The sequence below is a fragment of the Leptopilina heterotoma genome, unplaced genomic scaffold (genome assembly GCF_015476425.1).
Source record: "Leptopilina heterotoma isolate Lh14 unplaced genomic scaffold, ASM1547642v1 Lhet_13, whole genome shotgun sequence".
In the NCBI taxonomy this organism is placed as follows: Eukaryota; Metazoa; Arthropoda; class Insecta; order Hymenoptera; family Figitidae; genus Leptopilina; species Leptopilina heterotoma.
In genome coordinates this window covers 2679138-2735403 of record NW_025110848.1, presented here as the reverse complement: position 1 = coordinate 2735403, position 56266 = coordinate 2679138, and the positions used below count along the sequence as shown (strand labels likewise).

The 56266-nt window shown below is 22.9% G+C and overlaps 1 protein-coding gene across 2 annotated transcripts; it reads left to right on the top strand.

Annotated features, from left to right (window-relative positions):
* The first annotated feature begins 29688 nt into the window (after positions 1–29688).
* On the top strand, positions 29689–32351 carry LOC122512890. 2 transcript variants are annotated; one of them, XM_043629021.1, is made up of 2 exons: positions 29689–29804; positions 30432–32351. In XM_043629021.1, exon 2 carries the CDS (start codon positions 30535–30537, stop codon positions 31624–31626), a length of 1092 nt encoding a protein of 363 aa, XP_043484956.1. In that variant the 5' UTR covers positions 29689–29804; positions 30432–30534; the 3' UTR covers positions 31627–32351. The 2 variants fall into 2 exon arrangements, with proteins under 2 accessions (XP_043484956.1, XP_043484957.1); XM_043629022.1 differs by lacking the exon at positions 29689–29804 and adding an exon at positions 29811–29965.
* Positions 32352–56266: the final 23915 nt, after the last annotated feature.

The window sequence follows — 56266 nt, the reverse complement described above, 5'->3', positions numbered from 1 at the left end:
TATTTTCCTAAAACATAAATATTTGAACTTTCGAAACTCTAAGGACATAAGATCTCAATTCAATTAATTTCTAGCATTTACTTCCTTTCTAAAACAACTATTTTTAATAATTTTCGAAAAAATTTTTAAGAATTTTCTAGCATTTTTAACAAAACTTCCTTTCTAAAACAATTATTTCGAATAATTTTTGAAAAATTTTTTTAAAATTCAATTATTCAAAGAGAAAAATAAAGTTCAACTAGAATAATTCTGAAATCTACTTGTTTACAATTTAATTTTACGAAATTAAAATTTAATGAAATTTTTTTAATTAAATATCCATATGTATTTAAAAAATGCAACTAATTTCAACAAAAATTATGAAAACAAATTTTCCAAAATTAAGTGCCCCAGAACTTTTAATTAAAATTATTTTTAAAGTTCAAATTTTCTAAGATATCGATTTTGGAAGCTTTTTAAAAATTTTTTTAAAAAAATTTTTGATCCCAATTCTTCTGAACTTCAAATATTTTCAAAATTTTTATGAGTAAAATTATTATTATTTTTCGTTAAATAATTATTTATAAGTATTGATTTTCAGACTGTTTTTCAAGAATTAAATTGTTTAAAATAAATTTTTTCTATTTTTAACAATAATTTTAGGTTTTGTATACAAAAAAAAAAAAAAAGGTTCAAGAAGAATTACATTTTTAAAAAAGATTTTCAGAAGTTGTTGGACACCAAAATCAAGTATTTTATAATGAATTTTAAAAATTTAATATTTTTTTAATACTTCTAATAAAATTTCCCGATTTTTCACTGATTTTCTTCAACAATTTTACTTTTTCTGACTTTTCCCCCAATTCTCTAATTTCCCTTACCTGTAACAATTCAGAAATTCAATTATTTATTAGAATTTTTATAACTAAAATATTTTTCTAAATGAAATATGTTTAATAACTTTTGAGCAAATTTAATTTTATATTTAGAATTAAAAATTCAAGTATTTTCAAAAAAATTTAAATAAAAATTTTTTAAAAACTAACTTTTTCCAAATTTTTAATTAAAATTATTTAAAACTTCAGTTTTCTACAATTTTAATTAAAAGCCTTTTGACAGAGTTAGGTTTATGATTTTTTTTATAAATAATTAAATTTCAAAAGGTTTTAAATTGAAATTGTAGAAATTTTTTTTTAAATTAAGTGTAATTTTTAAGTATAAATATTAAATTTAATTTTAATTTAAAAATGTAAATTTACATTTAATCTTTTTAACATTTTCAAAGGATTGTCAGATCGTGTTAGTTGTAAAGCAAACACATTTAAATAATTTGTATTCATACAATTTATGGACGAACGATTTTTGTAATTATTTGCTTTTATCGTTCGTTCATTGTTAATAATTTTTATGTTCATTGTTTTTAAGTTTAAAATTAAAATTTATAATTAAATTAAATTCAAAAAACAGTTTATTTTGAAAATATTCTCACAGTAAACAAAGAGATATCAAAAAGCATTACGGTTAAATTAACACAAAAATAATAATTAAATTATTAATTTTTTCCACAAAAAAATGTGTCTAAACCAAAATCAAATAATTTTTAAAACATTTTGAAAAAATAATCCACTAATGGATTAATCCTTAATGGAAAAAAACGTTGCAGATTATTTTAATTTTCTGCTTTTTAATTAAAAAAAATAGGCACCTGATTAAATTTCAGTTTTGATTCTCCAAATCTTTATTCATTTGATTCTAATATAATAGAATTTGATAAAATTACAAAATTTACAAAATTTTCTATTTTCCAAATATTTAATATTCATTAAGGAAAAAGCATTGCTTTGAGAAGTTAACTATTTGGAAACTTTAGTTTGCCTTCCTTGTGTCGTTTATTCTCATTAGACGATAAGCAGGACAATTATTTCGTATTAATAGAAGGGCAAAGTTTACCGTATAATCAATCATGAATCTTGCTTGTTGCAAGCACTTCCTATACACCATTTAGCCGAAAGCCTCTATCAGATATACCATACAGCTTTAATGTCCATTACATAGTCTCTCTCTACTCTCACTTTGTATCAAAGATAATACCAAAACGTATTCTAAATAATTTATAACAAAATGTTGTATTATATAACAGAAAATAATCCTCAAAAAAGGGAGAAAAAGGATAAAAGGCAACAAATTTTATACATTATCTATTTTTCAAACATTTCTCGTTTAATGTCAAGTTTTCTTTTTAAATCTTCATTATTCATCACTTTTTTTTTTTGTTGAAAAAAATATAATTTAAATTCTTTCAACAAAAAATTTCTAAATTGATGTTTATTTTTATTCTTCTACAGAGCTTTAAAATTACTTTCGTCCAAGGACGATTAGTTTTTCACAGTCAACTCCATTTGACTATGCTAAGTGCTCTTAAGCGTTCTGAATACTTTATAGTATATTATAAAGTATGTAACGATTATGCAAAAATAAATCACATCCAATAGGAAGGTGCGACATTTTTATTAGATGAAGAAAATTCTTTAACTTTAGAAAAGAAAAATTGGTGTGAATTTTTTTTTTTTAGGAAAATAATATCAATTTTCAATCATTCTAAATTGATTGATGTTTATTTCAAGTGTATTTCATTTCAACTATAGTTCAAAGCTTTGAATAAATTTAATTGATATATATATTCTATATTTGAGATTAATTTTCAACTAAATTTCAATGCCACGAGCAGTTTTCATATCAAAACAGTATTATATTTTCTCTTGTTTTTTTCTTCCTTTTTTTTGTAGTGATTCTTCAAGCGGAATTAAAACATTTCTGGCCAACTGTCTCGGCTAAAAACTAACCGTATCTACTAGCTGATTCGTGTGCATTGTTTCAATTTAAAAAAAAAAGGGGAAAAAAACATTCAAACAAACAAAATAGAGGTCGAGTCTTGGATCAAACGGTTAAAATATAACGAATTTTTCCTTTTTATTTGCACTGTTCAATGTTGTCTTTTTCTACTGGAATAAAATAAAAATTTTAATTATTGCTAAAAGTTTTGAAATTAGAATTTTTTGAAAACGTTTTTTTTTTAATGTTTATTTTTGAGTCAGTTTTTTTTAGATATGGGAAAAAAAACAAAACTGGCGCGATTATGGCAGGAAAAATATAAATTATTTTTGTTTTTGCGTTAAACTTGTAAATTTCTGGTATTTATACGATTTATACACAAACTGTAAAAAGTATTTCAACAAGTTACATTTCTCAAACATTAATGTTATACACACACAAAATGTACAATTGTTTCACTCTGTGGATATAAAGTATGAGAAAGTTACTCCTTTGAGAAAAGCTGGCAAAGGAATTTAATGAGCAACAAAGGCATGGAACTTGTATAATATGAAGAAACTGTCAAACTTATATAACTTGATGAGCATTTTACAAAATGAAAAATAAAAAAAAAAATAAAAAATGGAAAACTTTTCATGCAACTTGATGAAGTACTTTAGGAGAAAATTTTCTTGAAAAGAACGTATTACAATTAAATGACTAAATTATTTAAAACAATTCATCCAACTTTTCTATATTTTTCATACTTTCTTGACAATATTGCGCACTAAGAGAAGTTTTTTTCAAACGAAACTTTTTTTTTGAAATGAGAAACTTTTCTTCAAACGAAAATAAATTATGCATTATTAAACATTTCTTCTCTATTACTATAAAAATATTTTCAAATTAAATTAAATTATTTAAATTTTCAAATTCAGATATTTTTATATTGGAAAAAAGGAGAGAGAAAACAGTCTACAATTTAATTCTTTCACAAGAACTGATGCTTGGCTTTTAATTCAATTCCTTTTTTTTTTTTAATGAAAATAAAGAGCATGACCATAGAGAAGCGAAGCCACCAATCGTCGAAAGAGATTTGATGATAGCCCCTGACTATTGTGCGGTGAAACCGATTACACTCACGAGAATTCAAAGGGTTTGAAAGTATGAAAGCGGAAATACTTTTACATATCAGCATTCCGTAGAAAAAGATGTCAGTGGATTGAATTTTAAAAATTTGAATCTCTATATTCGGAAAAAAAATTTTAAATCTTTATTAATTAATGAAATAATTTCATTCTTTTACGGTCAAGAAGTGTATTAAAAGGTGATAATAATTTTAATTAGATTTTATGTACCTTTTTTTTTAAATATGTTTTTGATGCTTAATTTTATCGAATGTTATTTTTTTCACTTGATTATATTCTTTAATTTGATTTAATTTGATTTAATTTGTTTTATTTACTTTTTATTTACATTTTATTAACATTTTTACTTTATTCAGACCTCAGAAAGAATTTAGAAATAAAAAATAGTATGGAAATAAAATAAAATAGAAATTATTTTGATTTTCTTTAACAATTATTATTTATATTTACTATTTTGTTATTATTTATTAGTGTCAAGTAGAAAGATGTTTTCAAATTTGATTTTCAATTCGAGTGTTAGATTTTAATACTAAAAATCGTGTATTTATATATTTTTGGCCGCATTTGAAACATTGAACAAATAAAATGTATCATGAGAGTTTTCATGTTGACATGAATACTTGGTGAACATGGAGTAACTTCAACTTTCAGAATTGCAAGTCTTCAAGATGTTTAAAGCGCGAGACTGTGAAATTTGCGAGGGCTGTTGCCCATGAACGCTTCGTATGTAAATTATGTTTGTATACTTTGTCAAAGCCATCTTCTAACTACTTTTATGTACTTACTCCGCAAAATTTAAAGTTACCTTTGAGTGACACAATGCTTTTCTAATATTTATCTTTCTCTATTACAAATCTATTTAATGTCAATTTTTAATTCATCTAAAACTTTATTTCTTTATTTTCATCGCCATTCATTTGATAATTTTTATTGAATTCATTAATTCATTTTATTAATTAATTTCATAATTTCATTTCAAAGTCAAAAACAAATAAGAATATCTTCATGTTTTATAATAATTAAAGATGATAATTCAATTAATTAATCAAAAAAATTTCCAAAAATTCATGCTATAATGATTTTAATATTCAATTAGTATCGTAAATTTTAATTAAAATTTATTTTTTAATCAATTTTTCTTAGCAAATTCTATGAGAATTCAATGATTTAAATACAAAAATAAATAATTTATTAAGTAATTGAATGTTGCTTAAAATTGAATTCTCATAAATTATTTTAATAACAAATTTTTAAATAATTGAATTATTTCGACGAATTTAATTAAAATTTTTCAAAATAATTACATTTTTCGAGAAATAATTGAAATTCTGCCATAAGTTTTACTATTTATGAAAAATAATTAAACTCCAAAAAAATTTTTAAAGAATGCATTTTTTTCAAAAAAAATGTATGCAGAGTCATTTTTAAATATTTAAATTCTAATTAAATTTTAATTCTTTACGAAAATAATTGAATGTTTGCGTAGAATTTTATTAACTTTTTTTAAAAATAATTAAATACTTTTGTGAAATTTTTTAAAAATAGTAGATACTGAACATCATTGAATTATAAAAATTTGTTGAAAAAAATTGAATTTCTGCAATTATTTGTAACTTCTAAAAAATTAAATTTTTTAAATGTTTTTAACTTAAATTCTTCTATAAATCCATTATTTTTAAAAATTTATTAATTTTATAAGTACCTATTAAAAAATTGAACTAATTTCAGAAGAATTTGAATTTATAAAAATTTTACAAAAATCAGAAGACGTAAAATAATTCGAGGTTTTTAACACCGGCTTAAGTTGACTTAAGTTGATTTTGAAAATAATTTAATTATAAAGAAGAATTTTGTTATTTACAAACATAATTAAAATCTTGAGGAGAATTTTTAAAAAAATTTGGAAACATTGAATTTTTGCAAAGAATATTATTACTTTTGAAAAAATTGAACTTTTGTGATGAATATTAAAATTCTTGAAAATAATTGAATTTTGATTTTTATTAAAATAATTTAATTCTCTCAAAGAATTGCGTTAAAAATTGTTAAATTAAATTAAATTCAGACAACTTCAACAGAATTAAAATTAAAATTAAAAAAATTTTTTTTAAATAATTAATTCCTTTTGAGAAATTTTATTAAAATACACAGGAAAAAAAAAGTCTGACTCCGTTTACACCTTAAATTCAGCCCATGTATTTCACATAAGTCTGTCCTTGTTTAACGGGGCTGACTCCGTTTACACCTTAAATTCAGCCTCGAAAACAGGCTGAAAGTAAAACTTTTTTTTTAGTGTGTAGTAGATATTGAAAATCATTGAATTGAAAAGAAAAATTTGAAAATAATGGAACTTTTCTGAAGAATTTTTAAAAAATATTTTGAAAATAATTGAATGATGAAGAAGAATTTTGTTATTTACAAACATAATTGAAATCTTGACGAGAATTGTTAAGAAGAATTGCAAAGAATTTTATTAAAATTCCTGAAAATATAATTGAATTTTTATTTTTTAGTCAGAATTTTTATTTTTATTAAGATAATTGAATTCTCTCTAAGAATTGCGTTCAAAATTGTTAAATTAAATTAAATTCAGACAATTTTAATAGAATTGAAATAAAAATTTTTTAAAAATAGTTTTACAGAATTATTAATATTAAATAAAATTATGAAAAATCCAGATTTTCCACAAAAATTTGAATTTGAAACTTTTCAAAAATTCAATTATTGCTAAAAATTCTTTTATAAATCCATTATTTTTAAAAATTAATTAATTTTATAAGTACCTATTAAAAAATTTAACTAATTTCAGAAGAATTTGAATTTATTAAATTCTTTCAAAAATCTTTAGATTTTTAAAAATCTTCTTTAAAATTTCCAATTAAATTCATTTAAATTAAAATCTTACAAAATTTCAAATTAAAACCGTTTGAAGTTCATCTATTTATGAAAATTGTAAACGTAATTCTTTTAAAATTTAATTAATTTCAAAATTTTGAAGTAAAATCATTCATTAAATAATTCATAAGTAATAATTTTATGATAGTTATTTAAATAGAAATTATTGTCAGAAATAGAAAAAATTGAAGTTGTATTAGAATTCATGGTAATTTCATAGTTTATGAGATAAATAAAACAGAAGCCAAAATTCTGTAATTGTATTAATATTTCAGGGTTGCCACAGGTCAGGGAATTAAAATTAAATTATTAAATTGAATTTAATATTTCAATTCAATAATTTTAAATAATAATTGAATTTCACAGTTTAGTTTAATTATTAAATTTTATCATTAAATTGAATAACTAAATTTAGTAGTTTAATTTATTAGTTGGATATATTATTTCAATTAAATAATTCATTTGAACAATTGAATTAACTAATACAATAATTTAAATTAAAGATAATTAAAGATACTTTAAAAATTAGAATTATGAGAATTATAAATTAATTTTTATCAATCAAATTAGATATTAACTATTACTTTGAAAATAGCATTGTTTACAAGTAGTGAGGCGTGTACAGTACACTTTACCACATTACACATGATATTTAATGTTCAGCAAATGCATACTGGAAAATTTACAGAATCCGCACCCTTATTTTGTATATACATATATATATAAAATATGGGTGTTGTTTTGTGCCCACCACGCACATGTGTAAGTTCACACTCGTTCGTCAGGGCACAATATGCACGACTCTGCAATATGCATGACTTTATACCGGTTATGAGGTAGACTTGCGGCTTTTCCGTTTCAGCGCTTCGATATTAGAAATTTAGGAAATAGAGCGCTTTAGTACATAATCGAAATCTCCATATTTCATTAAAAAACTGCCTCGCATTCTTTTTAAACAAAAGAACAATTTTTTTGTTGATAATTATAATAATTTATATTTTTTTTTTAAATTAGAATTTGTAAATTAAGAAATTACACAAATTAAGCACATAATTTTTTTATGCAAGTCAAATTCAGGGTTAGAGAGATAATTAGAAATTTTATTACATAAACTTTACTAAATTAATAATTATTTAATAAAAATAAATATTAATTTGATAAAAAATTATTACTACAATAAACAATATTAATTTAAGAACAATAACAAAAGAAAACTTTTTTTTAAATACAAACAATAAAATCCATGGAACAATTTATGAATTATTATTCTATTAAGAAGACTTGAGAGAATTTTTTCTTTCTTTCATTTTTGCAAATGAAATACCGTAGAGAAGTAGAATATAGTGCTTTCCTGACAAAAAAGAAAAGAGCTTTTTCGTAGCAGAATAGAATCTTTAGTTTCACATTTGAAGGAGAGAGATTTTAATCAGAGAAAGAGAAGCATTGAAATTATGTCTTCTGTATCAAAGGATTGCTCAACTATTACAAAAGCATCTAGAACGAAAGAGAAAAGTTTTTCCTATTTGCTTACGATTTCTTACACAATATAAAGGTGGGGAGTTAAATAAAGACAAAAACTCACGCTAAATTAAGTGCTGAAGAACAAAATGTCTATAAAGGTCGAGAAAAATTTACCACCACATAATATCATTCATAATTTTACATTTTGGTATTTTATTTAAATTATTTGTTTGACTTAAAGCAGTCATAAAAAAATAAAAATAAAAACAAAAAAAAATTTAAATAAAAGGACAAATAAATATTGAAAATAAAAAAAGTACCAATGATCCTCGAAATTGCTTAAGTTTTGTCCGACTGAAACAGGATTTTACTACTTAGGAAAAAAGAATTAGGAAAAAAATATTAATTTAGAACTATCTTTTACATTATTATTTATTTTATTTATTATTTATTTCTTTTTTTTATTATTTTCAGAATTTCTCATTTTCTCTGACTGCATCTACCTTTAACTACTTATGGCTTTTGATATAAGCATAAAAAACATTAAAAAAATGTAAATGCCGTTAGTCATCAAGTATTTTGTCTGACAAAATTTTTTTTTTCAATCCGTTTCTACATTGAAAAAAAATTTATTTGATTCAAATAACCGATTAATTTTCTATTATCAATTAAATATTTAATTGAATCAAATAATATTAATTATTAAATTAAATTAATTAAATTAAATTAATTAAATGGTATTTGATTCAAATATTAAAATTATTGGCTCAAATACTATTTAATTGACTCCAATAAATATTATTTGATTCAAGTAAATATTTAATTGATAATAGTCAATTAATCGCGGTTATTTGAATCAAATAAATTTTTTTTCGGTGTAATGTGAAAAAGAGAGAACAAAAATTGAAAAACCCTACCTGTCCGATTAAAATAGACAATTACTACAAATATTCTTAGTTTTTAATAATTTAACAATTTTGTCTGAGTCAGAGAATCGTAAATGTTGAATTCTATCTGAAGGTATGAATATATATTTTTTAAATTTCTGTCTAACTGGATTTATTTTTTACCACTTCTACAATAAATTTAAAACTCTAAAATCTTTTGTCTGACAGCATCAATTTTTAACTATACTTATCGTTTTCGATACAAGGTGTAAAAACGTAAAATAATAAGAACATGACGTTATTAATTTTTCAAGCGTTGTGTCTGACATTAATTGGATTCTACTACTTATACATGAATCAAAATACTTTACAACCTTATACTGGTCTGACTAAAATCGATTATTTCTACTGACATTTTTGTTTTCAATAATTTAATTTCTATTCTTTATTTGTTCATCATTATTTTCTTTCTTTTCATTTAACAAAGGGTTATTTTTTTATAAACATGATGTAAAAATGAAAATAAATTTAACAATAAGTTTGTTTGATTTATATTGTCGTTCGTTTTGGAAAGAGAAAATCGAAAACTAAATACGGTTTAAATTTAAATTTAAAGTTTTAGTCTGGCTGGATCTATTTTTCACTACTTGTGCCATATTTGTAGAAATGTCTGACTACAACTATTGTTTACTACTTGTCGCATTACTATTTATTCTCCCTCACTATTTTTTCACTTAAAAAAGTTGTCGAAAGTTGTAATATTTTCCCTCTACTATAAAATCTGTAAATAATCAAATTAAATTTACAATCAACAAAGCTTAAAGTTTCTTTCTCCTTTCCAAAAATCGACTAATTTCTACAAAAGTAAGAGAACAGGGGGAGGTAGTAGAAAGCAAACTTTTGAAAATTAAGTTACATAATACTTGAACTTACTCCAACATAACTGAAAATCAGAACAGTACGTTAAAAACTTTAATAAAAGGCCCCACTACTTCATGTAGCAAAGAAACAACAAAGCAAAAAAAAAATCTAGTTTCAGTTTCAGGGAAACTTCTTTTTACTCGAAAAGAACGGTGTTCGAAAGTTTCATCGGGCGTCCACCTTAATGGAAACGAATCATGAAAAATGCTCAACTCACAAGCAGAAAGAGAGAGAGAGAGAGAGACTATTTTCTCTATTACAATTAGAAAAAAAGTCTCAATTTCAATCACTTTCAGAAAATCGAAAAAAAGAATTTCCAATGTAAAAGTAAAAGATCAAAATTTAAATACCGAATTTAAAGAGTTGAATGTAAATTTTATTATTTACTCACTCTTGAATAATTGAAATTTCTAAAGTGCTCACGATCTTTCAAAAAATTTGGATTCAATTTTTATTTGGTCGCAAACAGAAAAAATTCATGCTTACCACAAAATGTGATTTACAAGATATAAGTAAAACTTTAAAAATACTGAAATTAGTTTTTACTTCTTGTTTGTCTTTTTTTTGTTTTCTAATGAGAAAAGAAAATGAACCCTGTTTTATTATCCTCCGAGTGTCAAGTTTTCTGCGATTCGCAGAATTTCTTTTCTTTTTTTTGTCATTTTTAGAATAATCCGAGTATTTTAATTTAGAAAATGTTCATTTAGAAAAGTGTACATTTCTGAAATTACGACAAAAAGAACATAAAAAAAAGACATAAGGGTGTAAAAAAGTATCCTAAAAATACGAGGAAAATCGATCCCCGTTGCGTTTTCTCTACTCAAGAGCCTCATTAGTTCCTCGCCAAACAACGTCGTTCTCTCTCCTGTTCCTTCTTCTTGTTTTTCTTTTTTTTTCTTTTCTCTTTCTCTCTCTCTTTCTTTTTTTTTTTACTCTTTGTCGAGTGTGTTTTATTTCGAAGGCAGAGATCAACATTGTTACAGAAGTGCTTTACGTCCCCTGGACAGCTTTCCTTTTAGTTTCTTTCGACCAACTTTCATTCTCTCATTTCGTAGTTAGATACAACCATCCAGCTGACCGTTAAGCTCAGTAAAACCTATCTTCTCCAAACTGAATTCCTATCTACAAAGATTTTTCTACTTATTTTTACTCTCTGCATTTGAATTAGTATTACCAGTAATTTAAATTTGACAGTAAAAAGTTCTTCACTGATTCAAATATAACAATATTTCTACTAATTAAATAGTTAGGGTACAGTGGAGTAAAAAAGCCATGGTGTAAAAAAGCCATTTGAGTTTTATTTAAAAACTATTAAGCCGATTTATCAGCTGTTTAGAATATAAATACTATTAGGTAATACGCAACTTTTGAATCTAATTTGAATGTTGTACCTAGATTAATATTGTTTTTATTGTAATTTTAATTTTTTGTTGCTTTTTTGAAAAGATTTTGGTGAACTTTTCAAACATATTACAATTTGATTAAGTGAACGAATAATAAAAGTAAATGTTTGTACATAAGGAGAAAAGTATACCGAAAACGTATACAATGTTAATTTTTGGAAATTGAACTGAATTAACAATTTATTTTTGCTTTTTTTAATAACTGGTCTTGGGTGTAAAAAAGCCAGGGCAAAAAATCCATTGAATATTTTGTGAAATTCACTTGTTTTCTATTTAAACTAACCTTCTTATTTTACAAAATGTCTCGTGTTTATTTAATAAAATAAATTAAACACGACGAAAAAGTAGTTCAAAGAGCATTTAAAAAATAAACAATGAATAAACGGTTGCAACGAAATATGTTATCTGTGGTAAAACTTAAAGAGAACTTCTAAAAAAGGTATACGAAAAATTGGCAGTGCAAATGGAAAACAGGTAAACTTAATATAATTTTCAATTTTGCTTGCTAAAAACTCTTTCATAATTATTAGAATATTTTTCAAATAAGACTATTTGTCATATAAATAAAGGGAAACTATAAAAATACCTAAATTGATAACATGTTTTGCTAAAATCGTAGGGTGGCTTTTTCACCCCACCAGGTGGTGCAAAAAAGCCACTTACAGTGCTTTCGTAAAACTCTTATAACTTAGTCCTTTCATGAGATAAAAAATATTTCCGTCAAGAATTTTCAAGCTTAATAACTAAACTTTCAATAACAATTGGAAATTTGAGAAAAAAATTTTAAATACAGATTTTACAACATCAAAAGTAAAAATGTGGCTTTTTTACCCCACTCTACCCTAATATTGAATAATTGCTATTATCGTCACTCGTCTGACTAAAACAGATTTATCTACTGAAATTAAACATATAGATAAAGAATATTGTCGTCTGTCTAAAAAATTTTTACTACTTAACTGATTGAATTAAAATTGTCATTCCCGTCTGACTAAAACGAATTTTACTACTGAAATTAAACATAAAAAAATTGTCGTCTGACTAATCATTTTTTTACTACTTAACCGATTGAATTAAAATTGTCATTCCCGTCTGAGGAAAACGGTTTTTACTACTGAAACTTAATATACATACAAAAAATATTGCTGCCTGACTAAATTATTCTTTTACAACTTAAACGATTAAATTAAAATTGTCATTTTTGTCTGACTAAAATGGTTTTTACTAAACTGAAACTTAACATAAATTCAAAAAATATTAACGCCTTACTAAAATGTTCTTTTACTACTAAAACAATTGTGTTAAATAATTATTATTCTCGTCTGACTAAAACGGATTTTACTACTAAAATTAAACGTAGATAAAAAATATTGTCGTCTGACTGAAATGTTTTTCTACTACTGAAACAAATGCACTAAAATTGTCATTCTCGTCTGACTAAAGCGGTTTTTACTACTGAAATTAAACGTAGATAAAAAGTATTGTCGTCTAATTGAAATATTCTTTTACTACTTAAACGATTAAATTAAAATTGTTATTTAGGTCTGACTAAAATAGTTTTTACTACTTAAACTTAGCATGGATACAAAAAATATGATATATTATGCTACTAAAATAATTGAATAAAAATTATTATTCTCGTCTGAGTAAAATAGATTTAACTAAAAAAATTAATATAGATAATAAATATTGTCGTCTGAAAAAACAAATTTTTACTACTTAACTGATGGAATTAAAATTGTCATTTTCGTCTGACTAAAACGGTTTTTACTACTGAAACTTAACATAGATACATAAAATATTGCTGCTCGACTTTTACTACTAAAACTATTGAATTAAATAATTATTATTCTCGTCTGACTAAAACGGATTTTACTACTGAAATTAAACGTAGAAAAAATATTGTCGACTGACTGAAATATTCTTTTACTACTTAACCGATGGAATTAAAATTGTCATTTTCGTCTGACTAAAACGGTTTTTACTACTGAAACTTAACATAGATACATAAAATATTGCTGCTAGACTTTTACTACTAAAACTATTGAATTAAATAATTATTATTCTCGTCTGACTAAAACGCATTTTACTACTGAAATTAAACGTAGAAAAAATATTGTCGACTGACTGAAATATTCTTTTACTACTTAAACGATTAAATTAAAATTGTAATTTTCGTCTGACTAAAATGATTTTTACTACTGAAACTTAGCATAGATACAAAAAATATGATATATTATGCTACTGAAATAATTGAATAAAAATTATTATTCTCGTCTGACTAAAATGGATTTAACAAATTTTTACTACTTAACCGTTGGAATTAAAATTGTCATTCTCGTCTGACTAAAATGGATTTTACTACTGAAATTAAACAAAGAAAAAATATTGTCATCTGACTAAATATTTTTTTACTACTTAACCGATTTGAATAAAAGAAAGTTTCATTTTCGTCTGACTAAAACGGTTTTTACTACTGAAACTTAAAATAGATACATAAAATATTGCTGCCTGACTTTTACTACTAAAACTATTGAATTAAATAATTATTATTCTCGTCTGACTAAAACTGATTTTACTACTGAAATTAAACGTAGTAAAAATATTGTCGTCTAACTAAAATATTTTTCTACTACTAAAACAAATGAATTAAAATTGTCATTCTCGTCTAAAACCGTTATATTAAATAATTATTATATCGTCTGCCTAAATTAAACAATTAAAGTTTCACTACTGATTTATTTTATAATTGTTTTAAATTTAATACCAAAATTAATAACTTTTAATTTTTATTCAATATCTCAAAAGTTTTTAACAATTTGAAATATTGTTTTTTAAATTCAAAACATAACGCTTTTTGAATTATACAGACAATGTTTTAATTAGTTTTAACTATAATAAATAGAAAAGTTCACTTCAAAGTGAAAACTAATTTTATATATATATATATATATATATATATATATATATATATATATATATATATGGAATTTCACATAAACTTTCAACTCTAATTAATTATTTTGATTTTGGCAAAAACCTGCTGTTTAATATGCAACATCATATATAGAAGGCACTTAAGCCACTGATCGATATTTCATTCTCCTGTCGTGTGTTTTGCCCTAAAACTTTGCACTCCGACTATTTCTAATACAAAAGCATTGATGGTATTAACAAGTTTTGCTGCTACCATGAAGAATTTATCACTCAAAATATTGTCTGTTCGAAACTATCAAAACTTTCTCCTCTCTTTTCTTCCCTTTCATGCTTCCATTTTAATCAATTTTTTTGCCAATAATATAATGAAAGTTTCCTTTCTGAAAATTATTTCAAATTCATAATTATAAAAAAACAAAAAAAAAAATTAAAAAACAAAACTGAACTAAAAGTTGAAAATATATAATTTATTTTCCTAAAAAAAGATTATATTTCTAGTCGTGAATTTGTAATTTTATTTATTATTGTAATTGTATTTATAATTCTATTTTTTTTTTGTATTTTTAATTTATTATTACCTCGTAATACAAAGTAAATTAGTTAAAAATAGAATAAATTGCTTTCTAAAATTAGTAACTATACTGAAATAATTACTTACATAATTACGATTAATTAAATTACCCAATTAAAAAATTTGTAGCAGTAAAATAAAATTTTGTATTACTTTGAACTTTTCATTTTTGTGTGTGCGGTAAAAATCAGAATTTATTTCACTAAAGCTGGTCGCATTGTTGAGATTTAAAACTTTTAGAGTGAAAATTTCTAGTTTGAAAAAATGCAAAAAAAAAAAAATCTAAGTGGAAATTCAGAGAGTGTCAAGAAGGCTTTGAAGCATGCAGGTGTTTGCTCTAGTTTGCTGCGTGCGTTTATACAGTAATTCGATTGCGATCGACCCGTTAACTGGCTGAAGTGGAAAACACGGAATGGAAAATAGTAGCGACATGCGTTCAACGAAATACCATGAGCGACACATGTGTTTGCGTTCATTGATGAGAAAAATTTTACAGAAAACGCATTTTTCAAATTTACACTCTATTCTATACAATGCACTTTGAAAATTAGTAAAGTAAAATATATCTTAATTAAAAAATGAAAAAGAATATATTTTCATTTCTTGTAAATTATTTTCATAACAGTTTCAATTTTTTCTGTATTATTTTTATTTTTATTGTATTTCAAAATATTTTATTTCATATTTTATTTATTTTTTTATTTCTTTCTACTATTTATATTATACTTTCTTCAAATTTTTATACTAATGTTTAAAAAAGAATGGATAAATAAATGGATAAATTGTTTGATTTAAAACTATAGTACAAGTAGTAAAAGTGCTGCACGGTCAGACAAAAACTTAAATTTTTTCTAATTCTTCTGAAACTTGTTAACAATAAGTTACAGTCTGTCTAAATTCTTGAAAGTTTAGTACAAGTAGTAAAAGTCAATTTTAGTCGGACTGGAATTATTTCTTTTCTAATTTTTTCAAAACTAATTTCTAATAAGTTTTCGTCTGGCTAAATTACCAAAAGTCTATTATTAGTAGTAAAAGTCAATTTTCGTCAGACAAAACTTCTTTTTCTTATAATTCCATCGCAGCTAATTAATAATAAGTTTTTGTTTGCCTAAATCTCTAAAAGACTGTTATTAGTAGTAGAAGTCAGATTTAGTCAGACAATACGTGTAACATTTAAAAAAAATATTAGAGGTAAAATAGCCAAGTAAAACATAGTCAGGGTTGGACCACCTTTCGAACTTTGTTCACAACTTAGACAATTTGGTTATAATGTCTGATTAAAACTTTCCATATCTACTGAATCAGTAGTCATTCAGTAGTCATGGAAAGTTTCAGTCAGACATAACATTTAAAAAATTGTCCAGATAATAATAATAAAAAGAACTTCTTAATCAGTCAGATAAATTTAAATTCTTATAATTCCAATGTTAGTAGTAAAACAACATTTTAGTCAGACTAAGACATAAATTTTTTATTATCAGTAGTATCTGAAAATTTTAGTCAGACACAGGAACTTTTGTAATTCAAAAACTCATTATTATTAATATAATAATCAAAATAATAATTATAAAATAAAATAATCAAAAATCATAATAATCAAAAATCTTAATAATCAAATTTTATCAAAACTCAATGAATATAAATTATGTAAATGAAATAAAATTTCAAACAAAGAAATGAAAAAATTATTGTATCTAGAAGAGTAGAAACTTCAGTGGAATAAAAAAGTAAAAAATTATTAAATTGAAAAAGCAAAAAAAAATCGCAATAAAAAAGCAGAAAATAATTAAAATATAGAGAAAAGAAATTTTTTTTGAAATAAAAAGAAAAGATAGAAAGGAAAGAAAGTTTTTTTGATCTATTAATTCTGAAACAATTGATTCATAATTGCCATGTTCATGCGAATGAAAGACTGCGAAACAGAGTCTTCGCTTGAAAACTTAAAAAGGTGAGTTTTGAAAACAAGAAGCGTCCGTTAAGCGACGACCTTAAGACACAGGCTTTTAAAGTTTCTCTCATTTTATTGTTATCCGGCCGGCTTAAACTTTCAGATTAAAATGAATAGCTGCCTTAGGTAATGGAGAGAGAGTGAGAGAGAGAGAGAGATATAGAAAGAGAAAGGGTGCAACGTTACTGCCTGCATTGCGCCGTACTAGAAATTATTATATCCGCGGGAATAAAAGGAAACAATCTCAAGCCCATTATCGCTCTAGCATAAAGGACTGGCGTTAAGGGAATATTCAGCGACTTAGCTTTTTCCATCGTGCCAAATGGCATTCGCTCACGTTAAATTTCAAATTTCTTATATATCCACGTTAATAAAATTGCTTACTGTCTCAATTTACCGTTTATTAAAAAACAGTATCACTCACTTTTTATTTAAAGTTAAACATTTATTATCTTCTTCTTTTTACAGTGTAACTCGATAAGTTTGTAAATTGTACGATATAATTTGAATAATTTTAGAGAAATTTCAAATTATTGCAAAAATTCAATTATTTTCAAAAGTAATAAAACTTTTGTCAGAAATTCAATTATGTTCAAAAATTTTTTTAAATTCTCTTCAAAATTTCAATTATCTTTATAAATAATAAAATTCTTCTCCAAAATTCAATTATTTAAAAAAAATTTAATAAAGTTTTTTGCAAAAATTCAATTATTTTTAAAAATTTTTCTCAGTTTAATGATTTTCAATATATCTATTATTTGAATAAAATTTTCCAAAAGAATTCAATTATTTAAAAAAATTTTAATAAAATTCTACGCAAACATTTAATTATTTTCATAAAATAATAAAAATTTCACGAAAATCCAATTATTTACAAATTTTTGATAAATTTCTTCGCAATATAATTCAATTATTTTTATAAAAAATAAAATTATTATAGAGATTTAATTATTTTTATAAAAAATAAAATTATTACAGGGATTCAATTATTTTTATAAATAATAGAATTCTTTTTAGGAATTCAATTGATTTTCATAAATAATAAAACTCATAGCAGAATTTCAATTATTTTTAATAAAATTTTAATCGAATTCTTTGATAAATGTAATTATTATTACAAATTTTATTAAAATTCGTCAAACGAATTCAATTATTAAAAAATTTGTTGATATAATTCTTTATGAGAATACAAAGTTTAAAAGACATTCAAAATATTCAATAAATAATTTTTTTGTATTAAAATAATTGAATTCTAATAGACTTTTTAAATAAAAATTTATTTAAAATTGAATTTCAGTTAAAAACAAATGAATTTGAAAAGTATCAAAAAACTTTTTCAAAAATTATTAAAAATAATGGATTTATAGAAAAATGTTAGTTAACAGTAAAAGAAATTTAATTTTGGAGAAGTTACAAATTATTGCACAAATTAAATTATTGTTTTCAAGAGTAATAACATCCTTCACAGAAATTGAATTATTTTCAAAAATAGTGAAATTCTTCTTAGGAATTCAATTATTTTTAGAAATAATAAAACTCAATGCAGAATTTCAATTATTTTTAATACAATTTTAATCGAATTCCTCGGAAAATGTAATTATTCTTAAAAAATTTATTAAAAGTCGTCGAAAGAATTCAATGATTTAAAAATATGATCATAAAATTCTTTATGAGAATTGAATATTAAGAAACATTCAATTTTTCAATAAATTATTTATTTTTGTATTTAATTAATTAAATTCTTGTAGAATTTTCTAATGAGTATTGATTTAAACATGAATTTCAGTTAAAATTTTAAATAATAAATGAATAATGAAAGCAATAGGTATAGCGTGAATTTTTAAAAATAATTAAATTTTGAAATTAATTTTTTTGAAAAAGTTTAATTGAATTTTTTTAATGTTGTTTTAAGTTTTTATTTTCTAATATTTATTTAATTGAAGAATTTACAAATAATTCAAATTTGTAAAATAGAATATTCTAAACAAATGGATTTTGAAAATTGTCGAAAAACTTTTTCGAAAGAAAAATTTTAGTGAAAAATTATTAAAAATAATAATTGAATTGAAATGATGAAAATAATTTTGAAAAAGTACAATATTTCGATAATATAAAATAATGATTATATCAATTTGCCATCTTTAATTATTATAAAAATATTTAATTTATTCCTTTAAGTAAAATGTTTTCTTTTTTTTTTGGTCCGTTTTCTTTGAAAAAATTTTTTTTTAAATAAGAAATTAAAAAAAAATATTCCTTCTTTGTTACAATTTGTTTTTAATTTCAAAAAACTGTATTCTTAATTTCGAAAACGAATTTAAAAATAATTTTCTACTCTCATAAAAGTATAAAACTTCAAAAAATATACTTTTATTCTCAAAAACATTATTTTTTCACATTGAAAATATTTTTTTTTTATTTTTTCGAATTTACGAGAGCATTGTGAATTAGAGGCAATTCCCGGAATGCTCATACACACACACACCCTGTGTATAGTTGGGGTAGGTAAAAAAAAATTGGAAACAGTCGCAAAACACAGGAAGTAAAAGAAGAAGGAAGAATGACTACGAGTGACAACACTACACTTCCTACTTTTGTTTATTATTGCACCCTTCATTGTTACAGTTTCTGCGCAGTATTTTGTACAATAGCCTACTTCAAAAATTGTGACCTAATATCCGAAAGAGTACAAAAAACGATAAAAAAAATGGAGAAAAAAAATGTCCCTCTAAAATAATATACCTATAGAAATTAAATTATCAGTTTGGTCAAAATTTATATTTCATATCCTTTGACGATAAATTCTTTCATTATTAAAATTTTTCTTTATAATTCATTTTAATATCATTTCACATGTATATATAGTATATGAAAATAAATCGATATATTGAAATGCATTCTCGACCTAATTATTATATCTTCCATTTTTTAAAATATATTCATATTTGGACTGTTACAATCAAACAAAAGCAAACTCAATTAAAATGCATTAGGTTTCTGTCTCTCTTTCTCTCGCTCGCTCTGTGAGTTGGTACGATTTGTTTTCGCTATGCTGACGTTGTTATAAACTTGAATTATAACTAAATAGCCAACACTAATATTTCATTGAATTGAAAATTAAAACAATTTTCGCAGTAAGGGAGAATAATCTAAAAATATTTCCTTTTCTAAAGTGGTTTTATCCAGAAAAAAAGAAAAGAAATATTGAATTCAAGAAAATACAACCGGAAAAATAAAATACTTTTGTTATAAAAAACGAAATAATTGAAGAAAATTGTGTAAAAATGAATAATTAAGAATAAAGTAATAAGTAAAAATATAGAAAAAAGTAAGAATAAATAATTAAAAATAAATAAATTAAATGTTGAGAAAATAAATATTATAACAAAATATGAAAAAACTTTTTAATTAAAACTAAAAGTAAACTTTATTAAATAAATGCTGTTGACATGAATAATTTTCAATTAGCCATGAACAATAAGTCACTTCTTTTTATAAAATTTTACTTTTTGAAAAACGATTTTTTGCGGGAATTTAATTGACTAAAAGTTAATATTACTTCTATAGATGAATAATAACGCGGCATTATTTAACAGTCTTCCCGAATTCAAACAAATGACCAAGCGCTTCGTCAAATTAGTTTCTCTTTAATTATTACTTTTATCCATTTACTTCAATCAAATGAAAAAGAATTTTTACAATAAACCTTAATTAAATATTTCATTTTTCATATTAATTATTTTATATTGTCAATTTTCTGGTTCAATCAACTTTCATTTTAATTAAAATTCGAAAATTTGTTCTCGACTTTCATATTTTTATTAATAAATAATTTCTGATAAAAATATCTCTTAATTAACAATTTCAAAATTAAATATACCACAATAGTAAGATTAAATTATTATTGAATTTGAAGAAACGAAAAATTATATAAAAAATATTGTCCCAAAAAATATTTTTCAAAAACAAATTTTTTTTTTTGAAAATATTTATTTCTCCAATAAATTTATTTTCCTCTAAATTAAATAATATTTCAATGAATGAAATATAATTGTCAAATGCATTAGCAAACGAGGGGGATGGATGGGAAGAATAGAAAATAAACGAGGGAAATGCAAATAAGGACATTGAGTCATAAAACTATATATACTATTATCGTAAAGCTGTTCATAAAACGTAATGTTTCGCAGCATCATTAAATATCTAATCAGCAGAGTATATAAAAAATCCTAAAGGGCCTCTGTGTCTCTGCTCTCGATAATAAAAAAAATTTTCAGTTGTTTACTATCTTCCTGTCTCACACAAATATATACATAAGTATAATAATATAATACCATTTTTGTACAGTGAAAAAAAAATATTTTTAAATACCGGTAGAAATAAAATTCTCCCGACAATTTTATTTTTATCTAAGGAAATATATGTCTCTTACACTAGAAAGCAAACTATAACTAGTTTTTAACACTCATATAGTTGAGTTTTCTCAGTAGGAAACCATTTTCAATTTTACGTGCATGAAATGATAAGAAAAAAAAATTAAATCGTTTCCTTTTACCCCAAAAAATCTCGCTATACAACTCTCGAGATCAGAAAGAATGAAATTCTCTCAGTTCATTTTTATAATGCCACTAGGAATGAGGGAGAGAGGAAAAATCTTGAGGTGTGACATTTTCACACCAAATACAATTTACTTTAAACTAAATTTGAAGAATTTGATGCACATTTCCCAAAAATGTAATTATTTTAACCTAAAAAATTAATTTATTTTAACCAAACCTAAAAGTAAATTAAACTTATAATTAGTCACTATTAACAATTTAATTAGTAAATAAATATTATCATTAAAATCACTTTCATGATTTTAATGGTAAATGTTTTTACTAATTGACATTTTACCACAAAATTAGTTATTTTCAATTATAATTAAAATTTAGAAGGTGAATTAAATTAAATTTTGATCGCATGTCAAAGTAAATTGTCCACCAAATCTTTTTGATCCCTCAGGACAATAAACTTAATGAGAAAGCATGTGCGGTTGAAATGTCACAACATTTGATGGGAAAATTTATTATTTTGTAAAAGTGTACACTGTATAGAAATAAAAAAAAAGAAGTAAACGACATATATTGGAAAACAATTGGAAAATGCTGAAGCGCAAATAAAATACATTGCTTTTCTGGAAAATTTGTTGATTAGACAAATTTCCAGTTCATAAAATTTTTATCTTTCATTTATATGACTTTTATACAATTGACTGTATATAGGAAGAATATATTGATCGGCTTGAAATACAATAAATTAATTGAGATTTTCATCAAAGACCTCGCAATTTCTTATGTAATAAATTTCAATCAAACTGAAGCAGTAAATCGAAAGGAATAAAACTTGTAATTTATCAATTTGTTTTATCACTCTTAATAAAATGTCTTCTATTTTTCTTATTCTATTTATCTCTCCGTGTGGAAAATGATTGACTTTTGATCTATTTAAATTAATCTTGACAGAAATAATAGGAAAACTAGAAATATTTATACTAGTTATAAAAAGAAAAGAAAAACTTTTTTCATTTTGTATGAAATCAATTTTCATTCACGGAATGAAATTTAAAAAAAAGGTTATTTTTGAAAAAAGAACCTTTCAAAAAATATATAAAACTAAAAATACAGTAGAATATGAACTATGTACGAAAACTTGTGAACAAAATTCACTTTTCGCAAGTAAATAAAATCCGAAACGAATTAAATTCAAATCTACGCTCTACTCTAACCAATAAAAATCTGTTGTGTACAAAAGTCAATTTTCTGTTTTTGCGTTAGTGCCTGTGTGTAATTTTATACGAAAAAAACATTCTATATTGATTTATTTTTTTACAGTTTTATTATTTTGAACATTTCATTCTATGTATAATTTCATCAAACTTTTTTTTTATAAAAATGAAACAGAAATGAAAAAAATCATTTTCTATTTCCATAACAGAAATAAAAATTTGTTAAAAAACGATTTTATGTGAATGAAAAACGCCAATTTCCCAACTTAGAGTAATTTTTACCCTTTAAATCAAATTCATAAAAAATATATAAAAAATAATTAACTACAACTGAGAAAAAATGGTATTACATTAAAGTATTAAAAACGTAAAATTGGAAAATAATACAAAAGACGCAAAAATAATAAATAAAAATATATCAAATAATAAAAGTAAATAGATAAAAATAAGGTAATGAAGTATAAATAACAAATAAACAATAAAGAATAAATAAATAATAAAAAAATGATAAAAATATATAAATAATGAAGTGGAAATAATGAAAGAAGAGTTATTTATAACCAAATAATATATGAATAATGATAAAGTAAAAAACTAACACGAAAAAGACAATAAAAATAAAAGTAAATACAAAATGAAAAAAATATATTTATAACTTTTTTTTATGAGTTTTTAATAAACAATATTTCGAAAATTAAAATTTGTTACCAATTTAATTAGAAACAATTTTACCGCATATAGAATAAATGTCAAAGGAATATACTTTATGTGGTAAAAATAATAAAATTTAATTTGTGAATAAAATTCAAAAAGCGTGTACGATATAAATAATCGAATATCTGTTTTGTATTGGGTTATTACACGTCTCATTGACAATGCAGTCGAGCATATATCGTAACAATTTCTCTCTCTCTCTCTCTCTCTCTCTCTTTATATATATATACACATATAACTCGCACTCATAAGAATCGAATTTAAAATTGCTGTACAAAATATAAGATGGAAAAATATTTACGACAATAAAAATATTATTGGATGCACAATTTTAAGATCCACAGAGTTATTTTCTCCGACTATGGAAGTATTAATAGAGATTTATAACCATAAAAGTATTTTTAAATTTTTTACGATAAATTTTACAATTAAATAAAAATTGATTGGAAAAAAACAGTAGTACCGGAATTTAAAAATTTTTGGATCAAAGTACCTATAAAATAATACCATTAAATTAAAATTCACTTTTAGTAAAATAAATTTAGTACAGTGTTTAAATTTAAATAAAAATAAATAAAATAAAATATGAAATATTTTAAAATTATTTGCTGTAAATTTCACAAAAAAAATAAAAAGATTCATTGGAAAAAATATTTTCCGCAATTTAAAAATTGTACCTATAAAAGTACTTTACTCTAGGTTGCAAATTTTTTTTAAAACCGTTTAAAAGAAATATTCATTAAATTTTCGTTTGTTACCTAAATTGTTTCTTAGACAGAAAATTGTTCCTTTTTATTCAAGTGCACTATGTTGTTTGTTTAAAATATTACAAATTAAATTTTTTAGGCTTCTACTAAAACGAATTTGAAAATTTCATTTGACTCTCTTTTAAAAAACAAAAAAATTTTATTACTAGGGGAAAATTTATTAATCAGTAAAAATTTTTTTCTACTGCTAATCAGTAAATTTATACTTACTTGAAAGCAAAAAATCAGTCAATGATTCAAATCAGTTAGAGTTTTAATTGATTTAGATAGAACGAATAGACTTGAATTGTATCAGTAGTAAACGAACGTTTCAGTCAGACAAAGCAGTCGATAATTTTTGATAATTATAACAATGGAAAGTAAAATACGAAAATTTTTGTCACCAGTAGTAAAAATCAAATTAAGTCAGACATAATGGTTTGAAAAAAATTAAATATCAATCTCAAAAATAGAAGAATATTTTTAAAAATTAATTTTAATATTTGTTTTCAATTAAAAAGTTTGTAAGGCAAAGATTGTCAAAATAAGAAAAATTATAGAATATATTTGGATTTTGAAAGCAAAACTAACAAGTAAGAATCGAGTCTTTTCTGTAAACTATGTATATACGACAATCTCTCGGGTAAAGAAGGAAGCAATAAATACACCATATCGTACTTGTTCCCACCTTTTCCCTAAGGAATATGACTTTATAAATTTTACTTCTAATTTTAAAACAATTTTTTTATTTCTCCCTTTATTTGAAATAATAATAAATAATAATCTAAAAGAAAAAAAAGAATAAACTAAAATTTAATTTTTCGCTATTTCACAAATGTGAATGTGTCAAAATTAGTTTTTATTTTTTTTAATTAAAAAGAAAAGTTTTATGTCTTAAATCATATTTTGCGATCAAATAAATTAAAAATCCTTTCTCAATAAATTCTCTCCGAATATGGGACTAATTTTTCAAAAATCCTGCACTTTAGAAATATTAAAACAATAAATATCTCTCTGTGTATTAATAAATTTTCGGACAACATTGCTCGAGTTTTTCTCGTCTTTTTCATTCTTTCTCCAGCACACAAAACTACAAGACCAGTATATAATATAACAAATAACAATCCCTTTGTAATATGAAATATAATTTTTTTTTTTTTTTTTGGTACATTTTTTATTTCAACTTGCACTCGTGTGTCTTGACATATTTAAGATTTTAGTTGGTTCCTTGACAATGAAAGCCACTTGTACAGGGAAGCATTGTTATAAAGTTAACAGTGTATACGGAACATAATATACGTATATATATATATATATTTTTTGAAAAATAAGAATGAAATATTTTTATAACCAAATAGAAAAAAGATTGTGTGTCTTGTACGAATTTCTTTTCGAGAGTTACACACATGTTAAAGAGAAGAAAAAGATTTTTCTCTTGTTCAGGTCCCTTTTGACCTCGAAAAAAAAGGTAAATGGTTTGGGTGATTCAAAAAAATATAATAAACGAAAGCTCTACCACATATTGTCCCTTGTATTGCACAGAAAGTATTCCATTATTTCGGTTCTATGTGCACTGACTTATAACAAAATTATTGTACAAGAAATAATATTTTTATTATTTTAACTCGTTATTTTTTTTTGAATGCATGATGCTTTACAATTTGTAAATAATAACTGCACTGAGAAAACAATATATTTGACTTAAACATAATTATCATTGTTATACAGTCAACCAAAAATTATTTTTGAATTAAACATAATAATTTTGATGCAATACCATAATAAGTTTGATTAAATAAAAATTTTGTTTAATTCAATTATAAAAAATATGTTTAATTTCAAAATATTTTCTTGGTTTGATACTTATTTTTTAATTAAAAAACATTTTTTCAGTGTAAAGTTAATAGTAAAAAAAAAAAGATAAAAAACGTTCTTAATTAATTTTCCAAAAAAATATCAAATGTACAGATAAATAAATAAAGTAATGTACGATAATATTGTAGAAAAATAACTAAAAATTCGCAAAATTGGAAAAAGAAAAAAAATTCTTCAATATTAACAAATATTTATAAATTATTTATTAAAACAAATTGATATTTTTCTTTGGTTGTAGCAAAAAAGTAACGAATGAACGTTTATTGAAACATTTTTAGTAATACAATAGTCTTGTTAGAGGGAGAATAATATTTTTTTTCCAATTATTAGAAACTCTAGAAGAAATAAAAAAGAAACCTAGCTTTTAACATCAGTCTGGCATCAAATTTCTCAGCACCACGTATATACCTGTTGCATATCTGCCTTCGCTCTACTGATTGAAATTCAACTATTTACTCTTGCTACTCTAAACAAAGAACCACAAACCATAATTGGACACCTGTCTATAACCTATAACCACAACTAGCATCATTTGCGAGCCAATATTAAGTAATTAGGTGGAATTAAATTACACTTTAATGAACTATTATAACATCACCCTGATTATTTGTAAAAGTGACAAAAAAAAATCCAAATTCTCCAAATAAATCAACAAATTACCGAAAAAGTGCAAATTAAAAAACCTTTTTTTTAATTCTAAAAATGCAAATTACCGATCAAAATTTTTTTTTACCAAATATTTAAAAAAAAACTATAATAAAAAAAATAATTCTTGACTATATTTGGAATATTTAAATTATGCATTTTTTTGAAAATTACATTACAAAAAAAAAGAATTTGCATTTTCATTTAGCATTTTTTGTGAATTTACCGTTTGGAATAGTTTTTGTGATGCGTGGTCGAATAATAAGAAACGAAGAATAAGACCAGATGAGCCCCAAGACAATTTGAATGTCACGTCGGCGAACAGTAACAATCATAAAGAACGAAAATCAAATTCGTTTCCAATTTCAAGCATGCACAGTCAATATCTGAATATGGATTAAAGTTTTATATGGAAAAATACTTTTTCTAAAAAGTTATATATTTTGACAAAATACACTCGTGAAAGAGAGAGAAAATAAAAAGAAATAATATTAGAACAAAAAGAAAGAAAGGAAAAGAAATATTTTTTATATTTAAAAATCAATGAAGAAAAAGGAGAGAAAAGAAAAGAGAGGAAAAAAAGACAAAGAGGAAAAAAATAGTTCCTATTAATAAAAAAATATTCGCAAAAAAAAATATGTTACATTTGTTCATACATATTTTCTTTCAAAATAAACACAGTTGTATTAAAAAAGAACTTTTATCAAAATTTAATTGATACGTGTGTTAACAATTTAACAAATAAACACACGCTATTTGAATCAAACCAATACGATTTATTTAGACCATTAAAAAAAATAAACGAATTTTCTGAATGAAGCTGTCAATCCAATTCGATTAACCATCCACTACATGATATCTGTAAAAACATTTATCGGAAACTCGTCTGTTAAAGTTTTTATTTAATAAAAATATCAATATTTCACTCTTTTCCGATAATATAAATTCGCATTTAGATGAATTTACGAATTATCAAATTTTTTTTATTATAATATTCCCATAACTTTTAGTATCATTTAATTTTCAAGGATAATTTAATTTAATATTTATTATTCATTTAATTTAATATTAATTTAATTGATTAAATATGTATAAACAAAATTTTAATTTTTGGTAAAAATGTTAAATTCAATTATTTTAAAATAAAAAGGCCTGATAGTCAACAGAACAAAAATGACTATATTTTATTATTACGAAATAAAAAATATTTAAATTTAATAAAAAACGATTGACCGACCATTAAAAAAAATTAAATCAAAATTTTAGAAATTTAATAAAATTCTTAAATAAACATAACATAAGAAATAAAATGAGAATTAAATATTGCTAACTATTTCTTTTTTCATCTAAAGATACACCCAGAAAAGAAATTTTTTTGACTCAAAGCTAACTAGACTTTTTATTTGTTTCAAAGAAATTTTAATTCGTTTAAATAAAAGTTTTATTTGTATCGAATAAAATATTTATTTCGAGGGGACTGTGAATTGAATCCGAGTTCGACGGATAATAACCAAAGACCCTAACCAACAAGTTAATCAACCAACTAATATTTATTTTAAAAAAATAAATAATTTAGTAGACTCTAGATAAATACATTTAACTCAAATAAATTATATTCAAGTATATATATAAATTATATTTAGTTTAAATAAAATTTGTCTCTGGGTGTACTGTTAAAAAAGGAATAGAACTTTTTAAATCACCTAACAATTTTAAAATAAATTTATAATAATTAATTTAGAACTTCACAAAATACCGCAGTTCAATTTATATATTCATAATTTTGCAAAAAAAAAAAATCGATGCAAATAAATATTATTGCCAGGTCACGTAAGCTGTGCTGATAAAATTTATGTGCAGTTTTTTCTTAAATAAAAAAATCGACAAAACGTAAAAATAATTATTTATCAAAACGAACTTGTTTTTTTACATTTTCTGACAAAAAATAACTTTTTCCAAAATTTTAATTTTTTTTAAATGTTAACAATTTTGGTTAACATGGCCTAAAAATTATAAATAAAAGATATAAAAAGATGTTTCTTAAAAACGATACAAAATTAAAGAAAAGCATACCTATCTAGATCTCAAAACATTTTTTTAAAAATATTTTCAAATCGGTTTCCTTTACACTCTATAAAAACCTGTACGTTTTCTATAACCTCAGATTTTTTTTAATGTGGAATTTTGTTATATATTTAAATATTTAGTCGTATTTAAAAAACTATCAATTATTGACATAAACAATAAACAAATTTTCTTAAGAGCTATTTTCTCTGCACTGAGAAAACATTATATTAAAATTTATAATTTAATTTATATTAAATATAATTTATAATTAAACATTATATTATAATTCAAATAGAAAAGTAATTTTAAGTGATTTTGTTTAATTGAAATTAGTTTGTAAGCTTAATCTTAATATATATAGAAAATTTCTACAGCTTTGATTCAAAAATATTATTTGTTTGAATAATTATGTTTAATTCAAACATATTTTCTGTTATGATTTAAACATAAATTATGTTTAAAAATTTTATCTTTAATATAAACTTAAAAGTTGATTATAAATAATTTAAAATCAACAATAACTTATGTTTTAATTAAATATATTATTTCTTTAAATGAACCAAAAAATATGTTTGAATGTATAACAAAGATATTTTAAGTTTGATTTAAACAAAATATGTTTAAAACTAATAAATTGTTTTCTGAGTGTTGATTCTATTAAAATCTGGAGAATTTATACATTCTTCGTTTTTTTTCATTGCGAATTTTTTCAGAAAACACAAAGAACCTATCAGTCGCTGAAAGAAAGATAACAATGATATGATGTAACATTTTAGTATATTTTCACGAAATTCTGCATTTTAATTTCATATTCATGATTTTACAAAAAATGTGCGATGCAAATTAATTTTATCGCCTGGTCACGTAAGCTATGCTATTAAAAGTTAATCTTTTTCGCTGTTTTTTTCAATTCGAAATATTGACAAAAATTGAAGATAATTTTTTATCAATGCCAACTTGTTTTTTATTATTTTTTTTTTTGACATAAGCTACACATCATCAGTAGAAGAAGTATTGCTGGCTCAAGATGTAAGATATTCTTTATTTTTACCTTTCTTGTAAATAGTAATATAAATTTTGTCGGCCATATTGGATCCGCCATTTTGAATTTTGAAAATCCAATTATATATTCATCAGGAGCGACCTCAAAAACATATAAACACTAAGTTCTAATACATTTCATAGCCATGGTAAATATCGGTGCACCATAAAAAGAATTGAATAATGTTTTTCTCAAATTAGCGCCATTTTATTTTTTTGTTTCCGCTATTGCATATTTTGAAAATTTAATAAGTTTGTGCCAAATTGTGACACTTATTTTTTCTTTGCGATAAATTTAAAATCTGAGCCCGGAATCTTGTAGAGCGACCCCGAAAACATAAAGAAGTACTTCATTTACTTCCAGGGAACATTTTCAGTATATGAAATTAAATCTTTAATTAAACACAAAATTTCAGAGGTTTCAGGCGTTAATGGGTTAAGGGGTTCAATTCTTTATCAACAAACTATTATTATCATATGGATAATAGAAAACAGAATTTGTGAAAAGTACATTTTTAAAATTAATTAATTAAAAATCTAATTTTTTAAAAATATATACTTTATAATTCATAATATACCTGAATTATATACTATTTATTAAATATTAATTTATAGATCCTTAATTGAAAAGTCAAGAAAAAAGAAACGTTCCTGAGAATAAAAGAAAAAAAATTTGCAAAAGCTCCAGGAGTAATAATTGTAACAATATTTATTAACAATGAAGATAATTATTGTTCTTGGAAGTATTGTGACAATTATACTTGTTACATTACCAGTATTTGAATTTACAAGAATATCTGCAGATGATCGAAAAATGGAGTTTAAAAGTTTTAAAATGTTTAGACGCATGGCATTATTTAAGTATTATGTCAAACCTCAATTAACACAAATTCTAAAATGGTTAGATAACTTTGTCATGAACTTGGATGAAATTCGTGAATTTGGACGATATTCAAAAGAAAATGGACATTCTCCAGAATGGATGAAAACGCAAGAACTGAAAAATCCAAAATTATATCAATCATTGCGTTATGATACCTATGTTGAATTTATTTCTTCAAGTAAAAATGAAACTATTCAACGTATAAAGAAACTTCAGAAAAAAATCTTTCAAGGCTTACCTGTAATTCCAGCTGAAAAAATATATGATGATTATGTATCGCTGGACATGAATGAACTGATTTCATTGAAAGATTATTATGCTATTCAGGTTTTACTAAAAAATTATCATTCAGTGTATATGAAAAATCCCGTAGGTTGGAGAATGAAAAGAGCATTATACAGTTTGGCTATTCGACAGTACAGTGAAGATTTAAATTCTACTTTTTCACAAAAAATTTGTTTTACTCAATTATTTAAAGAAACTCAACTTATAAATAATTTAAGCAGAAACAGGAATTTTTCATTCAAAAATTTCTTATATTGTATTGGCAGGAACGCTTTTAAAGAAAGACTCAAATATTCTTTTATTTCTAACAATACTGATTCGACTTTTAATGCAGAGTATAGCAAAATTGTGATTACTGACCCAAGATTGATAGTAAATCTTCAAGAAGTTACAAATGATGACGATCGAGATGACTATTTTATTCTTCCTACTACACAATTGGTAGTAGAAAAAGGTCTATTTGATTATAAGACACCCTTTGGGTTAGTTAAAGCCCATACTTTGAAAACTCTACCTATTAAAAAAAATTCTGAATGGCTTACTACAATGGCAAATAATATCGAAGAGTATAAAGAGAAGGAAAGAGAATATTTTTTAAATATCTTTTCTAATCAAATAAGTACAATAGATATAAATGAGTAGTGCATTTGAAACGCGACATAAATAAAATACCATGTTTCAATTTAAATCTTATACCTACACTTAGAGAAATTTTTGTCAAGAAAATCAAATAAATGTATTGCTGTACATTCCAAATGTTTGTTTAGTTTGACTAAAAATTTGTTTTTGATTACCAAATTCTTTCATCGATTACATTTAGTAAATAAAATCAAATGTTCATGAAAACTTTCAACTCTTTCTTGTTTCTTATATTGAATTTAAATTTAAATTTCACGCCAATTTTAATTTTATAAATATCAGCCTAGATGGTATAAGAAAACAATCTTAAACAAGATAAAATGTAATCAATGTACAAAAAAACGAAGTTTAAAATTATAAAATATTAAAAATTAGCTCTTATTTCAAAGATTAAACAAATACTTCTTTTGAATTTTTTTAAACTTAAAATTAAAACAAGTTTTTACAAAATGTTGAACTAAATGTTTATTTTAATCAAACAAATATTTATTTGTTAAACAAACATTCTTTAAAATAAGCTAAAACTTATATACAACTAAAACACAAGAAATTTACTTGTATCAAATATAATTTTTATTTCAATCAATTATAAATGATATTTGCCACCAAATGCTGAAATTATTGTTTTAAATATAATTTATGTGATTTAAATAAAAATTATTATTTCAAATCAATATTTACTAGACAATAGACCTAAGTAATCTGTTATTTGAATCAACGTTTTCTTTCAATGTATTCAAATATAATTTTTTCTGAAATATAATAACGTTTAAAAAATATTAAAGGAGATTTTATTTCTTTTCACTTTTACAAAATACTGAGCAATTCCACGTGAGACGATCAATTAAAAATTTTAATTTTCTGTGAACGGTGTATAAAAGTAATAAAATCCTAAAATAACAACTTTTATAAACTTTAATTATGTAAAATGTGGGGATTTTTGAATACTTAATTTTAAAGAATATTTTTTGTACTTTTCAATTCAAAACTTTTTTTTCGAAAAAAAATTTGTAACCCCTTTTTGCCAAAATAAACCTTATTTTTCAATTTTTACAAAAAACTACTTCTTCCTTTGAACTTTTCATCATTTTCATTGAAAAGCTGAAATTTTTTTCAATAAATTATGTTACTTTTAAAGTGGAACAACAATTTTTAATCATTTTCGAAAAAGTTCTTTGACAATTTTAAAATCTATTTGTTTACAATATTCAATTTTACAAAATACCAATTATTCGTAAATTCTTCAATTAAATAAATATTAAAAAATAAAAACTTAAAATAACATTAAAAAAATTCAATTAAACTTTTTCAAAAAAATTAATTTCAAAATTCAATTATTTTTAAAAATTCATGCCATATTGCTTTTAATATTAAATTATTATCTAAAATTTTAATTGAAATTAATTTTTAAATCAATTTTTATGAGAAAGTTCTACTAGAATTCAATTATTTAAATACAAAAATAAATAATTTATTGAATAATTGAATGTTTCTTAAAATTTAAAACCAATAAAGAATCGTTATCAACAAATTTTCAAATAATTGAATTCTATCAACGAATTTTAATAAAATTTTGAAGATTAATTACATTTTTCGAGAAATTCGATTAAAATTATATTAAAAATAATTGAAATTCTGCGATGAGTTTTATTATTTGTAAAAATAATTGAATCTCTAAGAAGAATATTATGACTCTTGTACAATATTTAATTTTTGCGAAGAATATTATTACTGTTGAAAATAATTGAATTTCTGCAATAATTTGTAACTTTTCCAAAATTGTATTTTTTTTCGTGTTTTTAACTAAAATTCTTCTATGAATCCATTATTTTTAATGATTTTTAAAAAAGTTCTTTAAGAATTTTCAAATTCATTTGTTTAAAATTTAATTTTACAAAATTTCAATTATTCGTAAATTCTTCAATTAAATAAAAACTTAAAATAATTAAAAAAAAAATAAATTAAAGTTTCTCAAATAAAATTAATTACACAGAATTCTTAGTTAAAATATGAAAAATTCAAATTTTCAAAGATCTTAATCTGAAACCTTTTCAAAATTCAATTATTTCTAAAAATTAACGCTCGAATGCTTATAATATTCAATTATAATCTAAAATTTTAAGTGAAATCCATTTTTAAATCAATGTTTATGAAAAAATTCTACTATAGAAATCAATTATTTAAATACAAAAATAAAAATTTATTGAATAACTGCATGTTTCTTAAAATTCAATTCTCATAAAGAATTTCATCTGCAAATTTTTAAATAACTGATAATTCTTTTGACGAATTTTAATAAAATTTTGAAGAAAAAACACAAATTTGTAAATAATGAAATTCCTGTGAAATTTTTAGTATTATTTGAAAATAATTAAAAGTTTGTGTAGAATTTTATTAAATTTTTTTTTAAATAATTGAATTTTTTTTTGGAAAATTTTATTAGAATAGTAGATATCTACAATGAAATAAAAAATTATTTGATTCAAATAACTGATTAATTGACTATTATCAGTTAAATATTTAATTAAATCAAATAATATTTATTGCAGTCGATTAAATGGTATTTGCTTCAAATACTGAATTTACTGGTTCAAATACCATTTAATTGACTCGAATAAATATTATTTGATTCAAGTAAATATTTAATTAATAATAAAGTTAAAATTATCGATCACTCCGAGTCAGGTTGAAAAAAAAATATAACAAATTTTATATTTTTTTTATTTTACGTTTCCACGGCACAGCCGTCCTCATCAGAAACAGTAAAAATATTTTTAAAAAGAATAAATAATATTAAACATCTTTGAGTGTCAAGTAGCAATTTGCGTTTGATCGGAACGACAAATTTTCAGATCTTTAATATTATTTATTCTTTTTAAAAATATTTTTACTGTTTCTGATGAGGACGGCTGTGCCGTTGAAACGTAAAATAAAAAAAATATAAAATTTGTTATATTTTTTTTCAACCTGACTCGGAGTGATCGATAATTTCAACTTTATTATTATAAATTTGCCGAGTGATAGCTTCAATTATTATTTAAATATTTAATTGATAATAGTCAATTAATCGGTTATTTAAATCAAATAGATTTTTTTTCAGTGTATTAAAAGTCATTAAATTGAGGAAAATTTTTGAAAATAATTATAATTTTACCAAAAATTTTATTAAAATTTTTGAAAATAATTGCATTTTGGAGACAATTTGTTTGTTTACAATTTTCTAGTTTTTTTATAATATAAAAATTTTAAACAGATTATAGAAAATTTTTTTTTTAATTATATATATATACTATATATACAATATATATTGCGAATAGAAACACACGCTACAACTTGTAGTATTTACCATGAACTTGAATCATATCCAATATATAAGGTTTCTGCGTGAATCGCTCGACAAGAGAGAATCCGGAAACACGATGGGTTACAGCTTTCATATAAAGCTATATATTGTATATATACGTATATGTGCAGTGAACAAGGCATCATTCGCTATATACAGAAATAGGATCTTAAAAAGGGGTCTTGAAAAGAGAACCTCTTCGAGAAGATTGCATTCTACATTATAGAAAACTATACCTATATACTACATAAAGAGAACATTTTTATAATTTTGTATTAGCCTGAAAGTAATACTAGAAATAAATATGTTTCATTTATTGTTATGTTAACACGAAATATATCGAATGAAAGAAGCTTTTCAATTACATTATTTCCCTGATAGTGTACGATTCCAAGAAATATTTTCTTTGAAAAAAGTACATTGCTCTTTCTTTAAAAACATTTTCGCAAAATCGTATAATTGAGTGTTAAAAATGATTCTATTGAAATAATTTATTTTAAATCCACATTTCAAAAAAATGCCCTCTTATTTTAAATAAATATAAAGATATTTATAATATAAATTAATTTAATTAATATTAATTAAATATAAAGATATTGATTTGAAATTAAATATGTTTTTTTTTATTAAAAAAAAGGTGGAATTTATTTATTTATTTTTTTTTTTTTGGTAAAATTTAATTATTTTTTAATTGAATTACTACAGTGTTATAAAATAAAATAATTAAATTTTGAACGTTCATATGTATATAATGTATGCGGTAAAATATGTAATTTTATTTTAAAATGAACCCTGCCAGTAGTAGCTTTCTCTTGAGTTACGAGATGGATTACTCAAACTCTAACACGTATAAAGTCCCCTCGAACCTTAAGAATAAAGTGATAAAAAGCTTTTCATGCTTTGAGAGACACAAAAATATTTTTATATCCTACATATTATGGCTTTATGACGAGAAACGTTTATGATCTCATGTCAACCATTTTTAAAAAAATTGTGACAGTTATGTAGAACAGTAATAAATAATTTTTAAGTGTAACATTGTAAAATTATCAATTATTCATAAAACTTTTTTTTTAAACAAATTTTTAGAGTCTATTTGAAAATTTATGTCGAAAAAATTATTAATAAATTAATTACAATACTATTAATAATAAATTAATTATGTTATTATTAATAGTAAATTATTAATAATAATAAATTAATTGTATTACTATTATTACTATTATTATTTTTATTATTATTATTATTATTATTATTATTATTATTATTATTATTATTATTATTATTATTATTATTAAATTAATTTTATTATCAATAGCAAATTAATTTTAAAATATATAATTGATAATAATAGACAAATAATAGAAAAAATATAAAGGAGTGCAAATGCATTCTTATCAAAATAAAAAAAATTGGACTTACTGAAATTTACCTCGTTTGTTTACTATAAAGGGCATATTTTCCTCGGAGTGGTAATTCTCCTTTTTTCCAACAGATTTTCCATCGTTGACGCAAAAATATAAGTATGTGTTTGAACTTCCTTTCAAATCGGACTTGAAATTCACATTTCTGACATTGAAAATTGAAAATAAAAATAGAAAATCAAAATTAATCAAAACAAAAAAAAACTGATAAATTATTATTTCTATGGAAACGAGTAGTTACAGATTTCAAACTCGAAAAAGAGTAAATCGACTAAATTCAACAAGTTGGTTAACAAAAATTTATTATTTTCCAAAATTCGTCAAATATGAAAGGCATTATTTAAAAAAAAAAATTTTTTTTCTTAAATATTCCAATTTGCGAGATAGTAATTTTCCGGACGTGGAAACACTGTCGCTTTTAATGACGACTTACAATTTTAATAAGTTTATTTCTTGCCTCGAAAGAAGAGTTTCTCTATTTAATTTTCAAAAGAAATGGAGTACGATTTACATTAATTTCGAGTAAAATTTTAATGTAAATTTCTTTTAAATTTCAAGTAGAGAAAATATTCATGAGAAGAAAACACTTACCTAACCTCATTTTCCGGGTGAAATTTTTTTTTCGTCAGTTTCAACTAATTTGTCAATAAAAGACTATAAATTGTAACAAAGGAGAATTTTCAATCCGTCGATAATTTTTTTCCAAATAACAAGGCGCGCCTATTTCGCAGTCGAAAAAATTATAATTCGGTAAGTCTACTTTTTTTCCACAGAGGAAAACACTCGCCTAACTTTTATTCTGTCAAATTTTTCGATTTTCTGTTTTGTCAATTATGCTAAGCGAAAAAAGAAAATTAAAAATTAAATTTGCCTCATTACTTCGAACTTTTATTTTTCTATTATTATATCGTAAAAAGTTTTAAAAGAACGTTGAATAGGGATTTCCATTTAAATTTCAGATAGAGAGAAATTCTCAATCTAATTGAATTCTATATCTACACAATGAGACACTTACCTGAGAGAATGTTTTTATGTTTGGACCACTTTGTCGATTGTGAGAAATGCTATTTGTGGAACAGGAAATTTTCAAATCCGAGGAGAATTCAGTCAGATCATTTTACCATCAATCATTCAAGTCAAGTTATAATTCAGTGAGTCTGAGTAAGTCAATACCTTGTCAATTTTTTAGAAATGCATATGCTATTTATTCACTTGTTTCGACTTTTGTGACAATTCTTTTTTAAAAGGTGGAAATTTGTATATATTTTTCAATTTTGATTTACTACCATTTTTGGTCACCAGGACATTTTTTCTTTCTTTCAATATTTACATTAAAGCTGAAAATTCGAAATTTATTATTTAAAAATACGTATTAATTGAACGAATATTAAATCGAGTATTTGTTATATGACTATAATGACGTTTTTTTGTTAATTAATTATTAATAGTTAATTAATAATTCATTCTTAATAGTTAATTAATAAATAATTAATTAATAATTATAATTAATAATAATAATTAAAAATGATTAATTACTTATTAAGTATTTTATTGTTAATATTATTTATTAATATGAATTATTAAGTATTTTATTATTTATATTAATTATTAATTTATTATTAATTAATTATGGACTATTAATCTACAATCGTTGTTTGCTATTTGAAAAAATATCCAATAATAATTAGTGAATTTTTTCTTACTGCTAAAGCAGTAAAATTTATTGATTATTAATAATTAATTAATTAATAGTGATTAAAAATAAAAACCCTTAGAGATTAGCAAAAACTTTTTCATGTATTAGTTGAAGATTGAAACCATGGGTCTATAGCTGATAGAATTTTTTTGATTTTTTTTTCAACACCTTTTTTTTAGATTACTCTCAAAGTAATAAATTAAAAAAATTACAAGAAATGAATTTTTTTTAATTAAAATTTCTAATTTTGAGCGAAAAAATTAAACTTTAGGATACTTTTTTAAACTTCCATTATTGATTTTGAGATGTGCAAATCGTGAAGTGGTTATCGATGTCAACCCCTTGTAAACACATTGTTAACCGTCCAAATACTCACATCTCAATGTCAAATTCGTCTCTGATCGATATATATGTCTCATTGATCAAATCCTTGACATCATTAATATTGACTTATCGTCCCCCAATTGTCCATATTATCTCGTTTCAACAAACAGAATCATCTTCAATCAAGTATTTTTCCATTTCTCATATTTTCTTTCTTTTTTTTTGACAAAATCTAAAAAAAAAATTTTTCTAGTTTCTAAATTTCTAAAAATTCTTCTCTTCAATTTGTAATGTAAACAAATACTCTTCAACTTTCCCTTCATATTGATTTAATACAATTAATTGTGAAAGTTAAATTTTATTGTAATGCAATTTACAAAATTGGAAAATTTGAAAATACGAAACACGATGAAGGACTTTACGTCCTTTATGTATATATACATTATCTATCATTTTCAGATTTTAGTATTAATATGGTGTATTACGAGAACGTGAACGGATTGAATATGCACATGATACAATGTGATTATACTGATAATAATGAACTCTGGTTTAATAAATATTGAATGACTGGGGCTTTAATATAATATATTGAATCAATATTTAGTACATTTGAATTATTGCTAATTGAATTGGTATTCTCGCGAATCATTGTTTACAATCAACGATTTATACAAAGATTCCCTTCCAATCAGTTCAACTAATATAATGTGAAAAAAAAATTCTATATACCATTTTACCCGTTTGTGCTCACTTTATTCAATATGTATAAATAATTGAACTGAATTTATTCCCATTATATTCAATAAAATATTTTTTTTATTACATATAATTATTTATTAATCTGGAAAATATTAATAAAATTCTCCGCGGCAATTAAATTATTTTAAAAACTTTTATAAAATTCTTCAAAAAAATTTTAATTTTTAGAAATTTAATTAAACGAAATAAAATTAAATTTAATTAATAACTTTTTTTTTAAGAAATTTAATTATCTTTAATACAATTTTTATAGTATTTCTGAAAAGAATTCAATTGTTTTGAATAATTTTCGTAAAATTTTTCGCAGAAATATACAATTATTTAAAAAATTTTTTTTAAATTCTTCGAGAAAGTTTATATTATTTTTTTAAGGAATTAAAAAATTTTCCAGGAATTGTAATATTTTCAATTGTAATATTCAATTCTAATAAAATTTCTCAACAAAAATTCAATTATCCTCAAAAATATTAATAAAATTTTTATCAGGAATTCAATTATTTTTAATACAATTTTAATAATATTTCACAAAATAATTTAATTATTTTTAACAATTGTAGAACAAATTTAGGTAAACATTGAATTATTTTCAAAAATTTTGTTCAAAATAATAAAAATTATTATGACTAAATTGACTTATAGTACTTAAAACTATAAATTAAATATTCTGTATGACAGAATCTATTTATACTACTTAAATCTAAACTTAATAAATATAATAAGAATTTTGTATGACCAAATTGATTTTTACTACTTAAAATTATATTTTTAAAGAAAAATAATTGTTCTGTCTAAATATTGTCTGACTAAATTGAATTATACTACTTACGACTATAAATTAAAAGAAAATCAAATATTCTGATTGACTAAATATATTCTTATTACTCAAAAGTAAACTCAACGAGCAATAAAAATTCTGTACGACTCAGTTGACTTATACTACTTAAAACTAAACACAAAGAATAATAAAAATTTTGTATTACTAATTTCATTTTTACTACTTATAATTATAATTTCAAAGAATATCAATTATTCTGTATGACTAAATTGATTTTTACTACTTGAAACTATGAATTGAAAGAAGAACAAATATTCTAACTGACAGTAAATCTATGTTTACTATACTTAAATCTACCCGAGTCGAAATTTAAGCCCTACTTTCACCCTGAATTTTCAGGGTCTATTGAGTGTTAGGAGTAGTAAAGTAGGGTCTAATTCTAATACGATTAGACCCTACTTTGACTCCCAAAATAGGCGGAAATTTGCCAATCTTCCATTTGGAGAAGCAAAGTAGGGTCTACTTCTAAGAAACCTATACCGTACTTTTAAACCTCGTAGACCCTACTTTCATACTCCTAGACCCTACATTCTAAAAGAAAATTTTGAATTATTTTTTAATGCATTACTTGAAACACTGCAAATGCAAAAAGTACTCCAAATTCATAAATACTGATGTGTTTTATAGCGTCTATATACACTTCGTGTATATAGACGCTATAAAACACATAAAATTCCACTTTTACTCATTCCTAGTGCTTCAATTGAATCTGAGCAAATCTTCAAATTTTTCTTTTTCTAATTGTAGGGTCTAGGAGTATGAAAGTAGGGTCTACGAGGTATAAAAGTACGGTATAGGTTTCTTAGAAGTAGACCCTCCTTTGCTTCTCCAAATGGAAGATTGGCAAATTTCAGCCTATTTTGGGAGTCAAAGGAGGGTCTAGTTTTTAAAAATTGTATTGAAATCAGACCCTACTTTACGACTGCTAAACCTGAATAAGCCCTACATTTTCAGAGGCTAAGTAGGGTCTAAATTTCGACTCGGGTAACTTCAAAGAATAATAATTAAATTGAGTATGACTAAATTGACTCATACTACTTAAAACTTTAAATTTAAAGAAAATGTCTGACTAAATCTACTTTTACTACTTAACATTATAATTTTAAAGAAGAACAATTATTCTGTCTGGATAAGTATGACTAAATTGACTCATACTACTTAAAACTATAAATTTAAAAAAAATATCTGACTAAATCTATTTTTACTACTTAAAACTAACTTCAAAGAATAATAATTAAATTCAGTATGACTAAATTGACTCATACTACTTAAAATTGTAAATTTAAAGAAAACTTCTGACTAAATCTGTTTTTACTGTACTTAAAAGTAATCTCAGAAAATAAATCATAAAGTTTTTGTATGAAAAATTTGATTTTTACTGTATTAAAATTATAATTTCCAAGAAGAACAATGATTTTGTCTGACTATATTAATATTTACTAATTGAAACTATAAATTGAGAAAAAAAATCCTCTCTGACTAAATTTATTTCTACAACTTAAACTTAACTAAAAGAATAATAAAAACCAGTAAGACTAAATTGACTCATACTACTTAAAACTATAAATATAAAGAAAATGTCTGACTAAATCTATTTTTACTACTTAAAACTAAACTCATAGAATAGATAATAAATATTTTGTATGACTTAATTGACTCATACTACTTAAACGATAAGTTTAAAAAGAATGTTTGACTAAATCTATTTTTACTGCTTAAAACTAAACTCAAATACATAATAATAAAAATCAGTATGACTGAATTGACTTATACTACTTAAACTATAAATTTAATTAAAATGTCTGACTAAATCTATTTTTACTACTTAAAATTAAACTCATAGAATAATAAAATCAAATTTTGCATGACTAAATTCATACTCAATGACAATATTCATACTACTTAAGTAATAGAGATAATAAATGAGAAAAATTAGAATTTAATTTTAAAAGTGACATTAATTGAGATTAATCTATTGTCATAAATAGACACTGAGGGAATAACTCACTTCTAACACAGACAGTTTTTAATATTTTAAATGGATTTTTGTCGCATTTTTTTTTTATTTCTTTTATTTCTAAAGTCACTCACACTGTTGTAAAGTGAGAGCAGTGTGGAAAGACGACAACAATATCACACATTTTATTATTGCTGAAATGTATAGTTCTGTTAAAGTATGGCGACTTGCCAAAAGTGGGTGGTGTTAGTGGGTTTCGTGGTTGGAACACGACGCCAAATACGTGACCTAACAAAAACAGTTGATTTATTATGACCAGTGTTTCGAATTTCTATGGTTTTGTCTTTGGTCGCCAATAATTACCTTTGTTTGTAACTTTCTTTTTTTCTCATTCTGCGTCTCTCTCTCTATGCTTCTTGATTTGAAAAAGAAAGTGCCAAATCGCAAGTTAATTTAATAAGTCCCATTTTGTTGAAATTTTAAACAATCGTAAAATTATTGTTAAAAATTATTCCTGACAAAGAATTTTCAAAAAAAAATATTAAAATAACATAAACGAAAGAAAATAGAATCTGGAAATAATGATTCAATGGTATAAAAATTGAATCATTTGTTATTAATTTACAATTCATTAACAGTTTCTAGTAATGAGAATTGTAATTAATCTCAAGGCATATTCAAAGATTAGCTGAACTCAATACTGTCCAAAGTTGGATGGAAATTTCTTAATTGAACCCGAATGAGATAAATTGACTTCCGGGGTTGATTTTAATTTTCACCCCCTCCCCCCTCTGACCCTCTCTCTTTCTCACTCTCTTCATATCTAGTTACTCAAGTTTTAATTAATCAGTTTCTTAAAGTAATAGTCTATCTTTTCATTTTGAATCGTCCAGTTGTAAAAAATTGATCTTTCAAAGGGAAAACGGAATGAAAAATATTTTTAGGAAAAGAAAAAAAAAGTGAACGCGCTTATCTTTGAAACTGAATGGGATGACACTTTTCCGTTAAGGACATAATTTCATGATTGATATCTTCAATCTGTATATAACTGCTTGGAAGAAATTCTAATATTTTCTCTAAAAATTTCTATTCAATTTAAATATTAATTTATTTAATAAATTATATTACTTTATTATAATTCAATTCGCAATTTTATTAAAATTTCCACTTTATTATAATTTCATTATTCAACTTCATTTATTGGAGAAGTGGAATTTCTCCAAAAGGTAATAAATTCATAAGCATTCAATTATTTTTAATATTTGATTTTTATTCTTGATAATTTGATTAGAGTTGAAAAATTCGAAAATTCATAATCAAATTTTGTGCTAATTTGATTAAATTTGAAAGAGAGAAGTATAAAAAAAATGAAGAGTATTTTTTTCATTAACTTGAAACACAATTTTAATCCAACAAATAAAATTGGATCATATTGTTTTTCGAGGGAAAAAACTAAAAAAAACTAGAGATTAAAAATTCCCAGCATGCGCTCATCTTTTATTTTAATATACACTTTCCCATCAGAAATTCAATGAAATTTTCAACTTCAATTCTTACAAAAAAGAAGCAGGAGATTGGAAATCGATTTCCAATAACAAGTGAAGAAATTAATTTAAAAATCAGTTTTCTCCCGTTGATATCTTAAAAAAAGGTCGAGGAATGGTCATCATTTTCTCCTAACACTTTTTATATATTTTTCATATGAAATGTCAAAAAGTTTAGAAGACAGATAGGAGATGACTTTTTTTCTTTTGTAGATGAAAAAAAGGGTGTGAAGCTTTTCTGTATTTGAGATGTGTCTTTTTTATAACTGCTCTTCTGTTTCTTTCTTTTTTTTTTTTTTTTTAAAAAACTCTTATGAAAAACGTGTTCATGATACGTATGTCAGGTTGGAGGAGTGTATAAATAAATATAACACATCGAAAGCCAGCTCTGAAGAATGGTTAACAACCCTCAGTGTGGTCACACCCAACAGAGAGAGGCTTTTATAGACGCACAATGCGTTTTTATTCTAGAGCCAAGACTCTCTTTCGACACATCATCCAATATACACGTCGAGTTGTGTGTGAAAACTCTTGTGTGTGTATATTTTTAGCACACACGTTGGAGAAAAATATTCTGAGATCATACATGCATCATCCACCTTTGCAAGATCAACATATATTTCAGGAAGCAATTCTTAGCGAAAAGAAATTTCTTTATACAATTTCTTTGGAAAAAAAAAATATTTTCTTAAACTGACATAAAAAATTTACAATTATTGCTAATAACTTTTTTTTAAGTAAAATCGTAACATCTTATCATACTTTAATTATAGTATCAAAGTTGAAAAGAATTCAATTACTTTAAATACTTTTAGTAACATTCTGAGCAGAAAATCAATTATTTTCAATACAATTTTAATAGTAGTATTTCTGAAAAGTTATCAATTATTATTTTTAATAATTATAGTAAAATCTTTGGCAGATATACTACTTATGGATATAAATTTAAAGAAAATGTCTGACTAAATCTTCTTTTACTACTTAAAACTACAAATTGAAAGAAAATAAAATAATCTGTCTGACTAAATCTATTCTTACTACTTAAACGTAAACTCAAAGGATAATAAAAATTTTGTACGACTAAATGGACTCATACTATTTAAAAATAAACTTATAGAATAGATAATAAATATTTCGTATGACTCAATTGACTCATACTACTTAAAACTATAAATTGAAAGAAAATGTCTGACTAAATCTATTTTTACTACTTAAAACTAACTTCAAAGAATAATAATTAAATTCAGTATGACTAAATTGACTCATACTACTTAAAACTATAAATTGAAAGAAAATGTCTGACTAAATCTATTTTTACTACTTAAAACTAACTTCAAAGAATAATAATTAAATTCAGTATGACTAAATTGACTCATACTACTTAAAATTGTAAATTTAAAGAAAACTTCTGACTAAATCTATTTTTACTGTACTTAAAAGTAATCTCAGAAAATAAATCGTAAAGTTTTTGTATGACTAATTTGATTTTTACTGTATTAAAATTATAATTTCAAAAAAGAACAATGATTTTGTCTAACTATATTAATATCAACTACTTGAAACTATGAATTGAGAAAAAAGAATTCTCTTTGACTAAATCTATTTTTACTACTTAAAATTAAACTCAAAGAATAATAAAAACAAATTCTGCATGACTAAATTGATTATTTAAAACAATTTTTCAATACAAGTTTAATTATATTTCACAAAAAAAATGTAATTATTTTTTAAATTTTTAGTAAAATTGTTTGTAAAAATTTAATTATTTTCAAAAATTTTATAAAATTTTTTGAAACAATTCAATTATTTTCAAAAATTTTGATCCGAATAATAAAAATCAGTATGATTAAAATTGACTAATGCTACTTAAAACTATAAATTAGAAGAAAATCAAATATTTTGTCTGACTAAATCTATTTTTACTACTTAATACTAAACTCAAAGAATAATAAAAACCAGGATGACTATAAATTGACTCATACTACTTAAAACTATAAATTTAAAGAAAATGTCTGACTAAATCTACTTTTACTACTTAAAATTATAATTTTAAAGAAGAACAATTATTCTGTCTATCTAAGTTCATTTTTACTACTTAAAAACTACAAATTGAAAGAAAATAAAAATAGTTTGTCTGACTAAATATATTCTTATACTACTTAAACCATAAATTTAAAGAGAATGTCTGACTAAATCTATTCTTACACTACTTAAACCATAAATTTAAAGAAAATGTCTGACTAAATCTATTCTTATACTACTTAAACCATAAATTTAAAAAAAATGTCTGACTAAATCTACTTTTACTACTTAAAATTATAATTTTAAAAAAGAACAATTATTATGTCTGTCTAAGTTCATTTTTACTACTTAAAACTACAAATTGAAAGAAAATAAAAATAGTTTGTCTGACTAAATATATTCTTATACTATTTAAACCATAAATTTAAAGAGAATGTCTGAGTAATCTATTTTTAATACTTAAATCTAAACTCATAGAATAATTAAAACCTGTATGACTAAATTGACTCATACTACTTAAAACTATAAATTTAAAGAAAAAGAAAAATTCAGGAATATTCAGTAAAAAGTCGGGGAACTTTATTAAAAATACTGGAAAAATTTTGTTTACTTAAAAATTTCAAAAATAATTGAATTTTATAAGAGTTAACATTTGCAATTTTCATAAATAAATGAATTTCAAAAGGTTTCAATTTTAAAATTTTAATTTTGAATGAACTTAGTCAGAAAAATTTGAAAGAACTTTGTTTTTTAAAAAAATGATAATAATTCAAATTCCTTTGAAATTAGCTAAATTTTTTAACATAAATTTAATTAATTATTAAAGATAATTGAATTTTGGAGAAGATAAAAATAATTGCAATTTTTAGAAATAATTTTTTTTGTGAGTCCAATCATTTAAAGAGTGAATCAAAATATTTATACATTTTATAGTAAGGAAAAGAGTTAAAATTATGTCTAAAAATTAGGGACAAGTCAGGGAAAAAAAATCAAATTTTTGTGTCAACTATATAATAAATATTTTTTAAAAATTTTAAATACAATGATTGATTCTATATTTTATTTTAAAATTTGTTTTTGAGTTAGACTTGTTTTTCTATTTTTTAGAATTTTGACAAAAAACGGAGTTGCCTCAGGTCGGAAAAATCAGAGAAGTTATGAGATTTTATTCAGAGTGAAGTGTTAAAATATCAAATTTCTAAAAATGCTACAAAAACTCTGATTTTTTGTGTCCTTTGAAAATACAAAAAACATTAAATTGCCGTCGAATTTTCTCTTTCACTTTAAAAAAACTTTTTAAAAAATAACCATGATGACTTCCAGTTTGCAAATTTTTGTAAAACAAAATTCATTTTTTGCATTTAAATAATTAAATTCTCCATTAAGTTTCAGAAACTTATTAAAAATAATTGATTAAGGGAAGGGAAGTTATAAATTCTGGAAAATAATTGAATATTAGAAGTGTTATAGTTCAAATTTTTTAGAAATAATTAAATCTCAAACGATTTTCAATTAAAACTTTTTAAAATTTATTGATTCGTCGACTTTTACAATGTAAAAATTTATTGAGTGTCTTATTTTCGTTTTATCGTTAGAAGAAATTTTTTTTTATAAAAATCCAGCAAATCATTCGTTTTAACACCAAATTTAACCACTAGAATAAAATTTCATTATGAATTTTCATGCATCTAAAGTTATGATAAATGTTATTTCCCTTACTGTATTGAAGTGGAGTAAGTCAAGGTTTAATCAGACATCACGAAAAAAATTCTATTTATAATTTAAATATAACGAATGGAGGAAATGATTTTGTATTTTTTAAATTCTTTTCGTGCTTGCTTTTATAATTCCGTTAATATGTAAAATAGGGTATTAGAAATAACTTTTTCCAAATGTGAATTTAAAAGACTTTTATCATTTTGTTCAATAATATTTAATAATTTATTTAAATTTTTCGGTCCCGAACCAAAATAATAATAATAATAATAATAAATTTTGAAATATTGTTGATGGAAGTGATAGTTTTTTAAAATTACTTCTACTGCAGAAAAAGTACATTTATAACATTTTTTTGTTTTAAACATGAAAAATAGTGAATCCTTACTCGTTTTTTGGACATAAACATAAAAGGAGAGAGAAAGAGTTCATAATACTACTTTTCCTTGTTTTCACTGTTCGTGTTGAAATTACTAAAACATGTTTTGAGTCTTCTTGAATTTTGCTGCAAGTGTCGACACTGAGCATTCTCGTCAAATTGGAGAGTTGTAGTAGCATTCGTTACAAAAGTTCAACTGAAATGTTTTTGAGAAACTCTATAGTTTTTAAATGCAATTTAAGTTTTAATTAGTTATTATAATTTATATACAATTTTCAAGGTATAATAAACTGAATAATTGTCCCTAATGACAATGTATAACAAAAGAATTAAGAAAGATTTAATTTTACACTTTATCAATTTTTCTTATTTTGTCATATTTCTGTATGACAAAGTGATTAAATCCAATATTCCTTGATAAATTTTTAATTTATCTCGTTTCCTCGATCGACATTTTCTTTTATAAATTTTTTAACATTTCTCGGTATTTATATCATTTCTTTTATTTTTCATTTTCTCATCATTTTTATTTCTCATTTTTTTTCTTTTGTGACAATAGTGTCGAATTTATATTGACAATGCAACGATCGACGTAATCCAAAGTTTCTTTTCTTTAAAAATACGAATCAATTGTGGTAGTCAGTGTTACTATTATTCTCGGACAGTTGAGAATAAGAAAGATTGAGAGGAGAAAAAAGAATCACAAAGAAAGTCCACACACACACACACACACTGAAGCTTGGTCTCGAATAAAAAATGTGGATTTTAAATTTTGTCTATTTAGAACAACGTTCATAAAATCTTTCGATTTTTCTTCCCTTTAAAAATGTATTTCTCTCAACGAAAATTTGATAAAAAATATTCATTTTTAATTGGAAATGTTGTTATTTTTATATCAATTTTTTCATTTTGTTAATTTTTATTTTATAAACAAAAAAAGACAGATTAAATTTTATATTTTTAAAAAATAGAAATAAAAATTGAGTTTAAGAGTTAAATGAAAATATAAAATATAAATTATAAAATATGAATTATAAAATATAAATCTTTAATCAATCCACAATTGTTAAATAAACTAAACTATTTAAAATAAAATATAAATGAGCTAGAGAAAAAAAAATTATTTAAACTAAAATACAGACTTTTAATTCAAACTAAAGAGAAAAAGTAGAAAATAATTATGTAACTTGAAATTGACGACTTTTGTGGAATTTGCACGAAAATCTCTTTTATTTGTCCATCTAGATTCTACAAGCCTGAGAACATTTTTGTTTTTTATTTCGACAAAAAATTCATTCTGCTTCCGCTACCGTAACTAATTCACAGTATTCTGATATTTCTTTAATTAACAAGAAAAAAGTTAAAACGAATAAATTGTTTTTTTACATTCATGACATTCTGATTTTTTTGATAATAATGAAAAAACTTTTGAAAAATATTTCAGTATATGAAAAAATTTTTAATCTTTTAATTATCTATTTTTAAATATTTTTTTAAAATTCACATTCCAAAAATAAACTTCTTGTTAACTAATTTCCCTCTATTTCCATCTATTTACTTTTTTATTTATTATTCGAGATAGAAATTTATAATTTTGCATTGAATTTTACAAAAACTGTTTTTGATACTCTAAACTTTTTTTTTTTCAAATAAAATATTTATTTGTGTCGAATAAAATTTTTATTTAAAACAAATACATAATTTAGTAGGCGCTAAGAAAAATATACTTTCATTTATAAATTATATTTGGTTTAAATAAAACTTTTCTCTGAATCTTTGCCTTATAATGTTTAAAAAAAAAATTATTTTGTAAGAATTATCAGAAAACTGTTACTTAAAAATTATTTACATAGTGAATAGTTTTATTTACAAATTACAAAAATAATCTAATTTTTATAAATTGTCGAATTTCAAAAGCTTTGAAATTTGAAATTTTTGTAACTCTTAATTTCTATAAAAAAATAATATTTAAATATTGATCTAAAATAAACTAAATCAGAATGATTGTTTAGGGTTAGGAAAATAAGTAAAAATTCTGTCTGGAAATCAAGGAAAAGTCAGGGAAAATCGAAATTAAATTTTTGAGACAATCCTGATATAAAAGTTTCGTTTTGAAATTTTGGCTTTATTAAAATTACTTAAATAATTAAACGAAAATTTTAATTTAAACTATTTGTAGTAACCTTAAAAAAGAATTAATTTGTTAAAAAAAACTTTCACTCAAAAATTTTCACTTTTCATTTTCCTTAAAATTTTTCACTTTCACTTTCACAAAAAATATTTTCACTTTCAATTTCACCCGAAAATTCTCAATGTGAGTCAATAAATTTTCACTTTAATTCAAAATTTTTCAAGTGAAAGTGAAAATAATTTGGGTTATAGTGAACATTCAGAGTGTGATAGTGAGAATTTAGGGAAAGTGACATTTTTTGAGTGAATGTGAAACTGACAATTTTTTGAGAGAAAATCAAGTAATTATTTTTGAGGGAAAGGGAAATTTCTTTGAGTGAAACTGAACTTTTTAAGTGAAGTCAAAAATTTATTTAATGAAAGTGAAGATTTTTATAATGAAAGTGAAAATTTTTTGAGTGAATGTGAAAGTGACAATTTTTTGAGAGAAAATGAAAGTAATTATTTTCTGGGGAAAGTGAAATATTTTTTTTTTAGTGAAACTGAACTTTTTTTTTAAGGGTGAAGTCAAAATTTTTTTAGTGAAAGTGAGAATTTTTTTTTAATTGGTTTGAAAATCTTTTTCAGTGAAAATCAAAATTTTTTTAGCGAAGGTGGATAATTTTTTAGTGAAAGTGAGAAGTTTTTCTTAATGAAAATGAACATTTTTTTGAGTGAAAGTGAATGTTACATAAACACACCCCCCTCTTGTGAAAGAAAAGATAATTATAAAAATTTTACACCAAATTATATTTTAGATCAAAGCATTCAGGTATAAAAAAAATTTTAAATGTATAAAAAGTAATTACCGTAATGTGTAAATTTTTTTTTTAATTTCATAATTTCATCATAAATTTCATGAGATTTCTATGATTCCATGAATCAAATTTAAATTTTCTGGGAATTCGATACTTTTCATGACCTCTAGAAACTTTGTATATTTAAATTTTAAATACAAGGTTTTTACAAAAGTAATTAATTTTATAGCAGAAAGTCAATCATTGATTTAAACAAATACTCGATGTTTTGCTATCGAATTAATTATCTTTTATTTCAATTTAAAGACTACTTTATTAATAAATACCAAACTTATCTTTTGTGGTTTCATTTTAATGGAGTGAAAAATAATTTCATCTCATTAATATTGCGGACCTCTAAAATCGTATGGTCAATTCGAACATTATTTATATATATATATATATATGTATGTATAAAAGGTAGGGGTGAAATAAAAGGGATGCTATAAATTACTGCGGTCCAATAGGTTCTTCTGCTCACTATACTATATACCAACGATTTTATGAGCTGTGGTAAAGCTGACTCGGTGATTCTATGCTGATTGTATGAAATTTCATACCTTACGTATACAATTATTATTATTTTTTTATAAAAATTGTTTTAAAAAGAAATTTTAACTCCAAAAATATCTGTAAAATGTAAAAATACTTAATATTTGTTTCTCTAAAAAAAATAGCTTGCAATGGGTGTTTAATTAATTTTACTAATAATTTTTGTTCAAATGATGAAAATAAAAAATTCATATTTTCATTAAAGCATGAGACGGGTTAAATGGTTGTTTCATTATAAACGTAACTCAATATTGTACAGTTTACCCTATGCAATTCTGCAACGAGACTGTATTCCTATTTGAATCGCAGATTCGAATGTTGCTCTCAACTGTTCAACGGAGATTATACTGCATGACGACAGCTGTGAAATAGCAAGAGGGCGAGAGAGTAAGAGAAAGAGTTTAAAGTTCGTTTTAAAATCACTGGGAGATTCTTTTTTTTTAAATTCCTTGTTAAACGATAAAGTAATGGTATAAACCTTGCGAAAAGTATCGTCAATTCTGTTATGAATTTAATGAATCATGGAAAATTGGATATTCGGAAAAAGAGAGAATAGAGATAGAGAATTTTCCCTATTTTAGAATATTGTATGAATTTTATGAAAATGAACGCTTTTAAGAAATGAAATTAAAGAGTCAGATTTTGGAGAAAATTATATTTAAATTTTGATTTTAGAATAGTGGAAACAATTTTAGTTGGATGAGATTTAAATTTATGAATATCTTATATGATGACAGTAGCATAAAATTTTACTTAATGAATTAATTCTGAATGTGATAATCCTTATATAATGTTTTTTTCAAAAAAAAAAAAAAAAAAATTTATTACCAACAATGAAAGGAAATTGATTCATTTTGAAAAACAAATAAAATTCAAAAGTTGACTGTCAAGTTTCTCCCTTTTTTTTCGATACTTTATTTTCCGATAAAATTTCCATTTGAGAAATATTGCTTTGCACATTTTTCGACAGAATAAACATATTCGTGCGAAGTGAAAAATAATTTTTTGAAAACATGCGCGCAAGTATTGGAAAGTAAAGTCTGATAGACATTTCATTTTTCAAAGAAGATATTTATATATATAGGATTTAAGGAATATCCGTTGAAGAATATCCGACGTGACGCATATTTTGTCACACAGTTCCTCTTTGTAGATGAAAATCGAGATAGCCACTTGGAGGAAGGGCATCTACATATTCATCGATTCGTCGGGTGGATATTGCCTACTCGATATTTCAATGGGTTAAAATGCAGAGGCATCTTTATATATATATTTTTTTTTAAAGTTCAAACAACAACTTTCTATTGTTACTTACACAAAGGCAACAAAATATTGCTCTACAAAAAAAGACAAAAAAAAAAAAATTCAAAATAAGCATATAAAGAGAAAAAAACGGAAAATAAAAAAATATAATTCATCTATAGATTGGACATAAAGTATGAAACTGTGAAACTAAAAGTTAGAGAGAAATGATTATTCTACATGTGAACAAACTTTATCTATTTAAAAAGTAGAACACACCAAAAAAAAAATTCCATTGTTACAGTATACAACTATTTTTCATCGTGATTTTTTATAGCATAAATAAAAAAAAATCTTCTTCTGATGCAATAATAATAAGTTTTTCCGATTCTATCAATAACTCTGTATCTTTTTATTAATAGTATAATAGTAACGCCAAATTCCAACAAAAAACACTTAAATAGGATTTCTGCAGTCACAAAAAACTGTTGAAAATTCATAAAAGTATACAAACCTACCTAATAGCAAAAAAAAAAAAATCACAGGAACAATTGAATCGGATAATTACAAAAAAATTTAAAACAAAGGATCAAAAATATTTTGCAATAACTTTTTAAGTAATTAATTTTTTGTAAAATCCTTTAAAATCCTGCATCTGTGAGGTACAAATGATCGGTTGTTTATTGTCAAGACAGAATTTAGAAAAATATTGAAAATTTAAAAAACATTAGGGACGAAAATTTTGTTTAAATGGAAAAATGTAAAAAAAAATGTCTCATGTTCAGTAGTAAAAACCCTTTTAGTTAGACGAGAATACTATATAACGCAGTGTTAATTAATTAACTATAATAATATTCGTATTTCATTCTCTCATTCTGTCTGTACATACTTTGAAATTAGTTTTTGTGTATGCTTTTGTTTTTTTTTTCCTTTAAAAAAATATTGTTTGACAAATCGAAAATATGCAGGTACATATATTTTCATGATTTATAATAAAATAATATTTGAAATTAGAAAATTAAAAAAAAATTAGGATTTTTTCATTTTTATTTTTAAAAAATATTAGAAAATTGTTAATTGTTAAAAAATTATGATTAAGAAATAGGAAATATATCCATTTTATGTTTAATTTTTTTTTTTATAACAATATTGTTCACAAACTGATTCTTTTCTTTTGAGAAAAAAAATTATACATATTACTGTTTCTTAATATTTTTGTAGAAAAATTCTCAATTTTCATAAAGAAATAATTGGCATTATTTCTATTTTTTAATTGCAATTGCTTCAATAAAATTTAAAGTTTTTCAAAAATAAAGGAAAAAAATTTTTATAAATTCTATTTGTCAATTGCAAATTTTAATTTATTTACGAATTTCATTAATTGTAAAATTATTCGAAACCATCAATAACTTCTTTTTTAAATAAATATTTAATTATTATTATTTTTCCACAAGAATTAAGATTTTCAAATATTAAAAATTTTTAACCTTTTTGAAATTAAACAACTTATAAAAGTATTATCATTATCTTAAATTAAGAATATTTTACGGTAATTTCTTAAAAATTATTTTAATCATTTCTATTCAATTATTATTTTCTAAAATCTTTAACTAAAATTCTTCTCTAAATCAACAATTTTTAATATTTAAAAGTTATTAAATAATATTTGAAAGTTCTTTGAGAATTTTCAAATACATCTGTTTAAAATTCAGTTTTAGAAAATTTCGATTATTCGGAAATTCTTCAATTAAAAATGCACCTATATTAGAAAATAATAATTCAAATTATTTAAAAAAATGAAATTGAACTTTTTCAACAAAATTAATTCTTTAGAATTGCCAGTTAAAAATACAGAAAATTCAAATTTTCAAATATTTTAATTTTTGAAAATAATTAAAATTTGGAGAAGAATTTTTTTTTATTTATAACGATAATTGTGATTATTAAGAGAATTTTTTTTAAATTTTGAACATAATTGAACTTTAGAAGAAGAATTTTATTAGTTTTGAAAATAATTGAATTTCTGCAAACATTTGTAACTTCTCCAAAATTCTATTTTTTCAAATGTTTTTAACTAAAATTTGAAGTTGATCTATGTAAGAAAATTGTAAACGCAACTCTTTTAAAATTCAATTAATTTTGAAATGTTTAAGTAAATTTATTAAATAATTTGTAAGTAATAATTTTATGACAGTTGTTCAAGAATTAAGTGATTTAAAAAGAAATTATTGTCAATAATAGAAAAAATTGAAGGTTTTGTATTAGAATTCGTGATGATTTTATAGTTTATAAGTCGACAACAAACTTCAAAATTTTTTTATAAATTCTAAAAATTTAATTTTTTCCAGTACTTTTAATAAAAATGTCTAACTTTTTTCTGAATCCCCTCTCTCAGAATATATGATTATTGTGATTGTAATAGTAATAATCTTTATTCCAATTTATATTTTATTTTTATGAAAAAAAATTTGAATTAAAAATTTTTAAATTCTATTATTTTCAAAATTGCAAATTTTATTTTAAAAAATACGTAAGAAGTTAGCCACGCGTTTTAGGGCGCGAATTGTTGATAGTTTTAATAGTAAAATACTATTAGTGTTTAATGATAATATTTTTTAAGTAACTCTGAAAAATTCTGTTCCCAACTCTACAGTTGTTTCTTATTTGAATTTTTTTGGAATCATAATTTAAAAAGATTACTTTACATTACACGAACGAAATTAAATGTTTTAGAAACAAAATTGTAATGAATTTTTTTTTTCGTATAGAGAGAAAAAAAAATGCGAAAAGACTGGAAATTGGAATAATTTACGCTTTTTGATAAGAAAGACCAGTGAAATGGCATGTGATGTAAAGAATTGCTTTGCTGTTGAGTGCTCTCTACATCAGTTGTGCCGAGGTCACAATGGAAGGGCATCTTCAATTCGAGGATGAGTGATTTTACGACAAGGTGTGAAACCGAATGGACGTGCGACTCATAGACCCGAGAAAAATCTGACGCGAAAAGAAAAATAGGGCACCAAGTTCAAAAGAGGAAAAAAATAATACAAAAAAAAGGGGAGAATGTCGTATTTGTCATGTAAAACAATACATTTTTTCTACCATCAATTTTCATATTTTTCATGATACACTCATTTTTTAATTAAATAAAAATCTTTTTGGACTTCATTTATTTGTTTTCAATTTCGAAACAGTTGTAATTGGAGAGAAATAGTTACTTACAGTGGAATTATTTTTTCCCTATATATTTAAATTGTAAATATTATTCTAAAATGGGAAAAAATTTTGCAATAATGGAATTTTTTTGCAATGTGCAGGTGTTCGTTTATTGAAGGATGGGCGTTGGTTGAACAGCTCCTGGAGGAGATCTGGTACAGCTGAACGCAGTTCAGTGTGAGTTTAATTATTTAAAAATTTTTTACCTTACATTACGAAATGTAAACTATAAATATTAGAATAATAATGTGCAAAGAAATTCGATTTGAAAATTTCTATACAAAATTTTTTCGATTATTTACTAAAGTCCTTAGAAGTATAATATTAATTATTAATTAATAAATACTAATTATTAATTATTTTATTATTTATGCCCATTTATACTGTTCATTTACTACATTTACTAATTTTTCCTTTCACTTGACGTGTTTTGTTTTTTCGATTAATTTTTAAATTCTAAATTAAAAAATAAATTTTTTTCGAATTTAATTTTATTGAAAGTAGAGATTTCCGACTCTTAATTTTTTATTTTTATTTTTATTAACTTTTCATTTATAGTAACTTGAAATAAATAATATAAACAATGATTTTATCACTCAGTCGTTAAATTAATAAAGCGTTGAAGTAAACGATCATTGTGAGTCAAAGCAATAAAAAAATTGAAT

What these genes read in the sequence shown, in the direction of transcription:
- LOC122512890 (XM_043629021.1), top strand. Translation starts at nt 30,535, where the DNA reads ATGAAGATAATTATTGTTCTTGGAAGTATTGTGACAATTATACTTGTT.